The sequence below is a fragment of the Manihot esculenta genome, chromosome 12 (assembly GCF_001659605.2).
Source record: "Manihot esculenta cultivar AM560-2 chromosome 12, M.esculenta_v8, whole genome shotgun sequence".
Lineage (NCBI taxonomy): Eukaryota > Viridiplantae > Streptophyta > Magnoliopsida > Malpighiales > Euphorbiaceae > Manihot > Manihot esculenta.
The window spans coordinates 31925270-31995532 of record NC_035172.2 but is presented as its reverse complement, the minus strand read 5'-3'; the positions used below and the strand labels follow the sequence as shown (position 1 = coordinate 31995532).

Sequence of the window (70263 nt, the reverse complement as noted above, 5' to 3'; positions counted from 1 at the left end):
GATTGCTTCGTAGTTCTTAATAACTGATATATCAGTTTAGATGATTATTGTTCATTTGAAATCCCTCTCCAATTGTTATTCAATGTAGCATCTTTTACGTATTTGATTACAGGAAGGTGTGGCCCCCATTCATTTGGTTGTTGAGCATGAATTGCATCGAGCATCTCCTGGTGGTACTGGAGGTGTTAAGACTATAGGGAATTATGCTGCAGTAAGTTGGCCTTGTAGTTCTTGTTAATTTTATCTTGATATTTATCTTTTCTGAGACCTTGCCAGTGGATTCTTACTTAATTCTTAGAGAAGGAAGTTCATATGATTTCAAGCTTTAATTGATGAAAAGTATGATGAGATCTCTTAATGCTTCAAGAACCAGTAGTGTAACTGTAATTTAATTAGTGTATCACCGACATAATGATTTCATTTGATTTTAAAGTTATCAACTTCTCTTCTCAAAAAGCCATTACAACTTCTACTACCTAACTCGTCTCTTTTTATTTACTGGATGATTGCTTATAGGTTCTCAAGGCACAATCTGCTGCAAAAGCCAAAGGATATTCTGATGTTCTATATCTAGATTGTGTTCACAAAAAATATCTGGAGGAGGTTTCATCTTGCAATATTTTTGTTGTGAAGGTATTTATCAATAGAAGAATTAATTCTTTTAAGTATATATATTTTTTTGTGTTTGAAGGGTGTCATTTTTTATTTATGTTCTAAAAGTAGGACTATTAACATTGATGCCTAATTCTTTATGTGGAACCTTGTTTGTCAATACAATGAGCATGTATTAGGAACCATGCTTTATTTTGCTCCTAAGGTCACACAAAAGTTAATGATCACTTTGCCCCACCAATGGAAGCTGGCAACAAAAATGCCATGAATTTCAATCTTTGAGCATCTTTGCATGATCAACCATTGTCACCCTCCCACTTGCATATTTCTTTGAGCAAGGGCAACTACTTCCATTTCTGCTTATTATGGTATAATTAAAGCAACCTACCAACAGCAATCAGCTGCTATGACTAGATATTGCCAATGTGTTGCAAAGCAGTGAGAACCTACAATTTGGACCCTAACTTCCTCTCAAAACTGCTATTGCTGCTCCAATGAAATCTTTAGCCCTAGGGAGAATTACTGTTAGATTCCTAGATTTTTAGAAAATTTACTAGTTCGTCCCTATATCAAATTACTCAATAAAATGTTCATGTATTTTGTCAAATCAAACTCATTAGTCCTTCTGTCAAAGAAAGCATTAGCCATCTTGATTATTTATATTGTTTAGTTCTGGCACTTTTCACTGTACGTATTTTTTAATTCATGCAATTTTAAATATCCATATTATTTAGTCTCTCTAGCCAAGGCTAAACAAGGTTAGTTGCTAAAAAAGGTTGACTAACAGACTATTGACAGAAGTACTAAACAGTTTGATTTACAAAATATAAGGACATTTTAATTGAGTGATTTTAATATATAGATGAATTAGTGAATTCTCTAAAATTTCAATGACCCAATGGTAATTCTCGCTTAACCCCCAATATTCACTAGATTACTGCTTTTTTCTCTTCCAAGTAATGGAGATCAAATTCATATAATCCAGTTCTTTTGTCGGAAATCTTGATGCATGTGCCAATTCTCAAACTAAAATTTTGTATAATGGTTTCATTTTTGTGTTACAAATTTTGTTTATATGATCTTACATTCTGGAAATTTTGCATACTATGCTTTTGTTGAATGCTGAATTTTCCTTTGACTAGGGCATATCAAAACAAGCATGCTTGCATGTGTGCTCTCACATTTTTTATTTTCATGTATTTATTGAATGAGCCATCCTCAAAACAAGTTGTACCCTTTTGTTTTTATTCCTTTTAAGAATTTTAATTAGCAATGAAGTTGTTAATAAAACAAGGACACACCAGCTTTGATCCTCCAGAAGCTATTAGTTTTCTCTTTCTCCCCTTTTCTGCCTGTTATCATTGTTGAAGGGGAATGCTTGTAGTGCTAAGATGTACATTTGTTCTCGCTTGTCATTGTCTTTACAGCTTGCTTGCGAGGAAGCTTGGCTTCTTTGCATGTTCTAGTAATTCATGCTGTCCTGGCTTAATTTTCTTTGTGCATAATTTTGGCTCTTTATCTAGTGCTTAGCATGCCTTTTTAATGGAATATGTGTTTTTTATCTTATGCTTTCATTTTTTAGTTGTTTGGTCTCTAGTGATCCCATTTTGACCCAATTTTGAACCAAAACTGTCTTGGTGGAATAGTGGAATTAGAGGACTTCATGTTGTTTTATGACATTTATTGAGATGCTTAAACCTCATTTTTTGCTCTTAGGATAATGTTATCTCCACTCCTGCAATAAAAGGGACAATCCTACCTGGCATTACAAGGAAGAGTATAATCGATGTTGCTCGAAGCCAAGGATTCCAGGTACCCATTTTAGACAATATATCCAATATTATTCTCATAAAATGTAACTGTCTGACAGATCTTTAGGATATCCATTATCTAATATAATATATTTAATGTTAGGCATATTGTATTGAACTAAGATGACGAAAGTTGGAGATTTGTTAATTCTAGGTCTGATATTCTTTTCTTTGATAAGATTTTACAGAAATATAATTTTAGTTGAATTCTAGAGGAAATCAATTAATTATTCTCCCCCAGTACTAGATGCCCTAACGTCAGACTTTGCATATACGGCTATTTGATGAAATTGTTTAAGCAATCCGTGTTGTTAGTCATTTCAGCTTGGCCAGGCCTGGTATTATTGACTTGCAAATCTGGATATTTAAATTGACGCTGCATTTCTACAGCTACTCTCCTAAGTGTATAATTTCTTAAATGAAGGCTCACAAATGCAAAACATGGTTCTGTTTAGCTGTGCAAATACATTATCTCGACTTGTCTGCTTTATTTTTTTTTGATGGGGATGTGGTTCCTGTTTCATTTTCTCTTGAAATCTTCATCTTTTGCTCTCAAGGTTTACTTGGAATATCCCATCATGATAGACAGGAGGATTTTGTCTCCAAAATGATATTGTTACATGACTATTCTGCAGTAGCCAGCAGAATTAGTGCTCAACTAACTGCATTTCACATTGCTCATCCGGTAAAATGCCAGGTTGAAGAACGACTTGTGGCAGTGGATGAATTGCTGGAAGCAGATGAAGTTTTTTGTACTGGGACAGCTGTGGTTGTTTCACCTGTTGGCAGCATCACTTACAAGGGTAAAAGGTAAGAGTATCCTGGCTAGCAAATTTATTGAAATTAGATTGTGCTATCAAACACTAGGAAAAGGACTTGTAAAGCACCAATTTTCTTCTTAATGTGGGTAAAAGATTTTCCCATTTGTATTTTGTGGTATTGAAGTTGGTTTTTTTTGCAGGGTGTCTTATGCAGAAGGTGGTGGCTTCGGTGCTGTCTCACAACAGCTGTACACTGTGCTTACTAGACTACAGATGGGCCTTACTGAGGACAAGATGAACTGGACTGTTGAGCTGTAATTCAGCCAAGTGAATGAAGTAATCAGTTCTACTTTCATTTTTTTTCCTTTTTAATTGCATTTTAATCTTGTGTAGAGGTTGCACGAACTCCATTCATCGTGTGGCAGTTGAAAGCTGTGCACTTTGGTTTGCTATCTTTTTCAGTGATATGTAGATAGTGTTCTCAGACTTGTATTTAGTTTTATTTAGCATGTTCTTAACTGTATGTTAAATGGCTATGCAAAAAAATAAAAAATAAAAAATTAATTTTAGCATTTCATCGCCATCTCGAATTGCACCAACACAAGTGTCATGTTTTCTGAAAATATTTTCAACAATTTTTTTTTTCTCCTATTGAAAAAGAGAATTTTTAATGATTATGAATAAGTGTTATCAAGATGAGAGACTGACACTAAAACCATAAAAACTCTTTAAGGCGAGGTGATGCCTTTTCTTAAGAAGAAAGTTTAGTAGGGATGCATAAAAAGATAGTTGCAATATGAAATTTGTGGTTTTTATTTGCTCACAATCACAATCTGCACCCTATAAAATTTCAACAGAAAACATTACGAGATGTTGGACAACAGACAACAGGGAAACTAAATGGCCAAGAGGCTGTGAAAAAAAAAAAGTCTCAAATTTATTATTTTATCTTAGTAAAGCAAAGTTGCCATTTTATTTTTATTTTTGCAGAAACAAAAGTTTCTTAAAATTTCTGACAAGAAGTTTGTCAAAATAAAGAGGAATAGGCTATGCAACTGCTGCATTATGTATGAACAAATTAATATAAAATAATGGATAATTTTGACTGATATAGATTTCTTATTCTTAATTTTACTTATTTTAATTAATTTCAAAACTTAAATTTTCATAATTTTAAAAATAATTTCTTATCCTTGGAGCCAAGTAATTGGTTTCATTTACAATCAAGGAAAACATGCCCCTTCTTCATTTTCAATTGCTACTAATGCTTCTCTCATTTTATTAATGGCAGAAAATTAAATTAACTGAGAGGTATCTATCTCAAAAAATATTTTATTATTGGATTTTCTTTGTATATATATAAAATTTAATTATTGGCATGATGTATATGGTTTGATTTATTTTCTCTAAAATGTTTTCTTACGAAAATTAAAGTCTAAAATACTGTAAATATTAATAAGCGAAAAATCTAAGACCAGTTTCAAAGAGCAAAATTCAATTAATGCAGCTAGAAACGGTCCGATATTTTAGAGTTATGGCATATCAAACTGAGAGCCGTTGCCATCTTCAACTTGATTATTATACATGAATTATTGGGAATTTTGGTGAGTATCATAATAAATTAAAAAAAATTGAAATTATCTACTAAATCAATAATACAATTAAAATAGAAGTTAAAATCAATTTCAATTTTTTATTATATATATACTAAAAATTCAAACTAGACATTTTTGTCTCTACGTTGTTTCTAGATATGAAATTTATGGACATGATGTGTAAAACTAAAAGCAGCCAATGCTGCCATGGTCATGAATAATTTAAGTTGCAATTGATTTACAAGTCTAAGATTAAGAAACTTAGAAGCTTTTGATGTGCATGCATTGATTCCATTGGATTAGAAACTTCATGGGATACTAAGGAATCTGTAAGACTTTGAAATTTTCTTGGTCTTCTATATCATGTCACTGTCTGAAGAGTCATTATTTTCTAGGTATTCATAATTTTTGTCAAAAGTTTTCCTTGATTTCTTGTTATTTACATAATAAGTCTTCCCTGTAATTTTCCTTTGATGATATTTTTCCAAATTTTCCAAATAGTATAAAGAAGATTCATTGTATTTAAGAGATATCACATGTTTAGAAATTTTATTAGTAAATCATAGAATTGTCGGAAAATGGATACATTTAGGAGTAGATAAGACAATGGGTTTGAAAAATATGTATCACATCTCATGTATTTTTCATATTAGGTTGAATTAATATTATATTAAATTAAAATATATTTAGCATTAATAAAAATATAAAAATTTAATTGAATTAAAATTTTAATTTAAATTAATTTAATTTAATAAAATAAAACTTTTAAAAAAGTAACTCGAGAGAGAGAGAGAGAGAGAGAGAGAGAGCATTTATTGAAAGAAATGCCTTGTGAAGAATGGAAGCTAAATCATTAAGTTCATAAATATTATAATTTTAATTATTATTATTATTATTAGTTACCGTCAAAAAGACTCTTTCAAAGTAAATTTTCTGACAAAGGTGGCCTACCACCAAGACCTTCTCCTTCCTTGCGTCTTCAAATGCATATTAATTAAGTTATGCTGAGTTTTAGATCGAACCGTAATTGGTTTGATTTATTTATCTTAATTTAAATTGATTTTTTTTATTTTCTTGAATTATATACTGATTTTTAATTTCTATGCACTTTTGCCTCTTATTGGGTTGGAAAATACAATCTTATCATTATATTATTAAAAAGAAAATATCATTTTATTTTGTTTGCATAAATTAAGCACCAATTTATATTAAAAAAAGGGTAATTTACGATTTAGTCCCTGAGTATTGCCATTATTAACGAGTCAGTCCCTGTATTTTTAGAAACCTATTAAAACGTCCTTATCTTTTCTCTCCGTCAACGAAATAGTCCTTCTGTCCATTTTTGCCGTTAAAAATGTAGTAAAAGACCAAATTGCCCTCATTCTTTTCCTCTTTCTCCTCCTTCTCCTTCTTCTTCATCGATTCTTCCTCCTTCTTCTTCGATTCTTTACTTCTACTTCTGCTTCTGCTTTTTCTTCACTTCTGCTTCTTCTCCTTCTTCTTCTTCTTCTCCTTCATCATCATCATCATCATCTTCTTCTCTTTTTTTTTTCTTCTTTTTTGAATGAGGAGGAGGAGGAGGAGGAGGAGGAGAGAGGAGGAGAGAGGAGGAGGAGGTGGAGAGAGGAGGAGGAGGAGGAGGAAGAGGATAATGATGATGATGATGATGATGATGATGATGATGATGATGAGGAGGAGGAGGAGGAGGAGGAGGAGGAGGATGAGGAGGAGGAAGAGGAGGAGAGAGGAGGAGGAGGAGGAGAGAGGAAGGACTATTTCGTTGACGAAAATAAACGATAAGGACGTTTTAATAGATGTGAGAAAACATAGGGACTATTTCGTTGACAAAAAGAATCGATAAGGACGTTTTAATAGATGTGAGAAATATAGGGACTATTTCGTTGACGAAAAGAAACGATAAGGACTAAATAAAATGTTTTATTTAAGGGTAAAATTGGAATTTAAAAATTTTCTCTCTCATCCTTTATCTAATTTTAACGGAAAAGAGGACGGAAGGACTATTTCGTTGACGGAAAAGAAAATATAAGGACGTTTTAATAGGTTTCTAAAAATACAGGGACTGACTCGTTAATAATGGCAATACCCAGGGACTAAATCGTAAATTACCCTTAAAAAAATCACCCACCATCATTTAAAAAAAAAAAAAATCTAAAATGCAATTCCGTCATTGACGTTTACACTTCTAGCCCCATTGAAGAAATTTAAAAAAAAAAAAATTAAAAAAAAAACAGAAAAGCATAAAGTGACAAACAAGAAGAGCTCAATTTGTGATGTGATGGATGTCACAGTAGACTTCCTTGTTTCTTCACTAATTTTTAAAGTAAAAATTATTTTTATTCAAAATTAACTAGTTAATTTTAAATTTTAAAAATATATTTTCTATTGTATAGATTAGTGGTAATAATAATAAATTTTAATTTAATTAAATGAATTTTCTAATTAAATTTTTAAAATTATATGAATTATTTTAGTATATTTTTTAAAATATATAAAGTAATTAATTAATTTCAGTCATATTACAGTACTCATCTATCATGTCATATTTATTTTAGACTTTTTAGAAAAAAAATTCAAATGTTTATAGATTTTAGGCACAAATTGGATACGCCATTACTTGATTAATTGATTTTATTAAGTAAAACCTTTCGATTATATCTTTTTTTTTTTTTTTTTTTTTTTATTTTGATACTTTTCTTTTTAAAAAAAAAAATCAAAATGATTACTATTTTAAAGTTGTGGTTACGGGTGTGCATCGATCGGTTCGGTTCGGTATCGAATCGAATTGGCTAAAACCGATTTAACCGAATTTATTTAAATTGCAGACCGAACCGAACCGAATAAGATAGAAAACCGAATCGAATTAGTTCAGTTCGATTCGGTTCGAAATCGGTTTTTAAGCTTTTCTCTAATTAAACTATAAAAATAATTATAATTTACCACATTGTAAGCGTAGATGCAAGCCGCGATAGTAAGCGGAGATGCAAGCCGCGATGGTAAGCGGAGAGAAATGCGAGCCGCGAGCGATGGTCGTCAGGTAGGGGTGAGCATTCGGTCGGTTCGGTTCAAAACCGAACCGAACCGAATAAACAGAAAACCGAAATTTTAGTTTTTATGAAAACCGAACTGAACCGATTTTGGTCAAAAACCGAATCGAACCGAACCGGTCTGATTCGGTTCGATTCGGTTTGATCGGTTTCGATTTTTAATATTTTTTTAATTTTTTACACTTTATTTTTAGTATTTTAAAAATTAATTAAAATATTTTAATTTTAATATAATTTAATTTCTCTATATTATTGAAAAAACATATTATTATTCCTAATCGGTTCGGTTCGGTTTTTTGGGTTTTTTTCTGATCAAAATCGAACCGAACCGAAATAACTAAAATTTCTGAAATTTAAAACCGAACCGAACCGAAATGTATAAAAAACCGAACCAAAATTTCAAATCGGTTCGGTTCGGTCGGTTTTTTCGGTTTGAACCGGATTCTGCTCACCCCTATCGTCAGGGAGAGATGCGAGCCATGAGCGACGGCCATAGAGAGAGACTCGAGCCGCGAGGGATGGAAAGAAGACTAGAGGACTGAGGACAACCAAGTTGCTGACGGTGCAGAGAGCCGACGAACTGGAGAGCGACGGGCGACGATTGAGTGGAGAGTGACGACCGACGATTGCGTAGAGAGCGACGGCCGACGTCAACGATTGTGTGGAGAGAGAGAGACTAGAGAGCGACACTGAGGTGAGGATGAGTTGGAGTTGCTAAGTCGCGCATCTGCAACGTAGTGAAGAGCGACGACCCGAGTTAGCCGGGATGGTTAATCAATCGATGCCGGAAGGAGAGTGGAGGTGGATCAGCCGGAAGTGGTGGAGCTCAGTGCTCAGAGAAGAGGCACATGCATTGTGTGAACTGTGATATGAGGCGGCGTGAAATGGAGACGCTGTGAATTCTACCAAGTGAGATGGCTTTTAGATTTAGGGCAAATAAGAGTACATTTCACAAAACGACGTAGTTTAAGTGATTTCGGTTCGGTTCGGTTTAATCGAAATTTTTGAATCTAAAACCGAACCGAACCGAAATTACTGATTTTTTAAAAAATTAAAACCGAACCGAACCGAATAAAAAATAAAATCGAACTAAAATTTCAAAATTAATCGGTTTGGTCGGTTATTTCGGTTTAAACCGAATTTTGCTCAGCCCTAGTTGTGGTAAATTCAACTCATTTGCTGGTTACTCTACTTGGAATAAGGATCATTGTTTTTTCTTCTTGTTTGGCCATTTTGGTGACCAACCAGATTTAAATTTTTGGCAGCCTCTGATTCTTCTAGATGGTTTTTGGATTAATTCCCAGGCAGGTTCAATTTTTTTTTAATATTAACTTAATTATTAGATGTTTGTAATAAATTTGTAGGCTTCAGAAACTTTAGAGCCTATATTTTTTTTCCCTCTAACTCAACAAATTTGGTTCGTTGTTCTTTACTATATAAATCTATTTCCATTTCGTTTTGTTATTTGGTGGACTTCTCTGGTCAATAATGCATGTAGAGATTTTACTGGTCTACTTTTAACTATGACTACTCTTATCTTGTGTAATATATTTAAAAATTATGATATATCTAAAAATTATGTAATAAATTAATTTTTAAAAATATAAATATGTAATAAATTAATTTTCAAAAATGTATTTTTAGATTATATCACTGTGACTCGTTCTATTTCACTTAATTTTTCTCGTTTGCGCCAGTTTGATATTCTCTAATTTTTTCACATCTTAAACAACATTCATTGCTTAGCTCCGGTTGGACTTCTCCTCCATGCCTTATTAAACTTAACTGTGATGTTGTAGAAAGGATTAGTTTTCTCCGGTTTTGTGGCTATTATTGTTATTTCCAGTGATGGTTCTATTATTTATAGACTTGCCAAATAGGTACGCTCCTTTTCCATTATGACTAGTAAACAGGTATGCCCATTTTCTATTATGGCTGGTAAAGCTAAAATTCCATTAGAGGGTCTCAAATTCTTTCACTTTCTTAGTTTACTTTCTATTGAGTGTAAAATGATCTCAAATGTTTTAGTTTGTACTGTTCATCAATCTTTCCGATGTTTGTCATAAAATATTTTAGCTCATACGGTTCACCGATCTTTTCAATATTTGTCATGAGATATTTTTATATCTATAGCATCCATTCTTAAATTTAATTTACGCTTTTAAAAAATTTTACTTAAATTTATTTCTTACCAAATAAATGTGTGAAATAATAAAATGACTAAATTAGCATTTAAAAATCAATTACCATCGCAATAATGACATAATTTCTATTTATTGGTTTAGATTTTTTATAATTTATTATTTCTTTAACAGTTTTATGTAGAATCTTTATACAGTTTAAAAAAAGTATCGATTGAATAAATAAAATTTAGCCAATCTCACCTAACCATCTATCCAAAATTATATCCACTACAAGTTGTATTAGATTACTGTGGTAAATATCCAAATTCACATTTTTACACAGTTGGATTTAATTTATTAATCACGCAATTGCCAACAACTACTTGATCGAGTAGTACAATTTGGACTGTTTCTCTTCGTTCTCTCTTTCCCCTTTTCTTTTTTTTTTTCCTTATTATCAGCAAGATAACTTTATTAAAAAATTATGGAACATCAGGAAGGAAAATTTAACAAGAAGAACTCCTCAATACACTCCATCTAACCAGGTTTTGTATGTTTATGACTCTCATTATTACATCAAGTGGAATTGTTCATAGAAGAAAAAGGTTGTCCAATTAATGATCTTTGGCAGCCACCCTTTGGGAATTAGCAACTACCCATTGTCATCTTCCAAAGGAACCATTCAACAAATACGTTATATGCATGTTTTGATCTAGTATACGCTGTGTGCTAGCCCATTAATTGCATGGCCCTGATTAGATCATCATGAGTCGTAATGGGTATCATATCAGACTTTGTTAAATATGATAGAATATTTGAGAAGGTGGAATTAGTGGATTTCTAAGATCTGTTTTAGATTCTGGACTAATGAGAAGGACAAATAAGAAAAAAACTTGCTCTACTGTTCTGGCATTTCTAATTTTCTCATTATTATATTCATAAAGTTTCCATCTTTTTTTATTTTTTTTCTCATTTGCCTTTTTGAATTCCTCAGTCTCCATGTCTCTCCTTCTCTAGCTCTTATAGTCTCTCTTTCTCTCTCTCTTAACTCTCTTTATATATATATATAAATATAACATTATCATCGTGGCCATTATTATTATTATCAGAAGATAAGAAAGAGAGAAAAGCAAAGGTAACTTTTAACACTTGATCACACAACAGAGACAAGAACATGGGTAGAGCTCCTTGCTGTGACAAAGCCAATGTGAAGAAAGGTCCATGGTCGCCTGAGGAAGATGCCAAGCTCAAGGCTTATATTGAACAGAATGGCACCGGCGGCAACTGGATAGCCTTGCCTCAGAAGATAGGTACAGAGACTGGTTCATCATTAACCTAGCTTATATTATATGTTCTCTCTTCATTTCATCATTAATTCATTGATTTTATATGCAATAGGGCTTAAGAGATGTGGGAAGAGCTGTCGACTTCGATGGCTGAATTATCTACGGCCTAATATCAAACATGGAGGCTTCTCAGAGGAGGAAGATAACATCATTTGCAGTCTCTATTTAAGCATTGGAAGCAGGTAAACAATCACAATCTCCTTTGTAATATGTCATTATTATTGAAAATTAAGGGCTAATATAGATTAGATCAAATGATTAGGTGGTCCATTATTGCTGCTCAGTTGCCTGGAAGAACTGATAATGATATTAAGAACTATTGGAACACAAGGCTCAAGAAGAAGCTTCTGGGCAAGCAGCGCAAAGAACAAGCAGCCCGGCGAGCTACTCTCAGGAAAGAGCTAAAGAGGGAAAGCCAGAGTTTTATGGTTCCTGAGGTCATGAATCAAAAGAACCTTAATTATTGGCCAGAGCTACCATCAGTAGCAGCCGCCATGCCAGCCATGAATGCGAGTACGCAAGATTCTAATTTCTGGGATGAAGAATCCCTTAGAAGCATGCTGGTCAAGCAAGGAGGAAGATTTTCTGATGATCATCAAGAATCAAACATTTCCAGCAATGTTTATCCTCTGGATGTTTCGTGCACTAGCAATCAAGATCATCCATATTCAAGCTCGGTGAATATTCTTTCTTCTAATTCGGCGGTGTCCATCAACTCTACAGATAGCCCTTGTTCTCAGTTGCCTAGCGCCAACTATGCAGTCAGTGGAGCAGGTCCAAGTATCTACCAAGGACTGGAGGAGTTCCCCGTTGAGCTACACGAATTGGTCTACAGCAACAATCACCAGTTAGCAGGTCTGAAGAGTTTCTATGGAATGGACACGACCAATGGCGGCGGAAATTGGAAAAATGGGGCTAGTAGCTCTGGGGAAAGCGCCAGTTGGGAAAATATTGTAAGCTCCCTGGCTTATCCTCAACTTGTTTCGGAGCTTGAAACTTGTCTACAAAGCCTGCCACAAGATAATTCATCCTACGAAGATTCTAGTTACTTAGGGCCACAATAGCAGAACTGCTGTAGTACCACATATGCGGATGGTGTAAATTACTTGATTTGTTTTACTAGGAACTTGGTGTTGCAAATTCATAAAACCCACAAGATTTTACTCAAGAGATTTGTTAATTTTCTTGTCTCTTAACTTTGACATTCTTGAATTCATCTTTCCTTCCATTTATAAAGATTTTCTTGACCAAAATGCTTGGAATAGCTAATTAATTGCTTCTGCGTGATTCTGAATGGGAATCTTAATAAGGTCTTCTGCTTCTTAAAACTGCAGTTGGGTCCGTTTCTTTAGGCGTTTGATGTGTAGTAGTGAGGTTCTTCCATTCGGCTCCGACAAGGGTTTGAACTCAAAATCTCTCTTAATTGTAAAAAGACTCATAAAAATGAGATAAAATTCATTGGCTATCAATAATTAATGTTAGTGAATGAAAAAAGTAGCTGGAGCTCTTTCTTTCTATCGTTATTACACATGGGAAGAATTACATGCATCTATCACAAAATGTCATCTTCATGAAAAGGCAAAACAGCAATGCATAGGAATTGAAAGTAGGAAATGCTTAGACGTTTTTGGCCAAGACTTGCTCGTCTCTAGCAAAGTAGGGCATCCAAAAATGGCAGCATCCCTTTATTGTTATCTTCATGTATGCAATAATAATAATAAGAGCTGTGTGAAGTGAAGGCACATGTAGTTTCAACTAAAATAGTGAGAACCTCCCAAGTTGTCCAGGTTCCTTTTTTATATTACTGTTATGTCAGATGGTTTCTGCTTGAAGTATTTGCTTGACAATAACACTAATAGTTTGATACTTAGTCCCATCTCAATCAAATTCTTCCAACCTTGATCATCATTTTCCCTCTTGTCCTGTAAATAGTACCACATCAAAATCATTACCTAAATCCGGTATGCTATAATCCAAAACACAACTATTTTGATTAGGTTATTGCATATGTAGTTAGCATGAGAAGCAAAATTTATACAGGTTGTTGATTTGTTGATTTCTTAGTTTTTGCATGATTTATGCTTACGTAGCTTCATGGTCACACTTATACTCAACATTGATGGATTTAACGTGATCAATTTTTTATGAAAGGATACATATTCATGTATTTTGAGTCATTGTGAATCTGACATGAAACAACTAGTTTGCCGACGTTCAATGGAGACCCGCGATAATTTTTCGAAAAGGAAATTTTAAGACGCACAACTTTCAAAAGTATGACAAGAGCCGCAGGCTTGTTAAAAAATTCGATATGAAAATTTCATCGTTTAAGAGTCAATTTTACATTTTAATTATTTTTTTTGGATATTTTTATAATTTTGCGTATTAGAGTTTTTTTCTATTATAAATAACTTTCCTTAACTATTAGATACTTACTTTTCAGTTTTTGAAAATTTTCAATAAGACTTTTCGTTTTCTAGCCTATTTTTCTCTTATATCATTTTAGTCAAATGATATTGATTAAAATTTTCGACGGAGTGTAAATAGTTTTTTATCAAATCAGGTACAGATAAATTTTTAAATACATTTATTTATAGTTTCGTTAGAAATATAGACAGAAATACCTAAATCCATTTGAGCGAGTAATTATATAGTCAATATGAAAAAAAAAATGGTCAATCATTGTACATCTAGCAACCTTTTTATTATGATCTGGTTAGGAATCAGCAGAAAATTAATGTGAAAATCATTAGAATTCACATGTAAAGACTGTAAATAATGGTGGTAGAGAAAATTAATGAACCAAAGAATTAGGGTGGCTGCATACTATAGGCAGATAATGAAGTGCCAATCCAAAGGCATCATAGATTTTAATTCAAAATCAAATGAAAACGAAACATAGACTTTTGTTAGAACAAAGTATGGAAACAATGCAGAGAGAAAGATGTGTGTTTGTGCTCTTAAGTCAAAAGAAGATAAAAGCAGTAAATAGGACAAAATTGAACAGGTCTTTGGGTGGCCTTACCAGGATTCAAGATTTTCAGAGTCAGCCACTGCCAATTATAAATAAACATTTAAGCAAAATGAGAGCCAAATATATAATTTGTTTAATAATTTTTTTTGCTGTAGGCTTGGTGGATGACCATTGTTGGATGCAGACAGATACCTAACTGTTTATTGTGTACATTTCTATGATCAGACATTCAACTTAATTCGATCTTCACCATTGATCATGTCTTGATTTTTTCAAATTTTGTGATTTGAGTTTCATCACCTTTGATCCCATGACTAGGCTGCTATGTAACTATGATGTCATGAAAATTCCTTTTCTGTCAAGACTGTTTCGAAGCTGTTATGTATAGCGTCCTAAGGAGAACCTGTTTCTTTCTTCTTTTAAAATGAATTATTTAATTATTTTAATCATGAAAATTCATTATCCCCAAACTAAAAATTCAGTAATGCAATATAATTAACTCAATCAATATTTAATTCATTTTATATTTTGATTTAAACGTGTATTTTTTAATTTATTATCTCTATATTCTAAAATAATTAATTATTACTATTTGAGACCAAACCCTAGACAAGAATACAGATCCAAAGTCTATATAGCCATTCTCAAGCAGATCGGTTCAACATGGCGCATCACGCAAAACAGGTTGGATCAGCCCTACGCACAGATCCACTAAAAAACAGCAGGTTGGATCAGCCCTATGCACAGATCCACTAAAAAACAGTCTAGTCCGGTGACATGATAAGGAATAGGAGAGTAAGTCGAGTTACCTCGCAGCCCTACTACCATGCTTGTCGGAGGAAATTAAATGGTTGGCTAATAAAGAGGAGTGCACAAACATGTCTGTACGTACGGGTCTACGTGATAGAAACAGGTGACACTGTTATATGTTATTAACAAATAGAAGTAAAAGGAATAAAAGAGAAAATAGATGATTTTCCTAGTCAAATTTACACACATATTGATAATTAATCATTATTAAAATAACTGATATACTAAATGAAATTAAAAAAAAAAAAAAAAGTAGTTTATTGAAATGTAAAAAATTAATTTTTTAAATTTAAAAATTTTTAAAAAGTTAAAATTTTATATAATTTTTAAAAGTTGATTTAATTTTTTTATAAAAATAGATTATACCAAATAAATGATTAAATAAATAAGTACTTTGAGGATGAAGAGGGGGAGAGGCTTTTAAAAAAATTTGTTTGACCATAGACCACCTTTAACAATTATAATTAATAAATTTATCCATTGTGATGCTATCCTCCTGCCATCCACTGAGTCTGAGTCGCCTTGGAGGAAATGTTCACATTAGTTGTATGTGTGTGAATCTTGGAAAAAATTCTCAACCCATTTCCCTCTCAAGGCTTTAAGCTTATTGACAAATATGAATCACCAAAAACAAAAATGCATGTAAATATGTTCTCAACATTCTCAACAAACAGCTACCCAACAAATTTCCAATAAAATATTAAAAAGTTTTTATCATCTACATATAAAATATAATTTATATAACAAATGAGTGCATGTATGATAGAATCCCACCATCAACCCTAGCTCATAAATTACAAATTAATGCTCTAAGCCGTAATATCTATTACTGTAATTAATTAAATCTATGAAAAAAGAATGCAAGTCACCCATTTTTAATATTCAAATTAATAAATTAAAAAATAGAATAAATATAAAATTTGAAAATAATTATATAAAAAAATTATGTACATTTATTTATGTGATGAGATAAATATGACATTTTCTCGTAATTCGACAATAATATGGCTGGTTAATCTAATAATAAATTTCACCGGATTAACCAGTTGGATATCTCATGATTACAGGCGTAACTGGAGTAACTGAATTGTGCCTGCTAACAGTAATTTTATGTCAAAACTCATATTATTCGTGAGAGTGTGAGTTTTAGTGATAAACTGAATATTAAAGTGTTTGAATTTATTTTTTTTAAACAGAACCGCATTATCCATTTATCAAATCTTTATTACGGAGAATTATTTCATAGTTACAACTTATAACTTATTTGTATCACAAATAAATAATAATTTATTCACTTATATATTTTTTTATAATATTTATTTAATCATTATTTCAATAGTTTAAATTTTATATTAAAATGATATCTAGTTTTGGGTTTACACCAAAATTTATTTTCTAAAAATAATATTGAATATAATTTTTTTTTAACTTTCGATATTATTTTCAAGATGGAACTATAATTGTATTTCTTATTTTTATATCCAATAAAAGATCTTCTATTTTTATGTAAAATAGACATGGATCACATTTGCTTATAATATGTACATGGTTTTAATTTTATATTATGTTATAATAATCTTTTTTAATCCAGTAATAAGAGAAGAATTAATTTTTTATAGATGATAAAATGAAATGAAAAAAATTATACTAATATTTATAACTTTTAATTTTATACTTCTCTCGTCTTATATAGTTTTGTCTATATTAAAATATATATATTTTTTAATTTAATTTTTTAATTATATTTATTTTAAATATATTAGGTGTTATTAAATATTAAAAAATTTAGACCGCACTCAAATAATAAAAATAATATTTAATTTTTACTTATAACATCCGTTAGAGGCTTACAATACGAAGTCAGTTAAAGGTTTATAATAATATTTTAGAAAGAAAATTTTAAAACAGACAAATGTGAGAAGATAGACTTATAGTAAAATTTGAAATTCAAATTCTATCATTTAAAAAATTAATTTTATATTTTAAATATTTTTTTATAAATTTTCACATTAAATTTTTTTTTATTATAAATAATGCTTATCCGGACCGTTTGGTTAACTTTTAAATTTACAGAGAAAATTTTATAAAAAATTTCAATTTCTAATTTTTTAAATTTCATTTTAATTAATGATATTGATTACAATTTTTTATAAAATACTATAATTTAAAAATAGATAAATAATAATTTTAAAATAATTAAAAAAATAAATAAAAATTATGATAAAAAGTGAGCAATAGATTAGTTTTTTTTTTCACTTAATATTATAAATCATAGGTTAATATTATATGAATTTGTTTATACACTATGGTTTACTCTGATTTATTTCTTAATTTTTATTTAAAAAAAGTTTTTCTTAATTTTATTTATTCATAAAATCCTATTTATAAAAAGAAAATTATAATGTGTATTTATGTGCTCTAATATATCCAATGCTGGCGGTTTCTTTTGTGAAAAAAAAAAAAGAAAAAAAGGAAAAACGTATATAGAAGAAAAATTAGTAGGAGGAAACCAGAGAAGTAAATTCAAAGAAACTCAGCCTGAACAAAGTTGCAAGACCAACAAATTAACTTATTTGTAATTCAAAAAGTAGCAGCAATTTAAAATTGTTGCATGAAAAAATTAAAATTTTATTTTATATAATATTTTAATAAATAATTTATTTTATATTTAATAAAATTATAATTTTAATTATATTTTTTATTATTTATAAAAATAAATAAATTACTGTTTTATATTATATCAGTATATAATAGATTTTAAACTGTCGTTGAAACCGCAGTTTAAATATATAAAATATATAAAACTGTGGACGATCCAATTCGAAATCAGCATAAAAGTTTTAAGAATCGAATTTCAGAAGCATGAGTCATATATGAATGGCCAATGGCACAAAACGAACAATCCCAAGAACAACGGATGCAGGTAATAGGGTGAGGGATGATCTAGCTAGACAGCTGCAGATTGCCAAAGCTTAGAAGTACCTCACAAATTTTGGGAACCCAAGAAAAAGGAATAATAAATAAATGAAAATCAAAGGACAAGAAGAAGCATTTAAGAGGAAAAGCCCAGAAAAGAAAATTGAGAGATGATAGAGTACTGGTCTTCAAAGGGCAAATTCTGTCAACCGCGTGATACTAATAAAAACACTATCAAAAGAAACCTTGATTAATGTTGTCTTAATAAGGCCACCAGAGATCCGACAAAAGCCCCCAGACCACCTTAATGCTCTTTAATTTGTTTCCATCTTTAAAGTTAGCCATCATGCTTGCTTCCTTTCTGATGATTATTCTTTTTCCAGGAAGAAGAGGTTAGCTAGAATTTTTTTTTTTTTTTTTTTTTGGAATAAGAAGGATATGGAGATGGGGATAGTTCATAGGATAATATTTTTATTTCTTCGTCTTTGTTTGGTTTGTTTGGATTATATAATTAATATTTTTTTTTTATAATGTTTTTGTTAGACTAATAATTATTTTTGAGGTTCAAACTTCTTGTTTAACTTAAAGAGCTGTCCTGGCTGGTCCCAGAACTCCATGCCTTGAAAATTTTCATTCTCTGATTTCATTCAACAAAGGGAGCTCCTTCGTGCGTTTGACTAGTTGAATAATCAAACAGTTCCCAACCCAAAAAAAATGAGATCAAATTAACCACCTGGTTTTAATCTGTCTTTATTGATATGGTTCACCATCATCCTCCGATTGGTAGCTCTTTGAATCAGTATTTTTCTGAAATTATTTTAAATTTTAATTGAAATGTGAATTGCAGAGGGTTTTGGTTGAGAGATTTCTGAATTCTGGTGTTTAAATTGGTATCAAATCAGCAATTGCCCACATGAACAATTTGCAAACCTAGTACATATGGGTTAGGCCCATGGCCATGGCTGCTGCATGCTGGCACCCATTTGCTTTTTTTGCTCTAGTGGGTTCAAGCTCAAATGGGTTACATCAACTCCTTATGAAGTCCAATAGACTTGCAGCGGGTTTTGATTTTGCTTATATACTTGATCCAGCCCAAAACTCATGGTCATGTTTGGTTGATTAAGTAAATTCAGAAATTTTAAATTTTTAAAAAGATAATATATTCTATATTCTACTTATTTAATTGGTATTTTTTAATTTTTGAAAATTTTAATTCAATTGAATTTTTTCTTACAAATTTTTTATTTATAATAAAATAATTTAAAATTTTTTAACTTGAAAAATTACCATTACTTAAAAGTTTGTCAAAGCCAAAAGCAATCCTGCATGGCCATTGCCATTAGCCTACGTATACTTTTGGCACTAATCTTTCTTATGGGGGGCCTTAAACATATGTGCCATTACGTCAAATTTCATAGGTTATTTAATGGGAAGCATGCACCTAATGCTCCTAAAAGCTAAGGACTCCCCGTGCTTCAATGCGGGATATTAGGGATATATTCTCCACTTTGGAAGCCAATGTGAAAAGCTCTTGTTGGATAAAAGATTTGCAGGTCTTCATAAAGGAGCTCACTTCCGCTAAACGACACAATTCCATGCATTTTGAATGGAATCTGTCGTCTAACACTTCACATATTGAAATTTCCTCGAAGATCCCCAAGCTTAAGTGGTGTCCTTCATATGCATGAGTCATGACAACATCATTACAATTAAGAATGACTTGGCTATCTTTGCCTGATCAAGTATATGAACATGTGATTTTAACCCTAGTTTAATTATGGAAATAGTGCAGTAATATTTGAAAGATAATAAAGAGTCTACAACTGTTGGATGACTTTTCCTTTGCTTTACAATCACATCATGATTTTCCCAGAAACCTATTATAGGTCTTGGTACGAAACTGCCATAGATTTCTTATTTTTCCTTGACTTTTGCTACAAAATAACCTACAAATGGATACATGGGTGAAGTTTTAGCTCCTGCAAGAGAAGAGTAGATATGTCTGATCCAATTCGCATGCATATACGTGACAACATCATTACAATTAAGAATGACTTCGCCATCTCTGCCTGACTAAGTATTAGCATTTGATTTTTGAAAAAATTTTAACCCTAGTTTAACTATGAACTACTACTGTGATAATTGTCTACAACTGTAGGATGACTTTTCCTTTTGCTTTACGATCACATCATGATTTTTCATGCAGAAGTTTGAGATGACCCAGAAACCTATTATAGGTTTTGGTACGAAACTACCATAGATTTCTTACTTTCTTCTATTTTTTCCTTTGACTTGTGCTACAAAGTAACCCAGAAAAGGATACATGGTGAAGTTTAAATAGACTAGACATGTCTGATTCAATTAGTTGCAGCTAATTGCTTTAATGTCTGAGCTCATTTTGAATTGGAAGAGGCCAAACTAGTCAGGGCCATGTGCAGATCAAGCAAACAGCTTCTGCTTTGTGTAAGAAGAACACTCTTTTTAGAAAACATGTGCATGTTTGTCTATGGAGAATTAATGGCTGACATCGAAACAAACAATTTCAAACACACAATCCTTTAAACAAATTTTTGTAAGATTCGAAAACTTGTTTGAAATCTCATCCAGACAACTTGGAATTACGTGTCAAAAACAACTTACCAATTTACTTGACTTTTGAGTTGTTTTCCGATATTAATGTTTCGATATTAAAGAAGAACAAATTAACAAAATTTTTTAAATATTAAAATTCAAATGAAGTCTATTTAAAATTTTTAACTTGCCTTCAGTTTTGAAATATATATATAAGCCTAAATAAATACAATCTTTAAAAAAAAAAACTATGTTTAGATTTTAAAAAATATTTTTAGACATGCAATGATTTTTTTTTATTTTTAATATTTCCTTTTAATTTTATTTATTTATTTATGGGACAGGGTGGGGTTATGTATGTTGGTAGGATTGATAAAGATTGAAACACATGAGATTTACAAATAGGACAAAATCAGAACGGCAAAGGCCAAGTCCGCTTTGCCCTCTTGCTATTTCTATTTTAGTCTATTACTCATCATCACACTTTTTATATCAATATGGTCAAATTGTATACTAATCACTTGTATCATACCTTATAATAAAATTTTTTGATTAACCACAATTACTTAAATTTAAAAAAAATCGTTTAAATTTATCTATAATTTATTTATTTCTTATTTTAAAAATTCTATTTCATTAAATTAAACATAATTTTTCAATTCAAATTGTCAATCAAATGCAATTTAATTTAGATTAAAATAAAATCGGATTGACCAAGTAATCCTGACCATAACTGCTTAATAAGAAACTAGTTATAGGCCTCCATTGAATTAGGACCAAAATCGACGGGTTTAAATGCTGAGTTTAAATCAGAATCAGCCCAATTTAAGAAATATTTTCCTTTTTCATGAAAGAATTTATAATGGTTATCATTAATTCTTTTAATTAAAATCAATTTAAATCGAAATTTTTTTGAATCAAAATTAATTCAAACCCCAAAGGACGATGAACCAATAATTCTCACCTGAAACAACCCAAACTAGCCGTGGCTGAATTTATATGTTATTTTAACTTCAGACCTTTGATGTAATTGTCCTATATATACACACACTAACTGTCATAAATACGTACCATTTATTTTATAAAAAATATTTTTTATATTTTATAATATTTAAAATATTTAAAAATTTTAGTTAATGAAAATTATTTTTTAATAAAAAAAATTATCATTTTAAAAAAATAACTTCTTTTTACTAAGAGAGAGTAATTATCTACCTTTGATAATTTTATTAATATTTATATATAAATTTTTTAATATATTTTATTTTTTAAATTAAAATTAAATAATAAAAAATAAATTATTTTTTAAAAATAGTTTTTGTAAAAAAAAATTAATTAAAAAAATTTTTCAAAAATAATTTATTTAAATGATGGTTAAACTTCCATTTATTTATAAAAAATAATTTATATTGGTTCCATAAAAATATGTTTCTGAAAAATATTTTATAACAAAATAATTTATTTTTTTATTTTTTAATTTTAATTTAAAAAGTAAAGTATATTAATAAATTTATATTATAGAGGTATTAAACACTCTTTAAAAAAATGAGAAGTTAAGTACTAAATGTTAGAACAGTAATTTTTTAATAACTACTAATTCAATCATCAAATATTATTATAAAATAATAGTTATTAAATAATAAATAATAAAAATAACCACTAAACACTGTTACTCAACAGGAGTTAATTCTTTTAAAATGTGAAAACGTGAAATAAAACGGAGGGATGACAAAATTAGAAGAAAAAGAAAGGTGGGATCATATTGAAGAGAACAACAATCTATATCTGGGCCCTGAATGGGACCCAAATGAGGATGCTAAAATTTCTTGGCATGGGAAGTGGGTAAGGTGCAATTACTGTGAGGAGGCAATGAGCCATCTTCACATGACCTTCTTTGTCCTTAATCCCCATCAATGCAGGCATCTCCCAAGGGGGGCAGACCAGGTTGCTCCTTGAATATGACAATATAGAAATTTTTTTTTAAATAAATCTTAATCCCTAGCCTTTTCACACTGTTAGTCAAAATTTTTGGGCAGGTGTTCTATGTTCTCTTTCATGTGCTAGCCTGGGCTTGCTCATGTGAAACCCACATGACTCCCATACCCACGTACTCCAATGAAATGTCACCTTCATATCTCCCATAAAATCAGCTACTTAATCTTGCAAAAGCTACCCAATTTTTTTTTACCCATCCCAATTTTTTTTAATCCCTAACATGTTCTATTTTTCAAGAATTTACATGTAATTCAACTACATTATTTAAAAAAATTAAAAATAATTAAAACAATACAGTTAACAAACGATCGAGAAAAATCATTCTATTACACCACCTGAAAAATTAAGAATCTAAATAAAATAATATCAATTGACCATTGATAACTCATCAATCGAATAGAGGCAAGCCAAAATAAATCATCAATCCACTATCTCTAGTAGCACCAAAACTAACATGCAATAAAAAATAAAGAGAAAAAGATCCATGACAGAACTAAAGAAAACCAACTTCGAATCACCAAAACATCTAGAGAGGAGATAACAACAGAACTACTTCTCATGACGCTATTCTCGCCTTCGAGAGCTGTAATCATCAGAAGTACCGGTGCGGATCAGGGATGTCAATGTCGCATGGTAAGAATCTCTCCAAAAAAGAGAAACAAAGCAACTCTAAGGAAAAATCAAATCTAATAGTAACCTTCCTGCATGAGTCACAAGACCTACAAAACACAACAAATAAAATAAAATCACCTACACATCCGACGATAGAAGGGAAAGTCAAATGAGACAGAGAGCAAGAAATAAGAACCCAACCGATGGTTCCTCTTCTCCAAATGGCAAAAAATCACCTATACATTCGACGATAGAAAGGATAGTCAAATGAGACAAAGGGCAAAAAATAAGAATCCAACCGATGGTTTCTCTTCTCCAAAGGGTACAAGAACCACTAACAAAGCCATTAACCATGACTTAACTTAATAATTATAGCTGATTCATTATAGCATAACTTAATAAAGTTACAATAAAAATGTTATAAAATTAAGAATGGAGTATAGAAAATTCTAATCTACATTGAGAGAATTTGATAAATAATATATAATTGTTCGTTTAAAATTACAAATAATTTAAATTAAATAACAAATAAATTTAAAATTATTTACATCAGTTTTAATCCGGCCATTACAATAATAGTTGTAATTGATTTTAATTGTCTTGGATAAAAACATTATGGCTACCCTTTCTTGTCATTGTTTTTATGTTATCAAGAAATGCAGACATTTGGCGGTGGTTAATGTCTAATCGTGACATTTGTTGTCTAAGTGATTGTGGAAACACTCTTTCTTAATCAACTCTTTTCACGTCTTTATTATTATTATCACTCAGTGTTTGCATGCAAAATGCCAATTAAATAGCTGTTTGCATGCTGACCTTAACTCTCTCTGCTTTTACTCAACCATCAACGTCTGTTCTTATCAATAACCCTAAAAATTTCTGACAGAAAATTAATTAACCTTTTCCCTTGTAAAATTAATTACTTCCTTAATTTTCTTTACGTTTTTTATTCAGCTCCTTCTTATTTAAAAAAACAAAGAAAACCCACATCAAAGATTTCTTCAAAAATTAATTAATTTATGGTTAAGAATATGAATAAATGAATGATTAAACAAATTATTTTCAAGATTCTTTATAACTTGAAACTGAAATTGACCTTCTCCTGCCTAGAATCTTAGATGCCTAATCTTGTATTATATTTAAGTACAATACTTGAGCTGATTATAATGGTGACAGAGTCAACTATTAACATGGAAAATGTCTAAAAAATTTTATTTGTTTTGGGTTCATGTCCTTTCTTCTCCTATAATTTCTTTGATCGCTTTGAATTAATGATATCTCTCTCTTATTGTTTTTCAAAAAAAACTAGTAATCACATGCAAGTATCATGGGTCGTTTTGACAGGTATTCGCCGCTTAACATGCAGAAAGCAAAAACAAAAAGAATGCTTAATTATTTAGAAGAATCATATTTTAATTTTGAAAATAATATTAATATAATATGTTATACCTAAAGCAAATATTCTTTTATTATATGTGTAGCAAAAGTGTCAACACATAGCACATGGAATTGGCTTTTTCGATCCACTACATAAACGACTAGCGGATTTTATTACGACTTAAATTAATTAGGGAATATATTTCAAGTATTTAATATATTTTAATACTTCGAGAAATTAAATTGAATTTTAGAAAATTCCATGTTGAATCTCTCAATCCCTCATTCATTTATTAGAAAAAAAAATATAAAAATACATTATATATATATATAATAATTTAAAGAGAACTTTAAGCAATCAAAATTTTGAGAACCAGTAATTAAAAAAAGGAAATAGAAAAATACCATTCCATTGTATACTCTAATTCCCAGTCTCCAACCACATTGCGTAATTAATTATTAATTAGTTATTTAGTAAAATTATTAAATAAATAATTACAAGTTAGAGCTTGTGTGATCCTTGGAGGATATACATGTGAAAGGTGACGTAATGCTGGATTTTTAAATGTTAATTAATTAATTATCTTTATATATGATATATGTGGTAGGTACTATATTATTGTTAAGTATATATGAACACATAACCTTCATGTTTCTATATCTTTTTTTTTTAAATATCTCTTACTTAATATATATATAAATAATTATTCCCTTTACGTTCGGTTTTGAATCGAATCGAACGGAAAAAACTAAAAATAAAAATTTTAATATTTATAAAAATCGAACCGAATAAATTTTGGTCAAAAATTAAATCAAATCGATTTAATTTGATTTGATTTAGTTCGATTTAATCGATTTAAATTTTTAATAAAATTTTTATTTTTTATAATTTATTTTTAATATTTTAAAATTTAATTAAAATATTTTAACTTTAATACGATTTAATTTTTCTATATTATTAAAAATAATATACTATTATTATTAATCAATTCAGTTTAATTTTTTTAATCTTTTATTAAAACCTATTCGAATCGAAATAATTGAAATTTTTAAAATTAAAAATCAAACTGAATCAAACTGCATTTTTAAATTTATTTGATTTAATTAATTTTTTTTAAAACTACTCACTTCTAAATGTATAAAGTCGATTCCTATAATTTTTATAAAAATAATTAAATGATGAAATCCTTTACGGATGATTTTCTCTGTAATTATGTCTACAGTGGAATATAATTAATTAATATAATAATAATAATAATTACATGACCAATGCTATTATGATATATATATATATATGGATTTTCACTTCAATCTTACCATATAATTAGATTAAATTAAATATAAGAAATTGTTGATGTTATTATTTCAATTGATAAGATATTATTATTGGTCGGTTAACACTAAATTTAATAATCAATAAAAAAATAATTAAAAAAAAAATTAAAGAGTTAGTATGCGACCTCCCATCATGATGGATCATTATAGTTGCACAACTATATCTTGAAGATCATAGACATCAGCATATAATTGAAACATCAAATGAATCAATGATTAACAAACCATCTGATCATCACATATCAAAAATCTACATTCTAAGATTTAGTGGTTTAACTCAAACTAAACCAAATCTTCAGGTTCAATAATTGAATCATGATAACGACCTCATCATATAATAATTATATTTTAATAATTAATTATATTTATGGGCATGCTTTGTTTCCCAAAACAAAGTCATTATTTTTGCAGAGACAAGTGTTGTGATTGGTTTAATATTAACCGTAGAAACGCGTAAACGTCTGCAACACGAACCCATTAATCATATCCTGTACAAATTTTATAAAAAAAAGATCCATGAATACTTGAGCAATTCTCATCTAAATTAAATTTATATTTTTTTAGAAAAATAAAAATTAAAAAAGCTTTGGACTTTTTGGATTGCTTGTAACTCACTCTTCCTCTCTATCTATCTCCGCTTGCGTCGGTGGTGACAAGTGACGACTTTGAACAACAACAACAATCTAGACAGTTATTGACTTAATTTTGTACGTTTTATCTATTTATCAATCTAAATCCCAATCCTTAATCTTCTTCTTTGACTATGTACATATACATCTCACTACTTAGTCTAGTAATGTTTATCCTCCTCTTCTTCTTCCATGGTTGGTTCTATTTTCTGATATAATTGCTTCCCACTTGAATTTAAACTTAAAAACTCTGCGTTTTGAAGACGGAGGAAAAAATGAAAACTAGGTATGTATGTTTTCTTTTTGACCTTCGAATAGTTAGGCTTTTGACTGAAGCAAGCTGATGAATTGCACCTCCCACGTAGATTATCTATATTGCTTAATAAGTGTGAGTGACAGTCGCTTCTCTCTCTCTCTCCTTCGCCTGTTCACACGGCTTAAAGAATGTCAAATACCCACCATAGAAACAGTATTGTTATCATGATTAAGATCAAAGGTCGGTCGAGACTTCAATTAATGCATGCGTCAGTCGTCACCTTGTGGTGGGGGACGACGACGACGTCGGCAGCTGCCATTTATTTAATCTTTACCTCCGCCAGTACTGCCGCTAATCTGTGACTGACTTCTGTGTTATATTAATCAACGCATGTGTCAATTATAACATGAGCAAGAAAGGAAGATGGGAATTTATTTTTTCAATTAATAATAACATGTCAACTTATGATCATATTATCATATATATGGTTCGAAGAATTTCTGAGAATATTTTTCATGCTAGACAAGATTGACACAGAGTTTTACAACGACTGAAACGATCATAAAGTTTTACAGCCACTTCGAGATCCATATGCATAGATGGATCTGAGTGCACTTTTTCTAAATTACAAAAAGGAAAAATGGAAAAGAAAATTATCCACCAAAAATATTATGGAGGACAAAAAAAAATAATGGACTTCTTCTGTATACGGGTTCACATTTGACATGAACACACCGGACTATCGTTCTTCTGGCTCACGGTCGTCGTGGAATGATAACCGTAAAACCCACTTGGTGAGAGACCTTTTTCTTGAATTTTTCAACATCTGATGGTGGCTACTGGTCATGGTCGTGGAGTCGACAAATGACTTCAATCGCTTCATAGCCAGGTTTAGAGTTTCTTCGGACATGTTAGCGAAGCATACTCGGAACCACCCTGGCTCGGTGCAATGGCAAGAAGAACCAGGAGAGATATTTAACTTAACATCATAAACAATCTTTTTCCAGAGTTCCATTTCTGCTTCGAATGAGTTTGTTCTCAAAAGATGCTTCATGTTAACCCAGCAAAACAAGCCAGCATTGCTCTTAAGGCAGCTGATACCTGCTTTTTCGAGGCCCTTGACGAGCAACTTTTGTCGCTCTTTAAGCCTTCTTTGATTCTCTGAAAGATAGTTCTTGGTAAACTTGGTGTCGGAGAGAAGAGCAGAGAGAAGATATTGTGTTTGAGAAGAAACTAAACCGAAGCTAGACATTTTAGTGGCTGCGGATACAACCAACTCATCGTTGGAGTAAATTGCACCAACTCGAAAACCAGGGAGGCCAAGATCCTTTGAAAGACTGTAAACAACGTGAACTCTTTTCCAAACTTCAGTATTCTCGCATTTCTTATCTTTCAACACTTCCATGATACTCACAAAGCCTGGTGAACTGAACGCAGTGCCAGAATAAATTTCATCGCTGATAAGATGAATGCCTTTAGAAGTAATGAAGTTAACAAGAAGGTTCAATTCACTTCGGCTCATTGTAGTGCCTAATGGATTTGAGGGGTTTGTGACCAAGATACCCTTAACCCTCAGGTTGCGTTTTTGGGCTTCTAGATAAGCCTCTTCAAGAGCTGGTGCAGTAATTTGGAAGCCATTTGAGCTTGTACATTGAATTGGCACAATCTCAACCCCAGTTCTCCACTTAAGATCTCTATCAAATCTGCAATAATTTTATAAAGTAAGATTAGAAACGTACATTTCATGCATAAGTGATACGAAACTTGTCATTTCAGTAATACGAAAAGTATATAGCAAGACATATACGTACCCAGGGTAGTATGGAGTTGGAAGAAGAAAGGCTTCGCCGGGTTCAGCAAGGCAAAAAATGAGGGTCTCATTCGCAGAAGTTGCACCAGCAGTGAGAACTATCTTATCTTGATCAAAAGATACTCTGTTTCCTCTTATTTCTGCCATGAAATCAACCAATGCCTGAAAAATTATTCAAAAACATAGTTAGAGATATATGTCTATATGTTTTTACATCAATAGAATATGTATTTTGTTGATCCCTAAGGGAACATAGAATAATAAGGACGTTGAACTTACTTTCTTGAAAGCAGGGAGACCATGATAATCTTGAAAGAGTGCAAGCTCTCTAAATATGGATTGCCCATCTTTCTTGAACCCAGCAGCGTCAGGATTATTGGCTAGCCATGACTCGAGAATATCAAAGGAGAGCTGCAAATATACAGAAAATGGTACGTAAGCATATATTGCCTAAGAGAAACTAAAATAAGAAAACTCTCCCTTTTTTCCCCACTTTTTCCTAACCTGATTCTCAGCGAGACCCATCTGAATGATCCCTGTTGGATTCTTGATCTCATCGTATGGGTTCTTCTCGTATTCCTCCCATCCGAGGAAGTAAGAAGAATCTTGGCCATGAGTGTTGCACGTGGCTTTTCTAGACAATAGCCTCATTTTTGGTATAGTTTCTTCAACAAATAGAGATGTGCAAATCAAGCAGTGAGTGAGAGAAAGAGGAAAGAAAGAGCTGCAGAGGATAATAGAAAGAATTTGAGAGATGATTGGATGGATTAGCTTTGTAGGAGAACGAAGAAGAAGAAGAGAAGAGAAGAGAAGAGAATGAATGTGATGATGCAGTGGAGAGGTCGATAGCAAATGGGAGATATATATAGTGGTGCACAAGTGCATAAAACCACGACAGAGTAACAGAGAGAAATTTGACCATAGAGACGGGGCTTTTTTTTTTTGCATAGTAATTCTTTACATTACAAGACAAAGGACACTTATACGCGCTTTCTCCACCGCCCCTTCAGACAATACACATTTAATGATCGAATTTGGTTATTACATTCACAGATTTCCCCTAATGCCACCATTTTCTTCAGTTGTTCATTTCTTGATTGAAAGGTGTAGTCCGCCAACCCAAAAGCTCGCGTGGGGTTATTCTTTTTTTTTTTAATTTAATTTTAGTTAGAATAGAATCATGTAGCAAGTAGAAAACTAATAATACAAGGACTTATAAAAGGAAAGAGATTGCGGTAGTAGTAGTGCTTAAATGCCTCTCCGACAGCAAATCTTATAGACAATGGCTTTACACTGACCCACATAAACTCCCAATGTTAAACTTGAACTCTATCGTGGTTCCACCCGAGGGTCCTATCTGCTTCCTGCTATGTCGGCCACATTCTCCCTCTTTAACCTTCATTACTCCTTTAATTTTCTTGCTTCTCTCTTTCTTTTTTTTCTTAAAAAAAAAAATAATAAGGGAATAAACCCTTTTTGATTTTGAAGTCAAATCTTCAAAATCTCTAGTGGGAAAAATAAATAAATAATGGGTATAATTAATTAATTAATTAAGTATATGAGATCTTCTGCAGCCTATATTTTTCCTAATAAAATGCACGTCGATTCATATTATTCCATTGGGGAATATTTGATAGAAATAAACTCAATTATTTCTTACTCAATCCATGTTTTAATCCTATTCAACAAACCCTATTATTATTATTATTATTATTATTATTATTATTATTATTATTATTATTATTTTCAGTTCTTCAACTGTAAAGTTCTATCCCCAAGTTTCATGGTCCCCTTTTCAAAGTAAAAATGTCAGTAGATAATGTTCATGATACATATGGACGGTGGAGACTGGAGATAGGTTGGTTTTGTTGGTTATAAAATCTCTGTTCTACAACGAAAAAAGTTAAAAATAAATAAATAAATAAAGATTCGAGATATATCTCTGAAGAAACAATAATTGCTAACAGCTTCTACCTTCCGCCCTTAGTTTTGGGCTACCAGATTTGGAAGTGCCCCATTGTAAATATAGCAATATATATATATATAAGACGAGGGAAGTTCAAGTGAAAGCCATGAATTCATGGAAGTCGTAAAAGAAAAAGGGTTTTTTTAGGTAATAAAAGTGATTAAAAAGGAGAATTTATTATGGTTAAGAAAACCTAAAACTTAGGAAAGTAGAGTGAGGTGGTGGTGAGGCAATTGATCCCGCTCGCAGATTTAAAGGTCCTTTCTGCTCTTTAAGGCAAAAATCTAATCTTTATTGGCTTTATTACATTATATATATTTTGATTGAAGAAAGCCAAGTGAGGGACAGCTCATGAAAAAAAAAAAAAAAAAAAACCTTTCTTCATCTTTTTCTGGAGACCTCAGTTAGGGATGGGTCATCACTCGAAACTACTGAGAAGTTACCCCATTTGTATATGCTAATCAAGGATTCTTACACCCTATTTTCCAGTCAACTAGCTAGTCTACCATATTTTATTATTGATTTTTTTTAAAAAAAAAAAAAAAAAACTTTCTTAACACCCATTTCATCTTTTAATTAACTGGTAGTTAATTCAAAAAAAAAGTAATTAATTTTAAGAATTAAAAAGTTTTAAATAACGATTTGCTTTTCAGAAAAATAAAAACAGAAAATGAAGAAAGTACGTGGAATAAAAAAATATATGTATAATGTCAAAACAGGAAAGTGGTAAGAGTGACAAAAGAAGAGAAGAGGACAATTGCTAAAGCCATAATTTCATGCAAGAATAGTTAATAGAAAATCAAATTCTTACAGGAGGGAGAGAGATTAGATGGGGTCCCCCAATTCTTACCATGCAGGTCTTCTATTTAGCTAGAATGATTGATTGATGCAATTAAATTAGTGAACATTTCATCGATCTTTGACAGACATAATTATACTCATGGGACGACAAAGCCAAGACATGATGGGAACTCCCAAATAATGTCATTGCTGGTAACATATACCGGATTTTTTTTCGAATAATATTATGTTCGCACCGGATCAGCACATTAAAACGTAAAGTGATTCGGTAAATATTTATTTTATTTATGAGAATCAAACTCTAAAAGAGAAAAATATCGAATCACGAATCTCAACACGCGTTGATATAAATTACATAAATTATATATAAATCTATAAATACATCTGCCTGTTTTTGCTAATTAATGGAGCCAATAGACGAGTACATGTACTATTTTGTATTTTGGGTTGTACAGGTACAAGAACCTTTATCTTGGTCAGGCAGGAGAAATTATTGGTTTGTCTTTATGATCCGAAGAACTTAAGCAAAAACAAATAGAAAATCTTGGCTTGTTGTTAAGTACAAAAACAACAGAAACATCCCCTCCAATTGAATCAAACAATTTTTTTAAAAAGCTTAGGCAGATTATTATCACTTGCAATTAGGTGATGTTTACTGTTTAAAACACTGATTTTGAATAATTGAGGGTGGCCACGTGGTTTGTAGTAGAACTAGGGTTATTAGGGCATGTGAAACCCTCGTTTTGCTGCCCCACCACACCCAGAAGAAGAAGAAGAGGAAGAATAGTATAGGGCTGAGGGACCAGTTTCGAGACCTGAGTCCATTGGTGACATGTAACATGATGTTCACGTTAGTCCTTTCCTCTCACTCTTCCTAGGAGACGACATTGTCATGGACCTGTTTGTTTTCTTCACTTCAATAACGTAGGCCCTTCCAACATCTCCATGAATGCTCTCACTCTAGAATTTTAATTTTGCGAATGCACAAGTTGCATATCATGAAAAATTAGAATTTTATATTAATATCTAATTTTTATTTGTATTGATTTTTTCAACGTTTTCTTTTTTGAGGTCAATTGATGAAAATAAACACGTAAAATTTTTATAGTCAACATTCAAAAATTAATTTTTGAATGCATAAAATGAGTATAATGTGCTTTAAATTTCTATATATGAACTGGAGAAAAATTTTCAGCTTCTTTAATTAATTTTTTAAAGCGTTGACTTTTATTTTAGAAATTAATTTTATTTTGATTTAGTTAATTGAATGAGTTATTCAATGTTTTGATTTGTAGGGTATGTATAGAAAGTAAAACCCAATTTCTTTTTTTTTTTTTTTTTTTTTTACGTAAGCTGAAGAATTGGATAAAACCCAATTTCATTTTCTTAAAAATGGGTTGATTGGGCTATTAGTCATTATCCAATTGGATTGAAGAAGAACATTCAAAATATCAAATATGTATGAAACTCGCCGTTTTTTGAAATCAAGAAACGTGGAAGAGATGTTCTGGGCATAATGAACCAATCATCTTGTGTTTATAATAAATTCATTTCACATTAAATAGAAGACCTAGACCTAGCATGTCAATGATGATGATGATGAAGAAGAAGCTAATGGGTTTTTGGGCAGCTAAGAAACATGCAACTATGGCAGAAATGATGTAAAACAGGGAAAAATCTATGAACCTTAATATTTGGGAAGTGAAAATTAAGATAACTCCAAGAAACTAGCAACTGTGAAACCATGCAAAACAGGCTGTGAATCTTATTGATAAATATCATCTAAATACATATGTAAGGAAAAAATCTTTTCATATCTCACAATATTATTATTTTATTCACTCATAGAAGCAAATATAGATTTATTTTTTTATATGAATTAAAAAAATAGTTAATGTTATAAATTTTATTTAGAATTTTGTTAATATACTTTTTATTCATATTTCTCAATTAAACTTATTATTGAATTTAAATGTTATTTTTATTGCATATATATTCATATTAAAGATTTAATAAATAAAGTATTACTTAAAAAATACAATGATGTATATTAGGAAAAATAAATTTAATATTTTTAATACAATTAACTGCAATCTGAACTCAATCTCCAGACTTTATTTTGATAAATTATGAAAAATTATTAAAATTATCCAAACTATTGCCTTACAATAATTGCTAATGGCTAGCTAATATAGCTTTCCTAAATAGGTAAAAAAAAATTTTGGGTTGGCATCCAAGGAAAAAGACAAATTAACTGCATCTTTCTCATCACGATTTAAATTAAAAAAATTGATTAAATTAATTTTTTATTTATTTTACTTTTATTTTTAATTTTAAAAATATTAATTACTTTAATTTAATTTAATTTTAATAAAAAAATTAAACCAAATAATAATAATATATTATTTTTGATAATATAAATAAATTAGATCATAATTAAAATTAAAATATTTTAATTAAATTTTAAAATATTAAAAATAAAATATAAAAAATAAAATTTTATAAAAAAATTTTAACTAATTAAATCGAATTAGATCGATTCAATTTGATTCAAATTAATTTTTTTTTAAAATCGATTCAATTCAATTTATATAAATACTAAAATTTTAATTTTTAATTTATTCAATTCGATTTTAAACCGTATTCTGAATCAATATCTCTACGGATTAGGGATGACTAAACTTAAATTTTAACCCATTATTATTTCATTTATTTAAGTTTAAAACGAAACTAATTAATCCCTATTTTCAAATTAAATCAAGAACTTAAAGAACAAATTACACATGACACATGAATCAACAGCATATCAAAATTCAATGAAAATTTAATTTGTTTGACAATTGAATCTTCAATAATTAATTGATCTAACTCAATTTTCCAAATTTGTTTAAAATCACACACTATAAGTTAATAAGCTAAAGAACAAGCAGACCTAAAATTTTCTTTCAAAATTAAAGTACACTTAATTTTATCTCAATAAATATTTAAATGTGTCAAGATTCCATTTTCAACATATAAACAATTGAATTTTTTTATGAAAAAAATAAATAAAATTTATTTTAATATTTTTTAAATTTAGATCAGATTCATCTAAAAATTTTCTGTGATGGGTCAATAAAGATAAGTGTTGGCACATATAAACATCAAAGGATCTTAGTTATAAAAGCTTGATCACTTTCCCAATTATTTGATCTTTTTTCTTTTTCCCCATGTAAGAGTTCCAACCAACCCATGCAGCTTGCCAAATTTAACCTCATAGCTACGAGACTTGGTCTCCAGCCTAGCTTGAAAGTGATTGCTATTCCCTCTTGCCCCTACACTACTCTGCACTTATTGCTCTCTCTGTGCTGGCCTTCACTATTCTACATGAGGGTTGCCTTTCAAAATCCCTTTCTCACTTGTCATTAGTGCCTAACCCATTTTCAGATTTTGACTCAGCTGTACTTTCAACTGGGATTTAATTTATTAATACTAAAAACGTTTTAAAATTAAATGATATCAAATCCCAACTCCTTTTTTCCTATTAGGTTTTGGAGAATTGTCAAAATTAAAACCTAAGCATGGTGGAAGTTAGCAAACAATAGAGGATGAATACTATTCAATTCAAAATAATAATCGAATTGATCAGTTTTTTTCATAAATTAATTCAGTTGATTTTTAAAAATTTTGATATTTTAATTTAATTTAATTTTAATAAAAAAATTTTAATAAAATAAATCAAATCGAATAGATATTTTTAAATATTTTATATGAATATATATATTAACTATGATTTTTTTTTAAATTTTTATAGTTTTCGATTTAAATTTTATTATTTTTTTTGTTTATATTATTTAATAATTATTATTAGATAAAAATTAAAATTGAAAGACTTCAATTAAATCTTAAAATAAAAAAATAAAGTTAAAAATAAAAATCCCAATCAAAAATTTAATTCAGATCGATTTATTTCTTAATTCAAATTAATTCGTTTCATTAAATTTCTAAAATTTGGTTCGGTCAGCAGACAGTAGATATTAGGTGGGGTTGGGACTGTACATTAAGACCCAACACAATCAAGTGGGTTTGTGAAGGCCCATTGGCCAGTGTCAGACATGTTGCTGATCCGGACAGCTATGTTTTGGCCCTTTTAAATTAAATTCAACAAATAGTACTGTTTCTGAAGGAATGGGCCTAACATGCTCATCACATTTTTTTTTTTCTAAGAATTCGATCCAGTGCCATGTGTGTTATTCAGCAAGCTGACCACCTCTCTTCTTAATTCTTATGCCTTAGTTGCCGTGTTCTACTGTTGCAGGTTCAACCCTTCCGCTGGATGTTGGATTTAAAAGTTTAATATTTTAGATTCCTTTCAAATCCAATAGGAAGTAAATGCTAAATGGAAAAGTTCAAACCAGCCGGCATAGATTTGAATGCAAGACAGGAGATCTTTGCCTTCGCCAAATTAATTGAACCCATTTTTTAGTCAATTTTGAATCTTAAAGTTGAGCATGGGTTCCTCATCAAAAGAAATAGGCGAGACAGGAACATCTGACACCCAGACTGACACCCAGACTCAGTAAGAGCTGGACCCATTGGACTTGCATTGGTCCAAGCAGCCAAGACGACATGTCGCAGCTTTAATTCTTTGCTTTGACAGACATTTGATTGTGCAGATATGAAGGTCCAATTGCAATGCTGAAACAATGTCTAAATAGGCCTAAGCTCACTTCTACTTGGGTCTTCTTCACTTCATAGGTGATTAAGGTCCAACCCAGTTGGGTTAAGCTAAACCCACATACGATTTTTTTTTTTTTTTGTCTGAGATAGACTTAGATTAATAGGGCATTTTCTCCCTAACGAAGAACAATTGGACACTTTGATTAAAAAGAAAATCATGGTTGTGCAAAGCTTCGTGTGCCAGACAATGTGTTGCTTTGTTCTGCTCACGGCTGATCCATTGAAAGCTGATTCCTACGATGCTTTTGCTTAGTTGATAAATATCATAAACTACATTGTGAATACTAGATGGTATGTTGCCGGTTTTGATAGCATCAATAAGCTCTTTACAATCACCTTCAACTACCACATTATTGCATCCTATGTTGCAAGCTAGAAGAATAGCATTTTTATTTAACATGCATTTTCTTACCAGAGCAGTTTTGATAGAAATTAAAACAGTTCAATCTAAATTGATTCAAATAATTTTTTGATTTATTTTTATTTAATAATTTTATATTATCTATTATATATAATTTCAATTTAACATATTTTATTGTGAAACGATTTTGCACGTTCCAAACAGCTGAATATTAGAGGTTATTTGAATTATTGATATCTGTCGTCTTGTTCATCTACTAAAATCTTATTAAAACTCTTGATATGTTGAAAGTTAATAACTCTTCTAAATTTTTTATTCATTTTTTTTTTGTTATTCTCACAAAAATTTAGATATAATAGAGTTGATGAACTGTAAAATATTTGATGAAATTCTGAAGGAGGACATGGCCTAAACCGGAATAGCCGTCAAGACTGCTTTGATTAACACTTCTTTGCCTCTCTATTAATCTTCTTTGCCTCTCTTATAGAGATGTTGTTCCTTCCAGCCTCTCGGCTTGTGGGAAATGTGTTCCTTAATGGTAGCAAAAACTTAAGACCTGGTGTAAATTTTTCTGGTCTATCAAAATTATTAATGCGAACGAGCTCAACTATTCTCTTACTTAAATCATGGGGTGTATTAGCACTGAAGATCAAACATTAGCTTCCGGCCAATAACTTCAGCATATTGTTTAAGCATCAAATCCATTTTGGTGGCCTCTCCAATGGATGCTTTCAATTAATTAAAGATGCTATCAGAGATAAAATGACATTTTAGACCAATAATTTTGTCATGATTGGTCTCAACCTAATGGTAAAAATTTTAAAAATACATTACATTGCACAAATCAATTATCAGCCATGGATTGGATTTGTTTCACCTTCGGTATCAAGGTAATAATAGTATGATTAATCCCTTTTACTATCCTTCCACCTGCGAAAAATAGGTCTACATATGAAACTCCCCCATCCAATAAAAAATAGGCTACAATTATTGCTACTTTGATTAAGAAATATGTAGTTAAATTAATAAATTTTTATGAAAAAAATTATTACTTAATTTCTATGGTATAAAATAAATTACTAATTAATTTTTCGATTTTAAAAATACATTAAAACGTCTCTAATATCTTAAAGAAATATTAGTTAATCTCTTCGTTAATTTTAACATTAAGTATTTTACTATTTAGTTTTTAAAATTTTAAAAAATTTATTAATTCACTTCTTAAATTTTTAAAAAGTTTATTACTTAATCTACCAATATCAAAGATATTTTAAAATTTTTTTATAACACTTAATGATTAAAATTAACGGAAAGACTAATTAGCAGAATTTTTAAAATGTCAAGAACACTATTAAGTTTCTTCATTTCATAAGGATTGAGTAGTAATTTTTTTATTTTTCTATTATTTTTCCTAATATATCTTAATTTTATTATTAAACTATTGTTGCAGCTAATAAATTTTACTTTTTCAATAATACTAAATTGGAGTGTATATATGAAATATAATAAATAAATTATCATTTAAAAAAAATACTTGTATTTGAAACGGATGACAAAGAAAAATAGACATACTTCTATGATCAAAGGAAATATTATAAATACTTTCAAAAAAGAATTCAAAATAAACCTCCTAAACTATTTATTGATGTTCAAAAAACCCTAATTTACCTTTTTCCAAATAAAATCTTCAATTTTGTCCTTCAGTCTAAACAAATACCGAGTTTATATAGTATTTTTATAATAATTTATCATTCTTATAACAGTTTGTCGTTTTAATTTTAATAATTTATAATAATTTAATTCCTATAATTTGAGTTAGACTTTTTCGATTAATAGTTAAATTAACGAATTAATCAGAACTACAAAAACTCAGAGACTATCTTATTTCCTATTAGAATTACCGGGACTAATTTTTCTAAACTATACAATAAATTACCCTAATAATAACATACCACTTTTCGGAGAGTTAAACAGTCACTTTCTTAACTTTTCTAAGTACCTGTAAGGAAACTATAGCATGCTAAACGAATCACTTGGATACCAACACATATCTCTTAAAATTTAAAGATCGAACCTTTCTCACTGCCGACTCTGATATCGTTTACGATGCTGGCCAAGAGAAATGAACTTCAGAGTAGAGACAAAAGGATATAAAAGTAAATTCAGCACAGCAAAATGAAAGAAACAAACCATATAATATTTTTCATCAATTAAATTAATAAACATGAAAATACAGAATGACAACATCTTCTTGTTTACCAAATCATGTATCTGGATTGGGGATGCGATATCTTATATGACAACTAAAGATAAAAAAAATATTTTTGGCTTAGTTGCATGATAAAAAAAAACTGCAAAATCTTGATCTGATAAATTCTCATATTACTTATTAATGGTATGGATTTAAGTGGAACACTTGACAAGCTGGCTTGTATGACCTCTTGGTTGCAGCCTGCTCAAACTTCTTGGAAGCAGCTTCATTTTCTTCTAAGCTTGTCTGTACAAAAAAGCGAATCCACCAAGTCGAGCTCCTCATTTTGGCCTGCACATCAACATCAAGTTCTTATTGACATAGAAAATACAATATGCAAAATGATTCAGCCCCATGAAAACGGACTGAGCCAACAATCAGTCATGACAACTAATATTTCTTAATATCAACAAGTATTCACAATCTTTAGCTAATATCTGTGGTTTATCTGTTTACTCTTTTTGAATCTTTACAAAGTTTGATGCTTTTTAATCATTTATGCATTACATCTCCTTCATTTAGGGTTACCATATTAGCTGAACCTGCTTATTTTATCATTAGGTACAGACAAAAGTTGACAACAATTATGCAACTCACGTCAAGTTTAAATTAAAGAAACAGAAGTCGGATTAATTATCTAGAGCACCTTTTCCTGCTTAACTAGTACATATGTATTATGATCTGTTGAGCACATTAACTTTAGGATTTTGCGTCAAAAATTTGAGAAAACTGACTGAAGAGTTAAGGCTGATACAACTCAACTGACAGACAATCATATGAACATCAGAACTACATCCTGGTAAGATTTTTAAAATATTAGTACAAGAACTATAATGAACAGTACACAAAATAAGATAAAACAATCCAGAAAGCATAATTCACTCAAATTACAACCATACGCATGTTATGGATAATTCAAAATCTGGATCACAAGTTTCTAAGTAATATAGCTACAAGACAAACAAAGAAAAAAAAATGAAACTACAAAAGCACTACTAATCACTCACCGGCCGTCCAAATTTAGACAACTCTGCTACTTTAGCTCTCTGTTGACCAGGATACCCTAAATGCAAAAATAGAAGTGGTAAGGTTACAGGTAAACAATGAAGCCAAACAATTAGTTACTGCTGTGTTCACTGCTTCCACTCCCTCCCCGTCACCTGAACCCACAAGCAGTGGGGTGGGGCGGTTGGTAGATGAGAGAAAGAAAGAAAGGTAATGATGCTGTTAGTTGTTACATCATTAAAATTTCCTTCTATGTACTATTAGATAGTCTGGAAGTTTAAAGGAAATTACCAGCAAAAATAACAAGTCCATCAGAAGCCACCCTTGCCAATTCTGGAAGAGTCCTGTTCAGGTATTTTGGAGAGAGATAATCAAGAGCATCAGACACAATAACCATAGAAAACGACTTGGACCTGTAGGGCAGAGGGAACTTAATATCAGCTACGCGGACAATGCCCTTGTGAATAGCACTCTTGCACTTTGCATCTGCATCCTCTATATCATATGGTTCAACACCCCATGCTTCAGTTTCTTCTTCTTTCAATAGTTCAGATACCACTGAACAAGTATCAGGGCCCACATGCAAAACTTTGTGCATGCTGTCACCATATGCTTTCTTTAGAATGGGTATCGCTCTCTGAACTTCTAATGTGCATGAAAAGTCACCTAAGAAGAAACAAAGTCTAATTTCCATCAGAAGTTCAAAACTTATATTGAACAAAGTCATATGTCTACAATAATGCTTTATCTGCAATGTTTAAACTCCAGCAGCGGTCACAAATTTCATTCTGATTAGCAAGTGAAACCATTTTTTTTCTTTTTTTCTTTGAAATAAAATTGAAATTGACCAAAGCATTTAAAGTAGCTTTACTGACAGACATCTCATATTCTTAAATTGGGAACCAATCTTGAATTCTATTGATTCAAGAAAGATGATGGTCAACTCCAGTGATGAAATAGTACCACTGTTGTTGAAGGCATCAAGGCACACCACGCATAGCTCTCAGTGCCTCTGATGACACAAGGCAGTCAACATCTAATCTTGATTGCCTAAGGTGCACGCCTTGTACCAGGACAAGGAGTATCAAGGGTGTACCTCAGCTAGATTTTAAACTTAAAGCACACATTACTTATCAACTGATTACAAGTGAAATTCATAATCCACTTATAGAGCAACAAGTCCAATCCTTTCAATATTTGCTCATAAGCAACAAAAGATTAAGTAATTTACCTTCAACCTTGCTGAGAGCTTCTTTGTTGCCTCCAAATATGCCTGTATTTCAAAGATTAAGAGTTGAATCAATAGATCTGCTCAAATATGCAATTAATCAATACACATTATGATAGAAATCTCTGAATACAGCACAAAAACTATAGAACAGAAAATCCCAGTAAATAAATCAGAAGATGAAGCATTATTATTAGACAGGTGAAATACGAACCATGACCACTGTAAGCATAAGCGATAAGAAGGAATGCACCCTGCAATTTTAAACCGAGTAACGGGTATCATTACTATTCAGAGATCGGAATCAACAAAACAAAATCTCAAAAAGCATAATAAACAAATAAAGCTAGAACGCTAATTACATACCAGAAGGATGAGGCCAACAGACAACAAAGGCGAAGACCGAGATTTAGAATGTAAAGCTCCAGAGAATGGGAAGTTTCCGGTGTCGACAAGTCGCCGAGTTGAACTAACTTGCCTCCTTGACATGATCTCTAATACTAAGCAGTTAGTGAAACTGAGCTACAATTAAGAGTATAAACCTGCAAAAAAGCGTAAAATCGAATCAGATAACTTCGTGTGTCCATCAAATCCTTCAGCGACTCCAACACACAATGAAGTTGAGAAAAAAAAGCGAATCGGAGAACAGAAGAGAAGTGATCGATGAGGAAGAAGAAGCTGCTAAAATTGGAATCTGAAAGAGGAGAAAAGAGAAGAGTAAGATACCTTTTAGATGGAGAAGTGATGCGAGGAAGAGGAGTTTAGATCTGCGTTTGGGTTTTATGGCTACTGGATAAAAATTACTTCAATTAAATTAAAATATTTACAGAGCTGAGTGCACTAGAGACGAACATGGTGATTACGAATAAGCATTAAAGCGCGTTGTTTGTCGGCGGTGGTAATTGGAAAAACGGTACCGTTCCAGTCAACCTTTATACTACTTTTTCTTTGTTTTCCAACTCATTCCATTTGGTCTGGCGACCACGCACTTACAGCTCAGGTGGAAGTGGAGCAAAATTGGGGCCACGCATCTCAGCTTCCCATTAATTTTTCCCTTTTTCTTCTTTTTTTTTTTTAAATTATTTTTAAATTGAAAATAATTTTATTAAATATAATTTATTAAAATTATTATGCTATTAAATTTTTGTACATTACTATTATTATAAATTATTTTTTACAATTTAAGACCCATTTGGCAAATTATGCTATCAGTGTTTAAATACCAAACCACACGCTAAACATTAAAGCGATTGCCAAATGGGTCTTAAAATTTTAGTTGAAGCTGTTCATTTATTGTGTTAAGTATTATTTTACATAATTTGCAATTTGATATAAATATTTGTAGTATTCTTTTCTAGAAATTGAGAAAAAAAATTAATATTTTATTTCATCAGAAATTTTGATAGGATAGTTTGATAAAAGAAAATGTGGAAAAATCGTGAAGTATCAACTCTCTTTCTTACTATTTCTCAATAAATTAATAATTTTGCTCACATAAAGGTTTTCTATGCCCAGGTTAGTTAGCTACGTGGATCGCATGATTATATAAATAAGAATATTTTTCCATTACAATAAAATATATTTATCCTAAATATATAAGAAGATAAAATTGCAGTAAAACATAACATACAAAAAAAATTTATTGAGATTGTTTAAAATATTCAGTTAATTTATATAAACAGTACACCAACTAACTAGATGTAACGTTTGTTTGGCCATATCTTTTATTTGAATTTTTATTCAATAGAGAAAAAAAAATAAAAGTTCAGAATTTTTATTTAATATTTAAAAAATATAATATAAAAGAATTTTTATGTTTCTTTAAATTAAATGTATTTAAAACTAATATGATATTAATAATGACTATTACATTACATTATATATTAAAATACCTCATCACTTAATAAAATATATTATTTTATTAATATTTTTAATAAAAAAATATAATAAACTAAAAATTAAACATCACAAATAAATATAAATCATTCAATAATACTAAAAATTATTAAAAATTGTACTATACTCTAATTTAATAAAATCATGATATCTTTAAATATAATATTAATACCATAAAATAAAATTTTTTAAATAAAAATAAAATAATTATAAATTATAAATTATAAATTACATAAAATTTATATATAAATAAATTATAATTATAAAAAAATAATAATAGATAAAAGAGAATATAAAAAGTTATTATATTTTATATAAATTATAAATACCATTTTTTATTTTTAATACATAACTATTTAAATAAACTTTAAATTTCAAAAAATTTTCTTATTTTTCAGAAGAGTTTAAAAAAAATTTCTATCAAAATTTTTTTTATAATTTTATCTAAATACTCTAACTCTTCTTTTAGCATAAATAATTTTATAAAAAATAAATTCAAATAAATTTTTATAAAACCATTCATAATTTCTTCTGTTCTAAAATTTTAATTTCTTTTATTATAAAGAAAAAAAAATTTTAAAATTATTTAAATTAAATTTTTATAAAATTTTTAATTTCAAAGGAGGGTAAACATAACTTATTAATTTGAAAAACCACGTTTAACTTTCTAAAAATCTTACCAAACGAAACAGTAATAGTAAAATATATAAACTTCATTTTACAACATAAACCCCTTTGAGTTTCTATTCAAACAACATTAAAATTTATTTTACCTGCAGTAGCAAATTTTTAGGTTAATTTATTGACGGTGAGATTTGTATATATATATATATATATATATATATATATATATATATATATATATATATATATATATATATATATATATATATTCTTTTTCTATGTAATATTTAGTTAATTTTTTACTATTTAAAAAAATAAAACAAATAAATCGATAGATTTTTTTTAAAAAAAATTGAGAAATAATTTAGTAACAAAATTTTACTCTAATGAGAAATTTGAACACTAAGGATAATAATTTACTACCTATAATAAAATTATTATATGTCAATAATACCCACGGGCAAAATCAAGAGCTACCAAAACTAGGAGTTCAAAATTCTTATATACTCCTTACCCAAAGAAGATGCCATGTTACTCCTTCCCCCGAGTTGCCAATTCAGGCTGACTAGCTTCCTTGAGATACCAGCGTGCTGGCTGTTCAGATACATATTTCTCGGTGCTTGTACCACTGCATATCCCCAGTAAACCAGTCATCATATTTTCTTCCGCCGCAGCTATCAATGCTCTTCCATTTCTTCCTCACAATGATTGGCTACATTATCATCTCGAATGCAGCATGCTTCGTCTATGTTGCCAAATCTTTTCTACTCCATAGGATTCATCAATTCTATGTCCCTTCAAGAACATATTTACATGCCTCATGATTACAAATGTTTTAAGCACTAGACCGAGAGTTGTTCAGACGTAGACTAACACCCATTTGAACCTTTCATCTAGCTTACGTAATTTTTGAAACAAGAACAAAGATAACCAGGCCACGTAAGTTTGTTACTGTTCAACTGCCATGCCAGCATCATCTGTACGTGAAGGCCTCCATTTTCTATCAAAGAAACCCCTTTCCACTACATTCTGGGCCTTTAGTGTCTCGTCCTGTGTCTTCAGCTTTTCATCAATGAGTTCCAGCAATTCTTGCAAGCCAACTCCTGTTATAGCAGATATTTTGACATGGGGACCATGCTGAGCAGCTTGAGACTGCAATTCTATCCCCAAGTTATTTAAGGTCTCACCTCGTTGCTCGTCCAAACTCTTCAACCAATGGTCACCCACCTTCTCTTGGTCATCTTCTGACAACAGCCAGCCATCTGAGTAATTTTCTTGCATGTTCTCTATTGTCTCTTCATAATCCTCTTTACTAGATTCCATTACTAAAGAACTATTACTATTGCCCCTGTCATCTTCTAGTTCTGATGATACCTCAGATGCATTATCATCTTCATCAACAGGCCAGCTGCTAGCACCACCATCGTCTACAGAATCATCAGCGCCCATTTCTCCCTCTTCATAATCAATCTGAACAAAAAATAAATTAAGACATTTGCATGTTGACCAGCATTACATTCTTTTTCATTTGTGTTGTTCCTTTTCCAGTTAATTTGGAGGGGGAAAAAAAAAGAGGGAAAGTATTCATTGTAGAACCTTATTCCACACTTCAATCATACTCCGGAGTTTCTCTTCCGACACTCCTATTTGCTGAAGAACTTGCAACACTGTTGTGCGATGTTCCTCGAGATTAGGAGCAGTGCAGTCTATTACATGCTGCACCAATATTTTTCCAACACATTAGATGCACAATTTACTCGAGTAAAATCTCTACATATGGCAAACCATATAAAATCATTTGTCACAGTGAAATGATAATAACAATAAATGAACAGCATTGATCTCAAGGCATTCATCCAGAAGGATATGAAAGGACTGATAGAATTTGACATGAAAATACTGGTTCTTGAAATAATTCTTTTTTCAGCATCAGGTGTGACACCAACTTCCAGAAGAAACCTATACACAATATTACCACTTTAACACTAGATAAGCTTACTTGAAAAGCAAGGTGGATGAAATACAGTTATTACTAATTAACAAAGGCATACTTCAGGTCTCACCATTTCTGTCCAATTGTTTTTCTTTTTCACCTTTTTTTTTTTGGTTTCCATCTCTATTTCAAAACCTTGTCTTATGTTGGAGTGACACAGACAAACTTTTTAACCAACCTAATACCATATGAGGGACCATGACAAATGTTCAGAGGTCCTATCAGAATAAAAAATGACCAAAAGGTCAGAAATGAAAGGGCAATGAGTTCTCACCACAAGAAGGTCTGCTTCCACTACTTCTTCCAAGGTTGCATGAAATGCTTCCACTAACTATTAAAGTAAACAGGAATGATAGAAAAGAGTTATCATGTTGATTAAGAAAAAAATAAAGAAAGCAGCTGCACATACTTGTCAGCTACCTGCACAGGCAAATCTGATATAAATCCCACGGTATCACTAAAGAGCACTTTCCTCCTGAATATTATTGTTTAATCAGATCAAGTGAGAAAGAGTTATATTTTGACAATATTTTTCATTCAAGAGAACAACTGTTCACAAGTCCCAGAACACGGCAAGGAACATAGGTAAATAAAAATAAATAATTAACAGTGACAATCTCACCCTGAAGGAAGAATAACACTTTTCAGTCTTGGATCCAGTGTTGCAAACAATCTGCAGGAACCAGAACTCCAAGTAACCACTAAGGAGAAAAAGATATAATAAACTTCCCTAACGTCAAAGTTGCTTTAAATAGGATTCCAAATTTAAACATTGCTTAAGAGGATAGAGAATTAGAGATACCGAGAATCACTATAAAGCTCACTCTCTGAGAGAGCACTGACCAATGTAGACTTTCCCTGTGAATTGAAAATAAAAAGATAATTGTGTCTTCAGATTGTGTATTTTATTATTTATCAGTTAATGAGGAAATTTTGATAAGATTTACATCACTTACAGCATTCGTGTACCCTACAACAGCAACAGTGGCTAAACCTTTATTCTGAAATCCACCATGCCTCTTGCGAGCGGCACGTTGTAAAGCTCGTGTTCGACGAACCTCTTCAATTTGGGATAACAAATGGTTGCGTCTTTCTAATATTCTGATATCAAAGTACCCAAGTTAACATATGAATACACAAGTCAAAGATAAATTGCATATTGCAGACACAATGACACAGCACCATAAAGAGTATCTGATCTCTGACTCATGACTAAAGTCCACTTAAAGGAAGAGCCTGTTACATACAAGAGGACTACATATAAGAAGAAGGTCTAGCAATAGTCAAAGAAGTAATCAAGAATGTTGGTAGTAGAACAAAGCTGTAACAGAAGTTCAAAATAGAGTTGAATGGCGGAAATAGTTATTGTAGTTATATAAGCTGCATAAAATACAGATATATGGACTGGGTGTTGAGTATTCTGAAGAAATAATAACATTACAGAATATCTTCTCTTTATTTCTTTCTGTTTTGATCCTACATTTTCTCTTTTTTCCTGTTTATTTCTCTTCCTTTCTGCTTCTAGACCTTAAACAGAGCAGTTATGGATCCAAACCCCTAACATGCCATCATTTGGTTTATAACCCGGATGAATCCAGCAAACAAGACTAAGCAAAGGCTCTGAAAGCAAGTAACAATATCAGTGTGAAAAAAGTGGTCAAGGGTAATATTAGGAGTTGAATCCTCCTTAATTAATATCTTCAACAGACAAGAAAAAATAAAGAGAAGCCACAGACAATTGACTCAACTGTTTCCTATATAAGTTTTTAATGTAAAGTAAAATTAGAGCTTTTGAATCAATTGGATGATCAATGCTGATATAGAACAGATCAGGTACACCTACTTGACTCAGGGACCATACATTCACTCTACCAAACTGACAAAAAAAAGGGGGATCAAGAGATTTGTATATGATGTATTGATGTTACAGATTGACATAACAAACTAACCTGATAAAGCATGAGTTTATTAAATTTAAGTAAATGATATCAAAGAAGCTACTAAAAATTCATATAATTCTTGTATGAGAAAATATGACAACAAAATAAACACTCAATTTCAAACTTATCCTTTGTGAGGATTCAATTTTAAACATGTACCTTGAAAGATATTCTTATGAAACATACTGACTGAAAAAATAATAAACAAACAATTATAATATATAACTCGAGTAAATCCCTAAGAAAACTCGGAATTTTGGAATTTTCCCAAATACAAGCACTTATTAGATCAGAAATACATGCAGGGTGTTAAATTTCTAGCTTAAAAGGAGGCCAAGCTGGTATATTGCATACTGATGAGATATTAGTCAATCCTCTCATTTAAGAATCTAGAATTCTAGATCAAGAAGCAGACCTTCGCCGTTGCAATTGGAGTTCTGTTTCCCCAGCACCACTAATGAAGCCACGTCCTCCACTTCCCCTCCTGCAAAAAATACCCATGCACATCTAAAAACTGTCTAATATAGATTCCTGATTAATGAAAACACACATATGCAGGCACATATAACAAAAACACAGAGAGAGTCTCCATATCTATCCATGCCAGGGGACAATCATACCTTGATTGAATCATGCAGCATCTAAACACACTAAATTTTTAAGTATAATAGTACAGAAATCACTAAGGTAGAATATCCATCTAACTGCAGTATCTAAGGTTGAAATAGAGCAAGACAAAGAAGACGTGCTGCACAACGATAAATATTATAGGCAACATTATGAGTTGCTATAATATATAAAAATGAAGTATCTGAAAAATATTAATTACAATTAAAAATGAGAAAACAGAAGCATATAACAATGGCTATACAACAAACATCAAACTACCTAACAAAGGGGGAGGGTGCGCCTATTGTAAAAGGAACCAGAAATGATCACCGAGTTCAAGCCATAAAAAACTGAATATTGTATGAGCACAGTTGCCACTTAGATGAACGATAATGTATCTTCAGATGCTGAAATTCTAATTTCCATTTCATGCCTAGGGACCAGCAATAAAATGCCATTTAATTAAGGCCCATAAAAAAGAAAAAAAACATCTAGATTCCTAAGAGTTATTTGACAAGAAATTAAGGCCCTAACAAACTCACCCTCGGGCACTAACAACTTCGGCTTCTCCTGTTGTTCCAAAAGTATGGCGTCCATCAGGGCCTCGTACGCGAACAAGCCTGCTCTTCTTATAAATGAGGGCGGCCAATTCAGACTGCAGACAAAATAACAGTTCCACCAAAAAGGGCATATTGGCACAATCCCATGACAAGATAAAATCGAAATTTAAGCAAAAGGTGTAGAAAGATATCACTGAACTATCTTCAGCACCTGTAGCTTTGCCTCCTTTGTATGGGCATGAGCATTAAAAATTTCTATTATAAGGCCAACGCGGTCCAACACAGGTTTACCCCATGCACGCTGATGGAGAAGAAAAGCACAATAAAAATGGCATCTTATGATCTCTAATCACCTAGAAAGACGAGGATTGAAATGAAAATTCGAAAACTTGCCTCCAAATTTCGTTGCTGAACCCCACTCAGTATAGAATTTACAAACACAGCATCCACTTCGCCCTATTAAAATCATACAGTGAACGGTTAAAGCAACACAATCATATCCAACAAAACACTGACGATCTTCTAAGAAAAGTTACAGTATTACTTGCCTTGGACTCAGATGCATAGAGATGGCATTTGATGGTTTCCACTGTTCCTGGACCAAAATATGTGTCTGCATATAAAAAAAAAAGCATTAAAAGATAAATAGCAAAAAAAAAAAGAAGAAGAAGAAGGAAACATGATAGACTTCGAGGAACTTACCTGCGCGAGCTCTAGAGGATCGGAGTATTGGGTTTTGAACGACGACATGAGGAGGCAAGGCCTTATCGAAGAAATCAGTCTCAAAGTATCCCTCACGTTGTTCCTCGAGAGAATTGGCGAGGCAGAGAGCCTCGTTCAGCTTGGCTTGGAGGAAGGTATCGGGGCGGAGGCGAGGCTGGACCACGAAAAGCCGAGGTGGGCTGGTTGGGTCTCTGTTGAAGAGTGATACGACATCGTTCTTGTCCTCATTTCTGTCATTACTTTGCTGCTTCGAGGAATAATGGGAAGATAAAATGGAAATCGGAACTAGAATTGAAGATTGGGTGTGGGGATTGAGGGATTGGTTTATGGCGGTTAGGGTTTGAGTTAGGGAGTTGAAGCGGTACCTTAGTGCCGATAGAGCCGACATTACTGAAAATTTTTTGGAGAGCAAAATTTGGGCCTGCTTGACTGCTCGTTTGGTTGGAGAGTGCTCCTCTAGTGGGAGAGACAACGGAGAGTAGCGGGACTGGAGACGAAAGGAGTTCGGACTCAAACGACGTTGTAATTGCACAAATAGACTTTTGATTTTTTCTTTTTCAATTAAAATTTAACTTTTTATATCCAATTATATTTTTGTGATTATTTATATAGTTAAACATCATTTATTATATTATATTAATATATTATATTAATATATTTTAAAATAAAATTAATAATAATTTAAAATTTTAAAATAAAATTAAAAATATAAAATTATATATAATTATTTATTTTATTATTTCTTTTAAATTTTTTTATAATTATTTATTTTATTATTTTTTTAAATTTACTCTAAATATTAATATAATTTAAAAAATATGATGAATTAATATTATATTTATAAATTAAAAGAATAATTTTTTTAAAAAAAATTTAAAAATTTATTTTACTATTTTTAAATTATATTATATTAAATATTATTTTAAATTATTTTTTAATATTTCATAACTAATGTATTTAATAAAATTATTTTCTTAATAATAATTTTAAGAGTAATTTATACTAAACAGATTTAAAAAAAATTAGTTGATAATAATTTCGGTTAAAATAAAATTAAGATAAATTATTATTATTATAAATAAAAATTAAAAAGATTAAATAATAATAATAATTATTATTTTTAAATAGAGATTTGAGAGGTAAAATCTAAAATCTTTTAGATCTAATCAAATACACTTTTCATCAAATTAAATTTATTAGTGTAATAATAATAATTTTTAAATATATTTAAAGGTAAAAAATAGTAAATTGATAATTTTATAAGTTTTTAACGATAGAATATATTTATTTAAATATTAAAAAAATAAAAGTATAGATAGAATTATAATAAAAATAAAATATAAAATTTTTTATAATTAATTTTAAATTTTATTAATATAGCGTAATGAAAATATAATAATTTTATTAATTTTTTAACGTTAAAATATAATTAAAATAATTTTAAAATTAAATTTTAATTAATAAAAATGTGCAAAATGTAATTACAATAAAATAAAAAATAAAAACTTTTTTTGGCCATTAACTCATTTTCTAAATACTTTTCTCTCGTGATGTGTTTTCAATATCAAAGAATTTCATAGTTGCATAACATTCTTAATTTTTTAAATTCAAATATGTGAAAGTGAATTAAATATTTTTTATTTTGAGAAATAAATGTATCTTTTCATACTTTAGTTCCTCACATTGTGGAATTTTTTTTTTTAAGAGCAAAACTCACATCTCTACCACTGCTAATTATTTAATCAGCATATATTCAAGAAACACTTCTAAATTGAAATTATATGATTTACTATACGCAATAAATTATACTATTTAATTAATTAAAAAAATTATACCATACCAATAAAATTGATAACTTATTTCATTCTCCAGAAAATTCAAATTTGATTCCCAAATATAAGATGCAATAGTTTGAGTTCCATGAGATCACCATACCAGCCACTTGTTGGAATATATATTTTTTTATCAAGAGATAGAATGATATGTTCATTAAGCCATTGTGACCTAATATTACACTAAAGAAGATAAAGACCCAAGAAAATGGCCCAAAGCCTATAGACATAAAATCTAGAGTCAAACACTAAAAAACCCTAGCTAGCATGATGATGGAAGGATTTGGAAAGCTACAGCTGGTGCCACAGGCCACTGGAATGGAAGCCAGAAGGTTGTCCAAAAGCGAAAAGAAAACTGGGAGAGAAAAAAGAAAACACTAGGGCAACATCAAATCACCGAAGCCAAGTAAAGTAAGAGCAAGTCATTCTTTGCCAGAGCTGAGGAAGAGGATGAAGAGAACTTATTGGCCATCTATGTGCTTAAAGGATCGACCACTAGGAGGAGAAGAATGGTTAGGGATCCATGAGATTCCCAACATCAAAGATCGTTGAGACATTTTGATTTGTATTGAAGTAGTATGAACAAAGGAGTGAACTAAGAGAAAGGGCAATATTGAATAGACACATTTCTCAACAAACTTGTAGATGTGATCGTACAAAATATACGTGAAGATCCACCTACAAGAAGGCGATATGCATCAAAAAACAGGTAAAGAAAATAAAAAAATAACACACAAGAGGCAGTTACTAAAACCCTCTCATGTAAGAATAAAGCATAAAAAATTAGGATAGGGAATTGATAAAATATAATTGAAACCTTAGAGACAGTCACTAAAACCCTCTCATATAAGAATAAAACATAAAAAATTAAGATTGAAAATTGATAGAATAAAACTGAAACTTCTCAAATTTACTCAAATGTATTTATAATCATATTAAATCTGTGAGTGCTATACTTCTTAGAATATATAAGCAAATGTTTAATCAACAATTTTAATGTTTTGTTTGACTTAAGATTATTCTATAATGATTCTTGTTTAAAATCAATTTTATAATCAATTTAAGATACAATGAAATGAGTCTCGAATTAATTTTCATATAAAATTAATTATATTATTGTGGGGTTTTAGTCCCATAGATGGTCAATGCCAAATTTATTACAAAACCAGAAATCCATAGCCCATGAGAGCCTAGGGTTGTTTTTCAAGCATCCATCTATGCTGAAATAATCCATAGCCCATGAGACTCTAGCTTTTGCTTTGTCTTTCTTTTTTTTGGGGGGGGGGGTCTGAGATAGAAGAAAAACATTACAACGGGTGTTTTTCTTCTATCTCAGATTAAAAAAAGAAAAAAGAAAAAAAACAAAAAAAAGCAAAAGCGATTTCAGGAGGGAGGCCCCGCAGCACATGAATTGTTATGTAGCTTATCCATTGGAAGTGGGACCAAAACTCACATCAGAACAAATGCCTTCTGTTTCTTTCACACTGTTCATACACAGTCAAATCTCAACCCTTCAAAATCTGTTTGTAAAAATTTATTATTTAATCTTTATATTATAAAAAAATATTAGTTAATTTTTTAATTTAAAAAAATATATTAAAATATTTTTTAAAAATTATTAATTAATCTTTCATTTAATTTTAACTATAAATATTTTATTATTTAATTTTTATAATTTAAAAAAAATTCATTAATTATTCTCACGCTATTATAAAAAGACTATTAATTAATTTTTTGGTAACGGGAGTAATTTAAATTTTTTTTATAATATTTAAAAGCTAAAATTAATAAAGAGATTAATTAATAAATTTTTTTAAATATTTTTTAAAATTAATAAATTAATTAATAAATTTTCTAATATTATAGACACCAAATAACAGTTTTACCTGTATCAACTTTACATGAAACAGTCTCATACTTGATGTCAACTTTCTCCTAACTTTGCAAATAGGCTGACTCGAATCCATAATCTCATGGCATTAGTGGAACAACATGCATGAGAATCTGATTTTACTGTACTCTTGTCCAGCAAGTCTCATTACTCATGACCCACCTAACACTTGATTTTGCTATAAATTGACATTATTTAAGTGACCAGTAAACCTCTCTTACAGACCTCCTTCCTATATACAAAGAACACACAGAAAAGAGAAGAAAAAATCTATGGTAGTGGAGTTTAGTTGCTGTGGAACTGGGTTCTTCGTCCACATTGCCATTGCTATTTTCCTGGTATTGTTTGCCGGGTTGATGTCTGGACTCACCTTAGGTCTCATGTCTATGAGCCTCGTCGATCTTGAGGTTCTTGCCAAGTCTGGAATGCCTACTGATCGTAAGCATGCAGGTAATTATTCATTTCAATCAACTTTCCAGGGATCATTGTAATTTTTTTTTTTTTTATAATAACATGTATTAGTATATTTGTACTGGATCAGTCTATTAAGCGCTAAAATACTTCCAGCAACGAGAATCGAATTCCGACCTCATCTAAAGAGAAGAGTGGTGAAATCACTCATCTCGATTATTAAATCATTCAATGGTTTTATAGCCTATGTGCTTTCCTGCAGCAAAAATACTGCCAGTTGTGAAAAGACAGCACCTGCTGCTCTGCACCTTATTAATCTGTAATGCTGCTGCTATGGAGGTGATTGAAAACGCTGTGTCTTTTCAAGTTTAAACTCTAAAACTTTCAAATATACTTCGAGGGTTGCAATCATAAGTGTTCGTAACTGTTTGTTTTGCAGGCACTACCTATTTTTTTGGATGGTCTGGTATCAGCTTGGGGTGCCATTCTTATTTCTGTGACCTTGATACTTTTATTTGGTGAGGTCAGTTTCATTTTCATAATATAAAATGATATTTTTTTGGGAATATCAGATAAAAAGACTGCAATTTTGCTATACAATGGTTCAACTATTTATAGTATAGCCTGATTGGAATTGGCAATTTCATTCACAGATAATTCCCCAAGCTGTTTGTTCAAGGTATGGTTTGGCAATTGGTGCAGCAGTAGCTCCAATTGTTCAAGTTCTTGTTTGTATTTGTTTCCCTGTTGCATATCCAATAAGCAAGGTAATTGATTTTTCCCTTTCAGCTATCAGTAGGTAGCCATTATTTAGTTTTCTAGACAGTGAACTTCCGAATATTGAACATAACAGCTTGATTGATCAAGAATCCTGATTTTGATACAAATTTCACTAGCTGCTAGACTTTTTGCTGGGACATGGACATGATGCTCTTTTCCGCAGAGCCGAGTTGAAAACACTTGTGCATTTGCATGGTAATGAGGTATGTGTTGTCTTGATCAAGAACAACAAGGCATACTAATTTTTTTATTTTCTTATGATTCCATTACTCATGTTAATTTCTGGGAATCCTTGTGGGCAGGCTGGAAAAGGAGGAGAACTCACAAGAGATGAGACAACGATCATTGCAGGAGCACTTGAACTCACTGAGAAAAAAGCAAGAGATGCAATGACACCCATTTCTGAAACCTTTTCTATTGACATAAATGCTAAACTTGATCGGTACGTAAGTGTTGTTTTCATCTAGGAATTTAAGGGCTTTGATTTTCTAGAGAATAAAGCACCTTCCTCAATTGCCAACAGCTAATTTGCAGTGATTTGATGATGTTAATTTTGGAGAAAGGGCATAGCAGAGTACCCGTTTATCATGATCATCCAGAAAACCTAATTGGACTTGTCTTGGTAACCACTTGCCAAGTTATCTCATGATATTCCCATCTCATTTCACTCTTGGGTTCTTTCGTTTTATTTAATTCCATTTCATTTAACCATAGTCCTTTGCCCTGCTTCACATCACAGCTTAACAGGGTTTCCTGTCGTATTTGCAATCCATTTCCTGCATCAGGATGCATGTAAAACTAAGCCTTTACTGATATTTAACCAAATTACAGGCCAAGAACTTGTTAACTATTCATCCAGAAGATGAAGTTCCTGTGAAGAATGTAACTATTCGCAAAATCCCAAGGTATATTCAATTTGTTCTACATGTAGCTCATGTTTTCATCTTCTCTACATCGCTTTTACAATAACTTGAGATTTTAAAGTTAACATGTAACTGGCAAAAGCAGAAAAGTTATGAGATTGCAAGGTGGTAGATGCTTAAATTGAGTCTTGCTAATCCAGAATCCACGAAAGCATTATCCTATATGAGTCTTTCTGTCAAAGAAAATCATTGAAGATGTTCTATGCTAATTATCTAAGCTTCAATCATTCCCATTATAGTTAAGGACTTCCTTGTATAGGGTCCTTTATACCGACACTTCTGATTCATCTAATCCAGCAGATTGTGACAGAGATTTGAGACTTAAAACAGAAATAATCATATTCTACGAAAACGAACATTAATCTGGATGCACTATTTTCCTTTCTGTTTAGGCTTGTCAAACAAAAATCAACTCCTAGTTCTTGCCCATAGTTTGTTTCTTTCTAACAGCAACTGGGGACTGATTCAGAAGTCATCTTGCTTTGGCCGCCCCTCAGGCCTGATATTGCAATGCTTTCCTGTCTAAAGATAATTGTATGAATGAATTCTGTTGAATTCTCCTAACGATTTGCATACGCTTATATGGCAGGGTTTCAGAGACAATGCCTCTTTATGACATACTAAATGAGTTTCAGAAGGGTCATAGCCATATGGCTGTCGTCATAAGACAACACGATGACACAGAGCAATCAGCTGGCAAAAGCACTAATCATGGTAAGCAACAAGGGTGTGCTTCTTTAGTCTCCAAGACAATTCTCTTTATGGAAACTAATACATGCCCTAAAATACAAAATAATTTAGTGAGGGATGTGAGGGTGGACATTGATGGCGATATTGTCGCACACAAACAAAGTTTAAAGAGCAACAGATCACTCAAGAAGCTGAAGAGTCTTAGCAGCGATACAAATCTGCACAGGTGTTACTCAAAGCACAAGAAATGGGCAAATGGGGTTCACTCAGAAGTCCTGCATATCGATGACGATCACCTCCCAAGTCTCAGTGAAGAAGGGAAGGCCATTGGCATAATAACATTGGAAGATGTAATTGAAGAGCTGTTACAAGTACGTGAATTTTCTCACCTTTGCTTTTCCTTTTTCAAAGATATGTTTATCACAACAAAGATTTCATGCCCACTTATCTTGCACACAGGAGGAGATCTTCGACGAGACAGATTATCGTGATGGGAATCACTAATTTCCTAACCAGAATGACGGACTTCATTTTGCATTCAGAAGCCAAAACATTTGTAAAATTGAACCAGCAGAAGCTGGGCTCAGTAGCATCATTAATGTAGCTATCTGTACTCTCTGCTTGCTTTTGTTACTGCTGATCCATACCTTTGATGATTGACAGCCAAAAAATAAAACGGAAAAAAGAAGACTTAGGACTTTTGAACAATCTGAGAACAGAGATTTTTCAATGTACCGAGTCAGGTCATCACAATATTGATCAGATTTTCATAGGTCTGCATGGGGACCTGCTGCAATAATATAGTTATATAAGAACTAAGAAGTGTTCATGGTAACAATTTGCATTGGATTTAAATCCACCTGGAAATATTTCTAGCAAGTGCATAACAAAAGAAGATTATCAAGGGAAAAAAGTGTATAATAATAGAAAATCTCAAGAAAGATCCTGACTATCTGAATTGGAATAGAAAACAAAACCTTTGCAGCATCTCCACCTAGCAAGGAAAAAAAAACCACAAAATCCACAAATTCTTTTCATGATAGCAAGGGAAGGCAGTCACGAATGCATGAATATAGGGATGCAAATAACATAGCCTCTTTCTGTTCTCATTTCAGCAAATTCAATTGACAAGAGCTATCATACAGATGGGCCTGAATTTTACTTGAAGGGATATTTGTCTATCTATCCTCAAAAAAACTGATTTCAGTTAGACAACATGCAACTTCTAATTGTTATTAAAAAATTATGATACACCTACCAACATCTTTTTTTTTCCCCTTCCTTCTTCATTTTCAGAGCAAAGAAAAGGAACTGCATATTTTCCTTCAAAGACTTAACTCTATGACTAGGAACGACAAATATTCACATACTCAAAGGCACCATACGCCCTCTCAAAACCTACAACAATAAATCTATAATGCATCACAGATGAAACCATTTGGCATGCACATGGGAGTCAATGATAACCATGGGTCATCAAATAAGACAAGCAGTATGGGAATTAAAGAATAGACACAATGTAGGAATAAGCCTGATGGATCATGCTCAAACACCATCAACTTAACTAGGGGTCACTTCTCAATGATATAGCCCAACTAAGCCAGAACCATAAGTGATCCTTTCATGAATAAAATGACACAAAAAGAATGCCTCAGAGTTAAAAATATTCAACCAACAGCGAAGGACAAAGTTAACAATATTTAGAAGGGAAAAAACTTTAAACTTTTCAAGCATTGAAAAGGAAATGAAAATGCATCCACTACAACCATAAGTCAACTTACAAAATATGACATCCGAGAGAACACGATCACCATGAAGTGAAGCAGCCCTCAGTTCTCCAATATATTTGTGATGAAAATGCGCATGCAACATTTTTCACCAGCCTTGTGTCACCCTTCTAAATATCAAACTTCTTCTAGCAGGATAACAAAGCTTCTGCTCCACATCTATGATGTTCAGAACACAAATGAGCATGAGAGGAGACGAATCCACAGAAGTTAAAAATGATTAACCTAATACATGTGCATATGCATGTTTGTGCAGCCATGCATAGCCTACCATGCAATTTTTACATCCTGTTCCAACAAAAAGCTACTCTAGTAATATATTGAGTGCATTTGAACATAGAAAATGTCTACGCAGCAATTGCAAATGCTTACAAACCTGGTTTATGAGTATGCTGACACTTGCAAAAATGAAAAAACTTCAAGGAGTATCTGGAAAGTTTAAAACGAAAGAATTCAAATGAATTGAATTCTATTTGACCAATTCTCATGTTTGGTAAGTTTAAAATTAATATAATTCAATTATTTTAGTTAAAAAAAGTCATTTCGAAAAAAAAAAAAGACTTCATGCCAAAAAATGGCATTATTTTGCAAGTGAGGTGTCTATTAAAAATCCTAAAACACCACTATTTTAAGTTATATTTGTTCCTTTGCATATAAACCAAAATAGGAAAACAAGGAAATTATTTTATTTGTCAATAATTGCATTGCAAGCATTTAGAATTCAAATGAATTGAATTCTTTTAATGACATTGATAGAATTCTAGTAAAAAATCATTCCGAACAGGAAACTTGGAATATAGTCATATACTGAACTTTGCAACTGGGAATGTTTTCCAAATGATGATCCTGACTAAGCCACCACATCCTTTTTATATATCAATCACTTTTCTAAATTCCTGGACACCAAAAGTACATTTTCCCAGTACATAACTAGAAGTTCCTCAGGAGAAGGGCAAAATTAGTTTAAGAACTCCTGTATAAGATAAAACTCAAGCTGGCATTGATATGGATCCTATTAGTCATGACTTAACAGCATTACTAGTACCTGCCTAAAAGAATATCAGGCCAGAGGAAATACAAATCAGAGAAGGCAAAAAGAAAGTTACAAAGATTACTTATAGAGAAGGCACCTCCATGTCCAGTCATGGCAAGTGCACACACTGGCTGGAACCGTTCTCATCCAAACAATCTTAGCTCAGCAACATCTAGTTATTAAACTAGATGCTAGCTTTACCACGGGGCTTCCCCCACTGGCGTCTTCGAGCCCTCCTCTTTCTCCCATCACTTTTTGCCTTAACCTTTTCTTTTAAATCCCTCTCCCCTCGTCGTTTATACATTTTGAAACTGGTCTGTCTATCTGCAGCCATCTTTCTCACCTTTTCTGTGATCTCTACTGCAAACTGCCTGTTATACAATTTCCTTAGACCACGCATGAGCTTAGCAAAAGTTTCTGGCTTTGGCATTACATCTGCATCCATCATATCCAAACAATATGAACAAGCCTCTTTCACATGTCCATTTGAAAATAGTGCATGAATCCAAATTGTCCAAGCATCTGTATTAAGCTCACATCCTTTGGTAACAATGCAACTCCATACATCTTTAGCCATTTCAAGCTTCTTACCTCTCAGCAGAGCATTCAACAACTCCTTCAAGATACCATATTGAGGAGCATATAAAAGGCCTCTTCCAACCATTTCTTTGAAATACTCACAAGCCTCAACCAAACAATCCTGGCCAATAAACCCATGAATCAGAATAACAAAAGAGTCCAACCCTGGACTAAAGCCATTTGCTTCCATTTCATTCCAAACACGAGCACCCTCATCCACTTCCCCCAACTTGCAAGCCAACCTAATCACTACATTGTAAATGTTGAGATCAGGAACACAGCCTACCTTCTGCATTTTCCCCTTCAATTCCATACACTCATCCAACTCTTCTTTCTTCTCATGAGCCAACATTATGTGCAAGTAAATCAGTTGATTAGGCATATGCCCTTTCTCTATCATAGTATCTATAATCTGATATGCCCTATTAATTTTACCCCACTTGCAAAACCCACTTATTAATGCAGCATAAGCCACAATATCTGCCTCGCAACCACTCCTTTCCATCTCAACAAAAACTCTCATTGCCTCATCCATCTTCTCTTGCCCGCTTAGTGCCTGAATCAAAATAGTATAGGAATTTGCATTAGGTTCACACCCCTTCCTCCTCATCTCCTTCAACAAATCAAAAGCATCTGCCATTTTTCCTGCCATGGTATAGCCAATTAAAAGATTGTTGTAAACCACAATATCCGGCTCAAACCCTGCTTCCCGCATTTGCACCAGAACATGCTTAGCCTCCATTAACTTTCCTTCTCTACACCAACCATATAACAAAGAAGTAAAGTGATTCAAGCTTGGTCTAAACCTCACTCTCATGTCCTCAAAAAGCGAAGCAGCCTGCTTTACACTACCATTTTTACATAATGCATCCAATAAACAACCAAACACATACTCATCAGGCTCACATCCATATTTCGGCATCTCATCTAATACCTCAATTGCTTTTTGAACCAATCTAGCGGAAGCAAACCTCCGCATCAAAACAACAAACAATTCACTCGTTATCAACACACTATTATCTTTCCTCATTTCTTCTAGCAAGGCCCAAACTGCACCAAATTGTCTCATTTTACTGAAAATCTTAACCATAGCTTTATAATTTTCATAACTATGTCTATAGCCGGGCTGCTTTGAAGCCCACACAAAGAACCTGTACCCCAAATTCCCTGCATCACCACAGCGATTTAATACCCGTTCGGTTAAGCCCGCGCGCATTACAACACCAGAATTATGCAAGGCAAGCTCTAATTTTGGAACTCTAGAATGAAAATTTCTGAGGATTCTGTACACCTTTTCGACATCTCTTCCGAATTCATCAACGTTGTTGCTGCTGCTGTCGTCCCCATCTTTAAAGCTCCCTTCTTGAGTTTTGAGACACACAATACCAAACCCATTTCTTGGATTGTTAGATGCAGAATTTTCTTTGATGGGTTCGTGAGCTTTCTGGTATAACTGTCTGTGAATGAGATTAAGCGAGGAACTTGTTGAATTAGAGGGAAGTGACTGATGACAACAGTGTTTATTAAGAAAAGAGCTGATTTTCAAGGAGAGTCTCCGCATTTCTCTTCTGCGAGCGAGTGAGGTCTCTTCGACTCCAACTGCACATCGTCGCATTTTCCACTTTCTAGGGAGGAATCTCAGAAGGAAAGTTAAAAACGACGCCGTTAGACGTTTGGAAAGCCCAATGACAAGAGGAAAGCCCACTATGAAGCCCAATAACCATTTGGAAAGTATATAATCCATACCAAATTGCAGGCTTTTCGGCCTGCATCGAAATGGAACAACACTGTCCAATAAAAAAAGTCGTCTTCTCTCCGTTTAAAATAAGAATTTTGTTAAAATTTAATTCAATTAATTTCTTTTCAGATTATAATAAATTAAATACTATATAATTAAATTATAACTAATGTTTGAAACTTATTTTTTTTAAAAATAAATCTATTGATTGTAATAATAAAATTTTATCAAATAAAAAAGATATCATTCTAGACTGATAGATAATTATATCAAATAGATTTTCAGATTATAATAAATTAAATACTATATAATTAAATTATAGCTAATTTTTCTTACTTATTTTTTTAAAAAATAATTCTATTGATTATAATAATAAAATTTTATCAAACAAAAAAGATATTATTCTAGACAGAGAGATGATTATATCAAATAGATTTTGTAGTTAAAATATGAGAGTATTACGATAAACCCATATAACAAAAATATCAATTTTAGAGTATAACAAAAATTTATAATTATTTAAAATTAAATTACTGCATAAGATAATTTGGTAAAAATGCTCCTTAAGTGCCTGTCTAAACCCCTGTATAAGATAATTTGGCAAAAATGTTCATCTTTCTTTCTCATCTCTAGAGCATAAATCATTAAAATCTCGAAATAACCGAATTAATAAAATTTAAATAAGAGCCCACCACAGAAATAAATATATAACTCTTCTACATTAACGATAGGTCTCTTCCACAATAGCTAATTTTTCATACTTATATGTAATACAAATTATTTATTATTTTATTTTAATAAAATAATATAATACTTTTACATATTTTATACTATAAAATTATATTTCTTGGCCTAAAATTATTTTTCACATGTGAAGAAATGCACATAACACAACAGCCTAGTTACGAGAAAACCACAACTTGTTGGCCTAAAATTATTCCTGGGACTTGTGTCCTTACAACACCTCCCTCAATTTCTCTTGGAGCTTATTCATCGAGAAGCTTCTCATTATTAAACAATTGTTTCTACTTATTGAAGACCAAGAACAACGATGATACTTCTTAGCAGATACAGTTTGCACCTTCATTCATTGCTGAATGCTAGTTTATCAATAGGGAACTTGCAGATATCTGACTGTGAAAGCCAAAAGCTACCTTGATTTCTGCACATCATCTGATTTATCATCAACAGGAGGATGTCTGTATATTGCAGGAACAGTTGCAGGGAAGAACATTTGTCTCACTCCTTCAGCTCTGATTATGGGAAAAATAATTCCTGAAGCACTCTGCAAGATGGCAAGTCACTCTATTATCATCTGTTCAGATCTATGATCATCAAAATATAAAGGATAAAAGATACTTACTGAAATTATTCTAGCTCCAATCCAGATGGCTTTAGGTGAAGGAAATGGAAGCAGTAGTCGACCAACACCATATATTGCAACAGCAAAGAAATGGAGGACTAAGCTCAGTGGCCGTGGGTTAAGACCAGAGAGTAAAGCCACAGGTCCTGATGAAAATATACCTCCAAGGCTTAAATAGTCAAAGCATGCTTCGCGCATTTCCTTCCTCGCCTCATCGGGGGAGGCAGAGAATACTTTATACAAGGCTCCTGCCAGTGTATTTATCGTCGACGCCACAGGCTGCCAGAAAAAAAACCATTGATTTTGGTCTCAGGTTATTATAGAAATGCATAACAAAGCTATACATAATTAAGCTTACCTTGCGCAATGTATAAAAGGATTCAAGGTATTTAGCTAGAGAATCTGCATCATTAAGATCACATAATGGATGTAGAAGGTCTCGAAGCACAACAATATCAGACAGTGCCACAGTCATTCCTCCGCCGGTTAATGGATGTCGCATATTGAAGGCGTCACCCATTAGAAGGGCTCCCGGAGTCGGATGAGGATCAGCTGGCATGCTTCTATTTGGCATGGTTCTGATATTACCTTTATCTATTGCAGAAATGAAGGCATCATGAAGCTGTGGTGGAATCTGAAACATAAAATTCCTCATTCAAAATCATGTGCAGGTATAGATAGAGGCGTAAACGAGCTAAACTATTCGTGAGTTATTAGAGTTTGGACTTGATTAAAATTCGACTCGACTCGATTCAACTTTTAAATAATTCAAATTTAAACAAGTTTGAAATTAGATTTTATACTCGTTTAGTAAATGAGCCGAGCCGAGTTTGGACTCATAATATTTGGCTCATTAGACCCATAAATTTAGCTTATTTCTAAGCAAATGACTAGACTCATAGATAAACTCATTAAGTAAGTTGAATTCAAAGTGTGCATAAACTTTTATGAGCAAAAGCTAAGTTTTTAAAATGTCAATTATGCAAAGTTTGATTATACTTTTAGAGTTTGCAAATATTCAAATACTTAAAATTTAATAGTCGTTTTTTGCACATGCTGGAACTAAATTGTATACGTATTTATTTAACTAAAATTAATTAATTTTAAATTTATTACTTTAAATTAAAATTTATTATATCGATAAGTAAATTAAAAATGGTTGGTGAACTTTTCAATTAGGTTCCATAAAATATTGACTTAATTTTATTTTATTTAGTTCAATGAATTAAATATAAACTTTTTAATATTCGGTGTGAGTTTAAAATAGATAAATTTCTTTTAAATTTTTCAAAACTCAACTAAGCTTGGTACATTTACACCTATACACATCGAGATACTCAGACAGATAGACAGGAGACAGGAGACAGGAGACAGATGAGCAGATCACCTGTGGTGCTACCACGTCTTTCAAATACTTGGCCATTTCACCATTAGCAATGGAAGGTAATTTTTGACCTGGTACATCAACCAAACAGCGAACCTCTGTGCTGCTAATTGGATAAAACAAAATCGGCGAAGGATCTGCTAAGATAACATGTCCATGATTTGCAAAAGGGAGCTGACAGTTCTCCAAAATTAAACCCACAAAGCAAGAAGGCACAGCTACCTGCCATGAGTTTATATTTTTTCAATTGAACTGACATACTTAAACAAAATTGCAATCAATTTTGACAATTACGGGGAATAAATCACCTTAGGATTGCATAGAGAGCGACGCAGATTTGAGAAGCAACCATCACAGACAACAGTAAGAGGAGCATAGGCTCTATGTTCTTGACCATCCTTAGTTTTGTACTGAACACCCTTAATAGTCCCATTTTCTTCAAGCAGGGATGTCACTGTTCCTTGCACTAGCTTTACACTGGATGAAAATTTACAAATAAATTAAAAAGAAGAGGAAAAAAAATATGCATACTATCCAAATTGGTAAAGTAACAAGGAAAAACAAATACTTGGGAATGGTGGCAGCTTTTTCTCTCATTCTCTGAATAAAACGTCCATTATGGAAGCTCCTCCCAGCAATATCAGAATGAAAATTTTCCAGTGGATATGAGAGTCTAGTATTTTTACCATCTTTGAAGAGAGCATAGCCAAGCACTCGCTGGGCATCAATTTCCTCTACACAATCTGCAGTATGAGTGTGCTTGTGTTACATTTTCACACCAAAAAGGAAGAGATGTAAGAAAAGCAAAATGATAATCTTGTCCAAGATTGCTCACAGAAACATTCTTCAACAATCTTGAAATTTTCACATTTTATTAACTTTAAATCATTACCCTCAAGTCCCAATTCAATTAATTTTAGATATCCCCCTGGCTGGAGCAGTTCACCCACGATTCTGTCAGGCTCTGTCAAGTCTCTTTCTATCACTTGAACTCGTCTTCCATCCTGCAATTTGCATGAAAAATGGTAAAATCAAAGCTTCTAGTTTGAAGGTCATTTGTTAGGCTGAAACAAAATCCTTAACATACCCATATGATGGTAAACCAAGTTCAGGTTCAACGATGGCTCATACGTCTATTCACATGGAAAACAAACAAAATTTACAGGATTTCTCAACCCTGAAGTATTTAACTGGCCAACCATGGATAGAAAGCTTGGTTTGCTAGTACTCTTAATTTGGTATTTGAACACATCCAATGAATTTAACCCAAAAGAAGAAAAGAACTATTGCAGATTTTGTAACTTTATGTTGTAAAAGTTAATATATCTCAAAAGCTTTTTTTAGAAAAGAAACAAAATTTTCTTTTAGTTTATAAATGATTTTTTATTATTCAACTCTTTCATGCAGGTTGCACATCAAAGCAACAAGCCAAAAACTCATTTCACCTTCAAACGAGATTAGATATAATAATACGACAATCCAAGCATTGCAAAACGCATGAACTGCTTTGTTTCAGATTAGGTAGAAACAAGCAAACCATGTGAAATCTCAAGTGCTACAAACTTCATGAACAATTACTTTGAAAATCCCATAAATCAAGTTAACAAAAAATAATTCAAATTAGAAACTAAAAAAAGATTGGGTATTCAATATTTTACTGAGAAATAGGGATTAATTTGCTTGCCAGTAAAGAAAATATTACAATCTTGAAAATAATGAGAAGAAAAGAAGTATAAAATGGACAAAATTTATACCTTGCCAAGCGTACAAGCGAGGGCTGTACCAGCGACGCCAGCGCCGACGATGATGACGTCAGGATCGGAGCCGTCTTCTGGCCTTTGCACATTATCATTTTGGGTCTTGAAGGCGGCTTTTTCCTTGAACTTCTGCTCGTTCTTGAGGTTCTGGTGGTTTCGGCGGAAAATGCAGAGAAGGAAAAAGACAGAGATAGAGGCAAAGAAAGTCCCAAGAATAAACTTATCAATCACAAACGCCATATTTATATGGTGAAAAGAACGAGTCCCAGAAGCAGCGGAAAAGAAAACAGGTTTTTGGGTTACTTTCGTGGCCTCAAGTAGAATGCTGCTTTGTCTTCTTTTTCTTGAGGTCAATACGGAGGCAAACAGTGGTGGTGAGGTGGCGAGGGGAAAAGAGAGCGGAGGAGATTGAGCAGGTGACGTGGTTTTATAGAGAAAAGAAAGAGACGGGTTAAGTTGTGGTGTAGGTGGGAGGTGGAGAGAGACTGCAGTCATTAATTGCTGTTATTCTTTGGTTGTATATTTGGAAGAGAAGGGTGTTTTTGCTGTCATCAACCTCTGAATGAAAGTAGAAGAAGAAGAAAACGAAGAAGAAGAAGGTAATATTGGACTCTACGTTTATTTGACTGATTGAGTAATGTTGAAATAAAAGTGAATTAATAAATTTCTTAAAATTATAAGGATTTAATTGTAATTCTCCTTTATTGAACAATTTGAGTTAACGGTTGAGATTACTATAGCAAGTGGTTGCATCCTCAAAGAAAGGCAATCTGCGTTTTGGCTTTATCTTCAACACCATCAATAATATTTGGTATTATTCTTATTAATGGGTACTTGTTTTCTGTAGCTGTCGGAGATGGCTACAGAAAGCGTAGTTGGGTGAAGGAAGAGATGGGGTGAAAGAGGAAAAGATTAGGGCAAAAGAGTTTTGCTTTTATTAAGGGCACTTAATAAAATATCAAATATTAGGAATAAAAAAACTCAAAGTAATGTGATAATGGAGGGAGGAAAGCATTAAATATATGGTTGAGCAATTAAAGAAAACCTAACCGGAAGTTATTGACGTCATAAGTGCATGGCCACCCTAATCAATATACACTTGAGACCCTGTACCGACATTTCTTTTTTTTTTTTTTAATTTATAAAGAACTAATATATAAAATGCCTCAAAAATAAATTAATTCTGCACATAAACAATAAATTTATGGCTAAACCTAATAAAGAGTATAACAAATTATTTAAACGTAATGTTTAATCATTTATTTATTTCTTTTTCACGTCAATTTTTCTAATTTTATCGACACCACGTGTCTGGAAGACAGCGTGGTGGCCTCTTTTCTTCTTTTTTTTTATTTGTTAATTTCATGTATTATAGCTTATGATTTGAATTTCAATAATTATGTAAAAATAATAACTTTTTTATTAAATTTTAAATTTTAAAATATATAATTATAGTAAAACATATGTATGATGAAGTTGGGATATGTCGTAGATTCATGCCACATTTTTTATAAAAATACATTAGGACCACATGAACATTTTGTGTGACATTCTTTAGCAACGTGGAGTCTAAGAAGGATACATTCACACGTACAGTTGGAACATTCTTTAGCAACGTGGAGTCTAAGATTACTCCGGAAATAATGTCCCAGGGCCCACCACATGTCAGCCTAAATAATAGGAGGCTAAGTTCAACCTCATAGAAGTCGGCAACAGGCAAAGAGGCAGTGTCGCCGACCGCAATGGAAATCTGCCTCCACAACCCAAATACCCAGCAAACAAGCTATAGAACACACTCAGGAAAACAAACGGTAAAATGTTAAATTATATTTTAAATTTTAAATTTTAAATTTTAAATTTTAATATAATTAATAAATTATTTTTATATTTTTAAAATTTAATATTTAAATTTCTATATACTCCATTTATATTATGCGCTTTTTAATTTATAATTATATTATTTAATAGTTAAAAGAAAAATAAATATTTTAAATATATACGATATTTTTATGAATATTTAAATTATTTTTAATAATTGTGAAAAATATTATGGGTCGGGTAAAAACCGAAAAGAAGGGCCCATAATTCCCAAATGGAGTGGACCTTGGACCTCCCCATGAAACCGTTGCCCTAAGATATTAGCCATTGGACTCGATTTCTATTTGGACTGGACCGATCCAAATGAGGCTCTCTTTCTTATTATTTTTATTTTTATTTTCTCTATTTCTCTGTACTTTAATTAAGCAATTAATATTTTTAAATTAAAAAATAAATTTAATAAAAAATAATAAAATGTAAATTCAATTTTGAATTCTTTTATCACTTTATTTGAAAAGGAAATTATTTTAATTATCACACTATATTTATATTTTTTAAAATAAAATTTTCAAGTCAATAAGAATTAAAAGTTTTTCGTTTCGGACAAAATGAAAATTAATTAAAAAATAATTAATCTGGATTAATATAAAATTTTAATTTTCAAAGTGATTATTTAAAATTTAAATTTTATGTTAATTTGAAATAAATTTCATTTCCTTTTGGGGACTGGAAAAGTCAGAACTATAAATTGAGACCTTGGGCCCTAGCTAACGGCCTGTATTATGCCGATTCGAATCCTACGGCCCACCTTACATTTTTCATTCTGTTCATTTCATGCTCTAGCGTTAATAAAATTTATCTAAACAAATTCTTCTGGATTCAACATTGGTTTTTCTATTATTCAACTTAAATTAAGTCCTATTAAGTTATTTGAGACCCCACATTAATGTGGAGTAAAATTTATATAGGACTGAATACATTATCAAAATTATTATGATTTTGATAATAATTCAATCTTATTTATGAATTTAATGTATATATGCCGAATTTTGATAAGTTCAAACTCGATTAGAAAATAAATTTAAAAGTTCGAGGTCGAATTCGAGTTCAACTCAAATTTCATTTATAAACTCGAGTTCGATTCATAAAATAAATATTAAATTCGAGCTCGGTTCGAACTCCGTTCGTAATAAATTTGTTAATCACATTAACGAGTCAACTCAAACTCCATTAAAAAAACTCGAATTTGATATCGACTATATTATAAAAAACTCAATATAATTCAAATTTATTTAAATTATAAACAAATTTAAATTATAAGGTTATTAAGAAATTTTTAAATTAAATTTTTTTTATTTAATTAAAATCTCTCAAATTTAAAACTAATGAAAAAAAAAAATAAAAGAGTTGTTGTAGGGAAGTCACGATTCTCCATATCCCTTCAACTTTTAATGTGGGATTGAGATTAGTATTAGCAAACAAATTTATTCGCGAATCTCCTCATGAACCTATTCACGACTCAGCTTGCGAGTCTAAACGAGCCGAATACTGTTAAATTCAAATTCGACTAATTTATTAAACGAGTCTAAACAGTGAGTTCGAGCTCGGCTCATTTAAAAAATGAGTCGAACCCGATCAAACTTTTATCAAGTCGAATTTTGAATAGCTCACAAACAGTTTATTTCGTTTACACCTCTACATAAAACAGAGAGTTAACCAGAGTTAACCGGTGCGTGTGCGTATAGCCATTAAATCCTAGTTTGATAGTTATATTGAATTAATTTAAATATTTTATCTAACTTTTATAATATTTTATTGGTTAATCAACAAATACCATTTTATATTCAATTCTACATTTTAATTCTAATTTAATCATTGCTTCTTTAATTTTTAGATTGATTTAGATATAATATTGGCTAGCGTGGGAGAAGATGTGTAGTAAAAAGAAGGAGGGGGTATAGGGTTTCAGGACTTTAGGAGTTTTAATTTGTCTTTACTTGGCAAACAACTGTGAAGGTTTTTAACAAATCTTAATACTCTTTGTTATAGAGTGTTTAAAGCAAAGTTTTTCCCAAGTGATTATTTATTTTCCGCCAATGTAAGTAATGATGTTAGTTTTGTTTGGAAAACTGTGATGACATCAAGGGAGTTTATTCGAAGGGGTATAAGGTGGAGGGTGAATAATGGAGAGAATATTTTAGTGGCTTCAGCTCTCTAGATTCCTAAGGAGGATACATTTTTTGCGGATGATGACATCGATTTTATTGAACCACATTTGCGTATTTGTGATCTTTTTGAAGGTAATGAGAGAGTTTGGAACATTGCTCTTTTAATGGATATTTTTTCTTCAAGAGATATCAGGGCTATTATTAGTATTCCTATTAGTATTACTAATAAAGAAGATTCCTTCTTGTGGCACTTTGATAAAAGAGGTGTGTATACGGTGGAATCCACATACTTTGTGGACTAATTTGTAAAATGTTTCGGTCTCTCCAAAAGTGAAGGATTTCTGTTGGAGAGCTTGTAGAAATATATTGCCTACAAAGGATAACTTAAGGCAAAAGGGTGTGGATGTGGGTGTTGGATGTACTTAGTGCCATGAATATGAAAGTGTCAATTATATTTTGTTGCATTGTCCTGTATCCAAGGAAATTTGGAGGTTAGAGGGAGTGGGAGATTTGCAGCCTAATGATAATTTTTTTAATTTTTTACTGCAGATTTTGAAGTTTCAAGACAAGGTTCGAAAAACCTTTGTAATGGTCTGTGCATGGAGATTATGGCTAGCAAGAAATTCATTATTATAGAACCAGGTGCAAAATTCAGCAGCTCACCTTGTGGAAAATGTCATGCATCATATCTTGGATTGGGAAGCTGCTCAACGTACTGGTGCTTTGCATGGGAATACCACTGCTACTTTATATCAGGGCAAGAACTTGATTTATTCCTCCAACCCTGCTTGTGATCCTGAAGCCATTCCTCTCTAAATTCATGCGTCATCTTCAA

General features: G+C 31.5%; 8 protein-coding genes across 19 annotated transcripts in view; 3 read left to right on the top strand and 5 right to left on the bottom strand.

The window, feature by feature from the left end:
• LOC110628677 (branched-chain amino acid aminotransferase 2, chloroplastic) overlaps nucleotides 1-3761 on the top strand; it is an 8392-nt gene extending 4631 nt beyond the window's left edge. For both annotated transcript variants that reach the window (XM_021775468.2, XM_021775467.2), the window contains exons 6-10: nucleotides 113-211; nucleotides 517-633; nucleotides 2329-2424; nucleotides 3121-3233; nucleotides 3385-3761. In XM_021775468.2, coding sequence (XP_021631160.1) covers nucleotides 113-211; nucleotides 517-633; nucleotides 2329-2424; nucleotides 3121-3233; nucleotides 3385-3502 — 543 coding nt within the window. In that variant the 3' untranslated portion in view covers nucleotides 3503-3761. The remainder of the gene's footprint in view (nucleotides 1-112; nucleotides 212-516; nucleotides 634-2328; nucleotides 2425-3120; nucleotides 3234-3384) is intronic.
• Nucleotides 3762-10942: 7181 nt separating this feature from the next.
• LOC110628739 (transcription factor RAX3) lies at nucleotides 10943-12508 on the top strand. The gene is made up of 3 exons (XM_021775539.2): nucleotides 10943-11277; nucleotides 11366-11495; nucleotides 11576-12508. The coding sequence occupies exons 1-3, from the start codon at nucleotides 11142-11144 to the stop codon at nucleotides 12375-12377; spliced, it is 1068 nt and encodes a 355-aa protein (XP_021631231.1). The 5' UTR covers nucleotides 10943-11141; the 3' UTR covers nucleotides 12378-12508.
• A 14711-nt stretch (nucleotides 12509-27219) lies between these two features.
• LOC110628831 (1-aminocyclopropane-1-carboxylate synthase 9) lies at nucleotides 27220-29675 on the bottom strand. Its single transcript, XM_021775645.2, has 4 exons — nucleotides 29103-29675; nucleotides 28878-29009; nucleotides 28600-28760; nucleotides 27220-28491 (listed from the first exon to the last, which is right to left on the bottom strand). The coding sequence occupies exons 1-4, from the start codon at nucleotides 29544-29546 to the stop codon at nucleotides 27528-27530; spliced, it is 1701 nt and encodes a 566-aa protein (XP_021631337.1). The 5' UTR covers nucleotides 29547-29675; the 3' UTR covers nucleotides 27220-27527.
• An 8946-nt stretch (nucleotides 29676-38621) lies between these two features.
• Nucleotides 38622-41812, bottom strand: LOC110628925 (probable pectin methylesterase CGR2). The gene is made up of 7 exons (XM_021775760.2): nucleotides 41656-41812; nucleotides 41296-41471; nucleotides 41144-41183; nucleotides 40933-40974; nucleotides 39993-40367; nucleotides 39704-39759; nucleotides 38622-38987 (listed from the first exon to the last, which is right to left on the bottom strand). Exons 2-7 carry the CDS (start codon nucleotides 41416-41418, stop codon nucleotides 38835-38837), a joined length of 789 nt encoding a protein of 262 aa, XP_021631452.1. The 5' UTR covers nucleotides 41419-41471; nucleotides 41656-41812; the 3' UTR covers nucleotides 38622-38834.
• A 2024-nt stretch (nucleotides 41813-43836) lies between these two features.
• Nucleotides 43837-49796, bottom strand: LOC110628498 (GTP-binding protein At3g49725, chloroplastic). Of its 2 annotated transcripts, XM_021775185.2 has the most exons (13): nucleotides 49254-49796; nucleotides 49100-49164; nucleotides 48945-49007; nucleotides 48763-48852; nucleotides 48534-48646; nucleotides 47798-47866; nucleotides 46399-46543; nucleotides 46245-46300; nucleotides 46065-46115; nucleotides 45863-45917; nucleotides 45717-45773; nucleotides 45046-45165; nucleotides 43837-44919 (listed from the first exon to the last, which is right to left on the bottom strand). In XM_021775185.2, exons 1-13 carry the CDS (start codon nucleotides 49660-49662, stop codon nucleotides 44398-44400), a joined length of 1815 nt encoding a protein of 604 aa, XP_021630877.1. In that variant the 5' UTR covers nucleotides 49663-49796; the 3' UTR covers nucleotides 43837-44397. The 2 variants fall into 2 exon arrangements, with proteins under 2 accessions (XP_021630877.1, XP_043805015.1); XM_043949080.1 differs by lacking the exons at nucleotides 45863-45917; nucleotides 46065-46115; nucleotides 46245-46300.
• A 3422-nt stretch (nucleotides 49797-53218) lies between these two features.
• On the top strand, nucleotides 53219-56509 carry LOC110628479 (DUF21 domain-containing protein At2g14520). Of its 4 annotated transcripts, XM_021775150.2 has the most exons (11): nucleotides 53219-53447; nucleotides 53671-53747; nucleotides 53848-53931; nucleotides 54062-54175; nucleotides 54305-54391; nucleotides 54491-54630; nucleotides 54723-54810; nucleotides 55020-55093; nucleotides 55701-55825; nucleotides 55913-56172; nucleotides 56261-56509. In XM_021775150.2, exons 1-11 carry the CDS (start codon nucleotides 53270-53272, stop codon nucleotides 56303-56305), a joined length of 1272 nt encoding a protein of 423 aa, XP_021630842.1. In that variant the 5' UTR covers nucleotides 53219-53269; the 3' UTR covers nucleotides 56306-56509. The 4 variants fall into 4 exon arrangements, with proteins under 4 accessions (XP_021630842.1, XP_021630841.1, XP_021630840.1 ...); XM_021775149.2 differs by having other exon boundaries at nucleotides 55913-56509; XM_021775148.2 differs by having other exon boundaries at nucleotides 55701-56172.
• On the bottom strand, nucleotides 55807-60969 carry LOC110628478 (putative pentatricopeptide repeat-containing protein At5g65820). Of its 6 annotated transcripts, none has more exons than XM_043948909.1 (3): nucleotides 57965-60969; nucleotides 57583-57747; nucleotides 55807-56795 (listed from the first exon to the last, which is right to left on the bottom strand). In XM_043948909.1, exon 1 carries the CDS (start codon nucleotides 60942-60944, stop codon nucleotides 58806-58808), a length of 2139 nt encoding a protein of 712 aa, XP_043804844.1. In that variant the 5' UTR covers nucleotides 60945-60969; the 3' UTR covers nucleotides 55807-56795; nucleotides 57583-57747; nucleotides 57965-58805. The 6 variants fall into 6 exon arrangements, with proteins under 6 accessions (XP_043804844.1, XP_043804843.1, XP_043804846.1 ...); XM_043948908.1 differs by having other exon boundaries at nucleotides 55807-56591; XM_043948911.1 differs by having other exon boundaries at nucleotides 55807-56588.
• An 870-nt stretch (nucleotides 60970-61839) lies between these two features.
• On the bottom strand, nucleotides 61840-66069 carry LOC110627423 (squalene epoxidase 3). Of its 2 annotated transcripts, XM_021773723.2 has the most exons (8): nucleotides 65440-66069; nucleotides 64578-64689; nucleotides 64254-64428; nucleotides 63994-64162; nucleotides 63689-63907; nucleotides 62660-62935; nucleotides 62302-62580; nucleotides 61840-62223 (listed from the first exon to the last, which is right to left on the bottom strand). In XM_021773723.2, the coding sequence occupies exons 1-8, from the start codon at nucleotides 65935-65937 to the stop codon at nucleotides 62089-62091; spliced, it is 1863 nt and encodes a 620-aa protein (XP_021629415.1). In that variant the 5' UTR covers nucleotides 65938-66069; the 3' UTR covers nucleotides 61840-62088. The 2 variants fall into 2 exon arrangements, with proteins under 2 accessions (XP_021629415.1, XP_043804507.1); XM_043948572.1 differs by lacking the exon at nucleotides 63689-63907.
• Between the last annotated feature and the right edge of the window lie 4194 nt (nucleotides 66070-70263).

Bases quoted from the DNA above. Each gene is read 5' to 3' on its own strand.
- LOC110628739 (XM_021775539.2), top strand. From the start codon at position 11,142: ATGGGTAGAGCTCCTTGCTGTGACAAAGCCAATGTGAAGAAAGGTCCA. The intron at 11,278-11,365 runs GTACAGAGACTG...TATATGCAATAG, and splicing joins AGCCTTGCCTCAGAAGATAG to GGCTTAAGAGATGTGGGAAG. The intron at 11,496-11,575 runs GTAAACAATCAC...TCAAATGATTAG, and splicing joins TATTTAAGCATTGGAAGCAG to GTGGTCCATTATTGCTGCTC.
- LOC110628831 (XM_021775645.2), bottom strand. From the start codon at position 29,546: ATGCAAAAAAAAAAAGCCCCGTCTCTATGGTCAAATTTCTCTCTGTTA. The intron at 29,010-29,102 runs GTTAGGAAAAAG...GTATATTTGCAG, and splicing joins TGGGTCTCGCTGAGAATCAG to CTCTCCTTTGATATTCTCGA. The intron at 28,761-28,877 runs GTAAGTTCAACG...ATAATTTTTCAG, and splicing joins GTCTCCCTGCTTTCAAGAAA to GCATTGGTTGATTTCATGGC.
- LOC110628925 (XM_021775760.2), bottom strand. From the start codon at position 41,418: ATGTCAAGGAGGCAAGTTAGTTCAACTCGGCGACTTGTCGACACCGGA. The intron at 40,975-41,143 runs GTTCGTATTTCA...TTTGAAATACAG, and splicing joins TTATGCTTACAGTGGTCATG to GCATATTTGGAGGCAACAAA. The intron at 40,368-40,932 runs GTAAATTACTTA...GTTTCTTCTTAG, and splicing joins AGCTCTCAGCAAGGTTGAAG to GTGACTTTTCATGCACATTA.
- LOC110628498 (XM_021775185.2), bottom strand. From the start codon at position 49,662: ATGTCGGCTCTATCGGCACTAAGGTACCGCTTCAACTCCCTAACTCAA. The intron at 48,853-48,944 runs GCAAGTTTTCGA...CTTCTCCATCAG, and splicing joins TTCAGCAACGAAATTTGGAG to CGTGCATGGGGTAAACCTGT. The intron at 46,544-47,797 runs GTCTGCTTCTTG...CTTTGATATCAG, and splicing joins CTCCAATTGCAACGGCGAAG to AATATTAGAAAGACGCAACC.
- LOC110628479 (XM_021775147.2), top strand. From the start codon at position 53,270: ATGGTAGTGGAGTTTAGTTGCTGTGGAACTGGGTTCTTCGTCCACATT. The intron at 53,748-53,847 runs GTGATTGAAAAC...TTTGTTTTGCAG, and splicing joins GTAATGCTGCTGCTATGGAG to GCACTACCTATTTTTTTGGA. The intron at 54,176-54,304 runs GTAATTGATTTT...AAATTTCACTAG, and splicing joins TTGCATATCCAATAAGCAAG to CTGCTAGACTTTTTGCTGGG.
- LOC110628478 (XM_043948906.1), bottom strand. From the start codon at position 60,944: ATGGATTATATACTTTCCAAATGGTTATTGGGCTTCATAGTGGGCTTT.
- LOC110627423 (XM_021773723.2), bottom strand. From the start codon at position 65,937: ATGACTGCAGTCTCTCTCCACCTCCCACCTACACCACAACTTAACCCG. The intron at 64,163-64,253 runs GTATTTGTTTTT...ATTTTCATCCAG, and splicing joins AAAGCTGCCACCATTCCCAA to TGTAAAGCTAGTGCAAGGAA. The intron at 62,581-62,659 runs GTAAGCTTAATT...TTTTTCTGGCAG, and splicing joins CCTTTTATACATTGCGCAAG to CCTGTGGCGTCGACGATAAA.